Below are 63,327 nucleotides of genomic sequence, written 5' to 3' on the forward strand. Positions count from 1 at the left end.
TGTACATTCTCTTCTCATCCACTCCCTCGCATGTAAAACGAGTTTCTTTCATATGTAATGTAAATAGAATGCAAAGAAGTAATAGGGCTCATGACGTTAGGATAGTCCTGGAGGTCAAGCTTGGAGAAGCAAGGTCGTTTCTAGGATTAGTTTAGATTCTCTCATTGGCTTGAGAGAGTCATAGCGTTAGGATGACCACAATCATGTCACTTTTATTATTGTATAATCGTTATGCATGTTATGATTGGAGTGCGAATATATATGATATATAAGCCGTGGTGAGGTGAGATCAAACTTAATAAAAATCCTTCAATTCAAAATATTAAGTTTAATGCTTTCCAAAAGTTTAACACCCTTCAAGAATAATATCGAAATGTGTAGGTTTCGCCTCCGCGAGGTGCAATTTCTATACTAGTAAGTTGCGATGCGGTAATCCAATTTACCCAAGTGTTATTCTTTTGGGTTTAACTTAACTAAATTAATTTTAATAAGATTAAAATAAATTTAGAAGCAATGTTTGGGAACATCTATATGATATATTAGAGTAAGGAGTTATTCACTCAAATGATTTGAAAGTTGTATGAGATACAATTGGAAGGAGTTCCTACCTAAATAACTGAGTTTTGAGTACAGCCCCCGTTGACTTAAAGCAAGGTGAAATATGGATTTCAACCCACTAGAAAATCTTCCAACGGGATTTTCCGAATCAAGTGTTTTGAAGGTCATTTGATTTGAGTAAAATAGTGGGAGCGTATTTAATTAAAGACCTATTTAAATATGTTTTAAATCATGATACATTTATTTTATTTATTTTCTGTATTTAGAATTTCTTTAGCATATAAATTTTATTATACTGTTAAAAGTTCTTATGAAGAACAAAATTTTCAGAAAAGAGTTTATGAATTGGTACAAAATTTAAGAATTGTTCTTAAGAATGAGAAAAACTGTATATTCTCGAGCAGTTATTTCCTAGAAACTTTCTATGTCTATATTTGAAAAACAACGCTTATCAGAAGCATTGGGTCAAATGAGTAGATATAGGATATCTCATAGTGGTAACGACGATGGAGAATGATATGATCATTCAACCTCAATGTTATAAGATGAATAGTTTAAGCCTATCAAGTAGATGTACATGGATAAGAATAAAATTCAAATTCTGTTTTTCTACCTTTGAAAGGTTAAACACGATTGCAAAAAGGGGAAGCAATTATTTCAAAAGTTGAAAAACAAAAATTGCTCGTAGTTTTGAAAGGGTCAAAATATAAGATAGAAGTAAGACTTCTTATCTACCCATATAGTTATAGAAAGTTAAATTTCTACTTCTGCATCATAAGTATATGATATTTGATGATTAGTCTCATATTTGTTGAAATATAGAGAGATCTAAAGAAGCGGGAGATTAACTATAAGTGAAGTCCACTTACGTCTAGAATGAAACAAATTGTTTTATTGACATAGGAGCTAATTTAACTTGATATGGAACCAAATAATTGTTATTAAATTCCATATAAAATAGATGCATCAAATCATATATCTTGCATTGACAAGAGAATGATTGTGTAGTTGAATAAAAAGACAAATGTTGTCCTATTATCCAAATAATGTTTTCTATACAAGTGTGTTAATCAAGTAATGGAATTGAGTTCCATGATCTTGATAAGCTGGTCTATAACTTATGTGAAAAGAGGATCAAATGAGATTTGAACCTTTTGTAGATTATTGGCATCAACGTTTAGTACAAACAAGTGTGATTCACATTTCCGAAATCCATGGATATGGACTATTGGAGTCATTCGATTTTATATCATTTGAAGGATGTGAGCCACACTTTTCAAAAATAGATTAGTACACCGGTCACCAACAAAGGTGAAAGGGCGCGTAATTTATTTGAGTTTATATACATATGAGATGTATATGGAGAACTAAACATATTTGCTAGATATTGTTTCTATTACTTCATCTAACATTACTAAATCATTTAGTAGAGAAGAAAAGTGTATTTGACACGATTCAAGAAGACTTTGAAATTGTTCAAAGATTTTAACAATGAAGTAAAAGGAATAAGTTTGAAAAGTATAAAGACTATACGAGTAAGTCGTGATTGTAAATGCTTGATTAATGAGTATAATTATCGTTTCATGTTTGACATGACTTGATCTAAAATAGTTAGATTATAGCTCAAAGACTCTTGAAATTAATTAAATTACAGTTATTCTTCACCCACAACTAGTTCTAATTGAGTAATCATAATGGCACCATATTAGATATGGAGGTAAGAGTACCTATTCTCGACTTTATGATAATTTGAGGTTATATGGTTTACTAGATAAACTAAACTTAAAATTAAATGAATGTATACTTGTGGAGGTTCTCTTAGGAAACTAGAGGATACTATTTCTACATCTTCTCCCTTGACAAAAGTTGTTTGTCGCTAGAACTGAAGTATTCCTTTTCAAGGAATATAGCTTTGCAAGAGCCAGTGGGAGTGATGTAGAACTTGAATTAAGTCAAGTAACACAAAATACACATCTCTCTAAGAATGGTACACGAGTTGATTCAACAAAGGGTTGTTGTTAAATCACCAGTTTGAGTAGCACAAGATCTAAATGGCTTGAACTTTGAGAAGTGGCTATATGCCATGGGATCTTATAAAGAATCCATGTACACAAACCATATATGGATATTGGTTAAATCATCCAAATGAGTATGACTCATGAGATGAATGTGAGTTTTCTTGTAGAAAGCTGACATGGATGGTATTATGAATACATTTAAGATGTGATTGATTGTAGAAGGTTTCATGCAACTCGTGATGCAAATCATGACGAAACTATTACATCATCATAATGCTTAAATCTAACGATCCCACTTGTCATTATTGTATAATGCAGATTCCAGGAGATGGACAACGATGTTGCATTCTTTAATTAGAATAACCTTATATATGTATTTGACATATGTAGGATTTCGTTAATCCAAAGGATACTAGAAAGGTAGATGTATTATCAAATTCATTTATGAATTAGAGAAAACTTCTCGAAGTTGAATTGTTTATTTTATTAATGAAGTTTTATGAAAACTATGATTAATAAAGAAATCTTGTACACACAAGTAAATTAGTGGGAGCATTTATATTAGTTTGGTGGAGTATGTAGATGACATAATAGTCACCAAAACAATTCATCTACACATGTAAGACATGGTTAGAAAATTATTTCTAATATGTACCAAAATTGATTATAGTGTTCGACACTAGAATACCTTCAAGAATATCCTTGGATGTCTTAAAGGATATTGGATTGTTTCTTGAACACGGATGAAAGAAACGTTGTAAATGAGTTACAATGATGTTGACTTTCATATCAGTGTACAGTATATGCTAGGATATAACCTATGAAATTTGTAAAAGTACAAGCTTCATATAGTTATTGTTCCTATTACAGATGTCAAATATATATGATTTGGATTGTTTAGCTCATAATTGAGTGAAAGCATGTGTTTCATGCATTGCGGATTCCATTGATCTCGTCTGAGGTAAAATTGGTTTAAATCTTGCGAGCAATGAAAACTTGATCTCACCAATGATCCAAATGTATACTTTGACACTTCAATTTCTTTTCGATAGAAGATCGAAAGTGGAAATTGAAAGAAGTATGACCTACCAACATAGGAAAGAGTTCCTTATCTGCTAGTAGAGTATCTTGTCCATAGTGTGCTTGATGCTAACACTTGACCAATAGATATTGAGTTAATATTTGATTGGCTTTTAGTGCTAGTGGGAGATTGTTGGAGTAAGCCCTAATAGCCAATCTATATTGATTGGGTTTGGCTTTATATCATGATATTGATATAAATATATATATATATATATATATATATATATATATATATATTGTGAAAATATAAATTATAAGGCGTTTCTTTATTGATTTTGTTTTGTTTCAAAATAAAAAAGTCCCTAGAATAGTTAGTCCGTTTAATGGAACATTAAGTATAACTTAATTGTGAGACCCTGTTAAACATAAGGAAACTATTCTAAAAGTATCCGTAGTAAAGCTTTATTGAGAAGTGGGATATCATTAAAGCATAGAGACTATTATGTGGGTAGACTGATGATCACATCTCACAGATCATGGATAAAGAGTTATCAAGTCTTCACATAGATATAAATATTAGGAGTAATATTTATATTGGATTGACCCACCGTGAGAATACTACATAGTAAGTTATGAAAATGTCATAAGATATTCTCACAATGATAATAATGTATATCGCTCTTAGACCTGAAACCACTATGATCCCTAAATGTGGACTCAAGTGCTTTGTCGCCATTCTAACGTTGTCTGTAAAAGGATAACCATAACGTTGGTTGATGGTTACTTGATGAATCATGCTGAGGGACATGAGTGTTCTAGATGGGATTTGTCCCTCCTCATAAACAGGAGATATATCTTTAGGCCTCTTGATGAAATATGACTGTAAAATTGCATGGCCATGCCGAACTAAGTCAATATAAGATATTGGACTTATTCGTTATTCAGTATATTTCGAAATCAAGGAATATAAACATTGATCTATACAAGGGTGAAAATATCTATGTCTTGGGATCAATAAAGATATCGAGACAAAGGAGTAAGTGTACACATGAGTATTATCATGGAAAGGTTTCGTCAGATCACTTGACATTCTTGTCACTTGGGTAGCAATGATGTGTTGCTAGATACCGCTCATTGTTTATAATATTAAATATTAGATTTAATATTATTGCCAACGTGACTAGAACCTATAGGGTCACACACAAAGAACAGTCAAAAGAGAAATATATAAGTATGACTTATATAAGGGGTGCGTTTAGTAAATAACGCTCATTAGTTAGGAAAATTACTAAACTCGTTGTTGGGCTTACTGAAGCCCAATAGTGACTTATGACTTGCAGAGCACACTAGAAGTTCTATAAATAGAACTCTGGTGCTGAAGTTTTTGGTTACACGTTTTGAAGCAACCCCTTTCTTCTCTGCACTTTCAATTCATTGGCTAGCACCGAGTTTTGGAGGAGCACTGTTCGTGTGGACTTGCTAGAGGCTTTGCTGCTTGCTGCTTGCTTGGTTGTGATCGAGATTCCAGTTTCCAGTTCCAGCTTTCAGATTCCGCAGTTCAAGGTAACAATCGAATCATTGATTCATGTTTGAATTTCGTAATGATCCAAGGAATGAAAATCGAAAATTTTCCGCTGCTTCTACTCCCTTCTGTTGTATTTGATTTTCCTTCAGTGGTATCAAAGCCAATTACGAAACCTTGAATCGGATTGCTTTGTTACTGCTTTATGTTTTAATATGATTAAACATTTTGAATCGGAATTAAATAATAAAGAGAATTAAAATTGGCATCGTATCATGTTTTCTGTGCATGGCTTTTCGATTTGTTTGATGTTTCAGAAACCGTTTTTGGTGAAGTATCGACATATCGATTATACATATCGACGGGAACATGATTGGAAACAAATCAAATTAAATTATCTTTTAAAATTGTTTTAAGAGATAATAATATTTTCGCAATGTTAGATGAAGTAATAGAAACAATATCTAGCAAATATGTTTAGTTCTCCATATACATCTCATATGTATTTAAACTCAAATAAATTACGTGCCTTTTCACCTTTGTTGGTGACCGGTGTACTAATCTATTTTTGAAAAGTGGGGCTCACATCCTTCAAATGATATAAAATCAAATGACTTCAATAGTCCATATCCATGGATTTTGGAAATGTGAATCACACTTGTTTGTACTAAACGTTGATGCCAATAATCTACAAAAGGTTCAAATCTCATTTGATCCTCTTTTCACATAAGTTATAGACCAGCTTATCAAGATCATGGAACTCAATTCCATTACTTGATTAACACACTTGTATAGAAAACATTATTTGGATAATAGGACAACATTTGTCTTTTTATTCAACTACACAATCATTCTCTTGTCAATGCAAGATATATGATTTGATGCTTCTATTTTATATGGAATTTAATAACAATTATTTGGTTCCATATCAAGTTAAATTAGCTCCTATGTCAATAAAACAATTTGTTTCATTCTAGACGTAAGTGGACTTCACTTATAGTTAATCTCCCGCTTCTTTAGATCTCTCTATATTTCAACAAATATGAGACTAATCATCAAATATCATATACTTATGATGCAGAAGTAGAAATTTAACTTTCTATAACTATATGGGTAGATAAGAAGTCTTACTTCTATCTTATATTTTGACCCTTTCAAAACTACGAGCAATTTTTGTTTTTCAACTTTTGAAATTATTGCTTCCCCTTTTTGCAACCGTGTTTAACCTTTCAAAGGTAGAAAAACAGAATTTGAATTTTATTCTTATCCATGTACATCTACTTGATAGGCTTAAACTATTCATCTTATAACATTGAGGTTGAATGATCATATCATTCTCCATCGTCGTTACCACTATGAGATATCCTATATCTACTCATTTGACCCAATGCTTCTGATAAGCGTTGTTTTTCAAATATAGACATAGAAAGTTTCTAGGAAATAACTGCTCGAGAATATACAGTTTTTCTCATTCTTAAGAACAATTCTTAAATTTTGTACCAATTCAGAAACTCTTTTCTGAAAATTTTGTTCTTCATAAGAACTTTTAACAGTATAATAAAATTTATATGCTAAAGAAATTCTAAATACAGAAAATAAATAAAATAAATGTATCATGATTTAAAACATATTTAAATAGGTCTTTAATTAAATACGCTCCCACTATTTTACTCAAATCAAATGACCTTCAAAACACTTGATTCGGAAAATCCCGTTGGAAGATTTTCTAGTGGGTTGAAATCCATATTTCACCTTGCTTTAAGTCAACGGGGGCTGTACTCAAAACTCAGTTATTTAGGTAGGAACTCCTTCCAATTGTATCTCATACAACTTTCAAATCATTTGAGTGAATAACTCCTTACTCTAATCTATCATATAGATGTTCCCAAACATTGCTTCTAAATTTATTTTAATCTTATTAAAATTAATTTAGTTAAGTTAAACCCAAAAGAATAACACTTGGGTAAATTGGATTACCGCACCGCAACTTACTAGTATAGAAAGTGCACCTCGCGGAGGCGAAACCTACACATTTCGATATTAGTCTTGAAGGGTGTTAAACTTTTGGAAAGCATTAAACTTAATATTTTGAATTGAAGGATTTTTATTAAGTTTGATCTCACCTCACCACGGCTTATATATCATATATATTCGCACTCCAATCATAACATGCATAACGATTATACAATAATAAAAGTGACATGATTATGGTCATCCTAACGCTATGACTCTCTCAAGCCAATGAGAGAATCTAAACTAATCCTAGAAACGACCTTGCTTCTCCAAGCTTGACCTCCAGGACTATCCTAACATCATGAGCCCTATTACTTCTTTGCATTCTATTTACATTACATATGAAAGAAACTCGTTTTACATGCGAGGGAGTGGATGAGAAGAGAATGTACAATAGAGATATAAGAGAGAGGCACGACACGCATGCCGTATTTTAATATCCAAAAGAAATAAAATAAAAGGACTAGGGCCATAATCATTCACATGATAATAATAACAAACACACTTTTATTATTATTAATTATACCTTATAATTAAATAAATTAAATTAAAATTTGACATATGATCACACTACACAGATTAGCTGGGGGTTTAATTGAGTACCAAAATATATTATGTTGAGTACAAAAATATATTATATTAAGTACAAAAATTTCTCATATTATGTACCAAAATATATTTTATTGAGTACCAAAATATATTATATTATGTACCAAAATATATTTCAGATCAAGTACTAAAATATATTAGATTGCATACCAAAATATCTCAGATTGTGTTCCAAAATATTCTAGATTGCGTATTTCGCATCAACACTTAACACGTTTATGAACACCCAAATCGTTTCGGCAAATATTATGATCAAATCCAAAAGATCATATATGATATTGAAACTCTTTCAAATCATGATTCTTTTAAATTATAAACAAATCAAGTTAAAGTCATGCAAATCGATTAAATAATTTCAAAAGATCATATATGACATTGAAACTATTTTAAATCATGATCTTTTAAATTAACTATCAATTTAGGATCGTTTATTACCTTTCAAACAACTTTTGAAAAACAATCCAAAAGGTAGAATTTTTATTTACTTAATTATAGTAATATTGACACTCAATAATTATTATAATTAAATCTGCTTTATTTAGGCAATCAATTTGTTTCCAAAACAAATTACAGGGCTAAAATTAAGCAAATATTTTATTACCAAATTCAAAAATCATATCTGATATTGAAACTCTTTCAAAATCATGATCTTTTAAATTTACTACCTTTCTCCAATTAAATAAATTAATTAAACATAAATATTTTCAAGGATTGTTTGTTTAGCATGAACAACCGGATCTATGATGCTTCACCAGATTCGGATATTGAAGCTCACTCTCACGAATTGTTCAAATTCACAACAATCTCTTTGAAAACAATTGATCGAATGATACAACCATAATAATACAACTCTTGTATAGTTAGGTATCCTAATACAACAATCAAACATCAATAGTTTTAACAATTGTTTGTTCAGTATGGACAACCAGATCTTTGATGCTTCACCAGAATCGGTATTCGAAGCTCAATCTCACGAGTTGACTACAAATTCACAATCAATTATATAAAACCTATTGAACGAATGATATCATCAATATATCACATATAATGATGTTGTATTAAAATCATATATCACATATATGATATTTATCAATCAATTTTAATTAATATTTAAATTTAAATAATAAAATATTAACACTTAATATTCTATTTTATTAACGGATTTGCATTCCAAATTAATTCCTTATAGAATATCAAAATATTAGCAAATCAAATTGTTCAAAGATTATAACAATGAAGTAAAAGGAATAAGTTTGAAAAGTATAAAGACTATACGAGTAAGTCGTGATTGTAAATGCTTGATTAATGAGTATAATTATCGTTTCATGTTTGACATGACTTGATCTAAAATAGTTAGATTATAGCTCAAAGACTCTTGAAATTAATTAAATTACAGTTATTCTTCACCCACAACTAGTTCTAATTGAGTAATCATAAAGGCACCATATTAGATATGGAGGTAAGAGTACCTATTCTTGACTTTATGATAATTTGAGGTTATATGGTTTACTAGATAAACTAAACTTAAAATTAAATGAATGTATACTTGTGGAGGTTCTCTTAGGAAACTAGAGGATACTATTTCTACATCTTCTCCCTTGACAAAAGTTTTTTGTCGCTAGAACTGAAGTATTCCTTTTCAGGGAATATAGCTTTGCAAGAGCCAGTGGGAGCGATGTAGAACTTGAATTAAGTCAAGTAACACAAAATACACATCTCTCTAAGAATGGAACACGAGTTGATTCAACAAAGGGTTGTTAAATCACCAGTTTGAGTAGCACAAGATCTAAATGGCTTGAACTTTGAGAAGTGGCTATATGCCATGGGATCTTATAAAGAATCCATGTACACAAACCATATATGGATATTGGTTAAATCATCCAAATGAGTGTGACTCATGAGATGAATGTGAGTTTTCTTGTAGAAAGCTGACATGGATGGTATTATGAATACATTTAAGATGTGATTCATTGTAGAAGGTTTCATGCAACTCGTGATGCAAATCATGACGAAACTATTACATCATCATAATGCTTAAATCTAACGATCCCACTTGTCATTATTGTATAATGCAAATTCTAGGAGATGGACAACGATGTTGCATTCTTTAATTAGAATAACCTTATATATGTATTTGACATATGTAGGATTTCGTTAATCCAAAGGATACTAGAAAGGTAGATGTATTATCAAATTCATTTATGAATTAAAGAAAACTTCTCGAAGTTGAATTGTTTATTTTATTAATGAAGTTTTATGAAAACTATGATTAATAAAGAAATCTTGTGCACACAAGTAAATTAGTGGGAGCATTTATATTAGTTTGGTGGAGTATGTAGATGACATACTAGTCACCAAAACAATTCATCTACACATGTAAGACATGGTTAGAAAATTATTTCTAATATGTACCAAAATTGATTATAGTGTTCGACATTAGAATACCTTCAAGAATATCCTTGGATGTCTTAAAGGATATTGGATTGTTTCTTGAACACGGATGAAAGAAACGTTGTAAATGAGTTACAATGTTGTTGACTTTCATATCAGTGTACAGTATATGCTAGGATATAACCTATGAAATTTGTAAAAGTACAAGCTTCATATAGTTGTTGTTTCTATTACAGATGTCAAATATATATGATTTAAATTGTTTAGCTCATTATTGAGTGAAAGCATGTGTTTCATGCATTGCGGATTCCATTGATCTCGTCTGAGGTAAAATTGGTTTAAATCTTGCGAGCAATGAAAACTTGATCTCACCAATGATCCAAATGTATACTTTGACACTTCAATTTCTTTTCGATAGAAGATCGAAAGTGGAAATTGAAAGAAGTATGACCTACCAACATAGGAAAGAGTTCCTTATCTGCTAGTAGAGTATCTTGTCCATAGTGTGCTTGATGCTAACACTTGACCAATAGATATTGAGTTAATATTTGATTGGATTTTAGTGCTAGTGGGAGATTGTTGGAGTAAGCCCTAATAGCCAATCTATATTGATTGGGTTTGGCTTTGTATCATGATATTGATATAAATATATATATATATTGTGAAAATATAAATTATAAGGCGTTTCTTTATTGATTTTGTTTTGTTTCAAAATAATAAAGTCCCTAGAATAGTTAGTCCGTTTAATGGAACATTAAGTATAACTTAATTGTGAGGCCCTGTTAAACATAAGGAAACTATTCTAAAAGTATCCGTAGTCAAGCTTTATTGAGAAGTGGGATATCATTAAAGCATAGAGACTATTATGTGGGTAGACTGATGATCACATCTCACAGATCATGGATAAAGAGTTATCAAGTCTTCACATAGATATAAATATTAGGAGTAATATTTATATTGGATTGACCCACCGTGAGAATACTACATAGTAAGTTATGAAAATGTCATAAGATATTCTCACAATGATAATAATGTATATCGCTCTTAGACCTGAAACCACTATGATCCCTAGATGTGGACTCATGTGCTTTGTTGCCATTCTAACGTTGTCTGTAAAAGGATAACCATAACGTTGGTTGATGGGTACTTGATGAATCATGCTGAGGGACATGAGTGTCCTAGATGGGATTTGTCCCTCCTCATAAACAGGAGATATATCTTTAGGCCTCTTGATGAAATATGACTGTAAAATTGCATGGCCATGCCGAACTAAGTCAATATAAGATATTGGACTTATTCGTTATTCAGTATATTTCGGAATCAAGGAATATAAACATTGATCTATACAAGGGTGACAATATCTATGCCTTGGGATCAATAAAGATATCGAGACAAAGGAGTAAGTGTACACATGAGTATTATCATGGAAAGGTTTCGTCAGATCACTTGACATTCTTGTCACTTGGGTAGCAATGATGTGTTGCTAGATACCGCTCATTGTTTATAATATTAAATATTAGATTTAATATTATTGCCAACGTGACTAGAACCTATAGGGTCACACACAAAGAACAGTCAAAAGAGAAATATATAAGTATGACTTATATAAGGGGTGCGTTTAGTAAATAACGCTAATTAGTTAGCAAAATTACTAAACTCGTTGTTGGGCTTACTGAAGCCCAATAGTGACTTATGACTTGCAGAGCACACTAGAAGTTCTATAAATAGAACTCTGGTGCTGAAGTTTTTGGTTACACGTTTTGAAGCAACCCCTTTCTTCTCTGCACTTCCAATTCATTGGCTAGCACCGAGTTTTGGAGGAGCACTGTTTGTGTGGACTTACTAGAGGCTTTGCTGCTTGCTGCTTGCTTGGTTGTGATCGAGATTCCAGTTTCCAGTTCCAGCTTTCAGATTCCACAGTTCAAGGTAACAATCGAATCACTGATTCATGTTTGAATTTCGAAATGATCCAAGGAATGAAAATCGAAAATTTTCCGCTGCTTCTACTCCATTCTTCTATTCGATTTTCCTTCACGGACAAATTTATTATTTTAGAGAGTTTATTAATTTACCGAGTATTAATTCAAAGAGTTTCTACTGTATATCCAAATTTTTCTCCCCCTTTTTAGCCACAAAATATGTCAAACCCTTCATGAATAATTAGAAGCAAATAATGCAGAACATCCAGTAGAATACCAAAATACAGAGTAATATAGAGTACAAGAAAATAGAAGGTTACAGACCAAAACAGGCACACATAGGTGCACAAAATATTTAGGGCACAGTCCACAAAATAAATAAATTCAAAAGAATTAGTCAGCAGCCTCAGAACTGCTATCAGAATCTTCAACACCTTCTTCATTTTCTACTTGTTCATATGCATCTGCATTTTCTCCTTCCAAGGAGTGAATCATCAGTTCAAACTGAGTTTTCCTTTCATCCAAGTGTCTTTGAGTGCAGCTATAATCTCCTGCTTTGTCATAATTCCTGCAATAGGTGCACTACCAGATGTTCCAACAATGTTTGGAACATGACCAGCACTGAATAATTTGGGGTGCAAAGTAAGAGGTGGTTCCCTCTTTTCTGGGACATCAACAATAGTTATAAGACTTGGATGTTGTTCTAACATAATACCACACAACAGGGTAGGGAATACAATGGGACACCTCACAACATCAGTTTTGGCATGCTTGACAGTTTGTTTAAAAATGTAGGTGCCAAAATCCATCTTAAACTTAGACCCTACATCATAGATAAACTTACCCAGACCTGTAGCAACATCAAAGGAGTGGGTGGTAGGAACCCAGTTTACAGCCATAATCCGGTTTAACATAGCATACTTTACTGACAGTTTTCCAGATGAAATCTATTTCTTCTTTGGCCAACCTATGATCTGATTTGCAGTGATCTCCTTACACACTTGGCTGTCTGTTATCTCCAGCTTAGGGATGTTGATTTCTTCAACACCAAGAAATTTGTTAATAATGCTTGGAGAGAAGTTGACACATTCTCCTCGTACAAACACCTTTTGATATTCTCTGCTAAGGGGATCATCACAATCATCAGGGATGTTCACCAGAAATTCCTTTACAAGCTTCTCATAGCAATCACCAAGATTGCAGATGAAAGGAAACTTTGTCAATAGGCACACTTGCCACGGTCTGCAGAGTCTTCTTCCCAGTTGTCCTCTTATTTTTAAATAGGGAGATGTTTAGAACATCCTCCTCAACATTGTACTCAGACTCACTTGAAGAGATAACCTTCCTCTTCCTTGAATTTCCAGCAGCAGTTTTCACTATCACTTTACTCCAAGATTTCTTGGGGCCAACAACAGGAGATTTTGTTTTGCTTTTGGAGTTATTTGTCATAGCAGCTATTGTCTTCTTAAGGTGCTCACTTTTAGGGAAAACCACTTTTCCTTTGTTGCTCCATAATCTCTTCGCCACACTACCCTCAAAGGCTTGTGCTGATGGACATTATCCAAGTCATGTTTATCAACATCAACCACATTTTCATCATCTTTTTTGTCACCAGAGTCTACTCCTCCATCATTCATCTCAGATTCACCTTCTGATCCTCTGTTTTCCCTATCATTAGAGCTGTTGTTGGAATTTCCAGAATTTACATCCTTCCCTGGCGTGGTTTTAAAACTAAGATCTATTTCATTAGTCCCAGTCTCAACACCATCTAAAGAGGTATCAGGTTGACCTAGAGATGTTTCAACATCCAGCTCATCATCCCTTTGAATATCGGTTTCTTCAGGATCACTTTCAACAGAGTCATCAACTCTGATCCCATTACCAGAATCATCAACATCTATGTTTTCAGAATTTTTCATGACAGTACTCAAATCTTCTGACCCTAAATTATTATCTGATATAAGTACATCAGCATTCAGAGTTGAATCAAGATTACCTTTTTAACAAACTGGTGTTGCAACATTTGAAGTTATCTGATAAGCCTCTTCATTATATCTCTTCTTCGAAGCGCGAGTGGTGGTGCCTTCCTTAGTAGCATTAGGTTGGGTTTTCTCCTCAACAAGAGTTTTAGATTCTTTTGACCTTCCCTTCTTTATAGGTTTCCTTATATATGTAGAAGACTTGGAAACCATTTGCCTCTTGGAATCGATGGAAGGAACGATAGTGAGAGGTTTGACCATTTTTGGAGTGCAGAAATCTACCCTTTGTTGCCCAGTAATGTTCTTGTCTTCAGAATCAGAAATCTCGGTGTTAAACTTCATGATGGAGTGATGTTGTTGGCAAGGTTCTGAAAGGCGAAGAGCAGGTCGAAGTTTGATAATGGGAGGGAGAATCCGAACGGTTTTCCAAAACTTGGTGGGAGTAGGAGAGAGAGTGAAATGATTGTGTTTAGTAAAAATAAATCCTGACTTAAGGTGCACCAATGAGAGGAGATAAACAAACATATTACTTGCACGCCTACCATAAATTGTTTGTAACTCCTTGTTTTGAGAAATAACCAATCTGCCCTTTAACTTCTTGAACTGTTTCGTATTTTTGTTAGATACAAGATCCTTTACAAACACAATTTTTTCTTTAACACAATCCTTCATAGGAAACGATTGAAAATTAGTCTTATTGATCTCCAAGGAAGAGCATTTCCCAAAAATATTTCTCTTACTACTAAAGTGTGAAGGTTCAATCAAATTAGGGATATACTGATGTTTCCACATTGTGTGTAACATTCCCAATTGTTTTTCACTCTGTTTATTTGTCTTGAATTCCCTTTGAAGCACTCATTTATCGTTCTAACCCCTTTCACTAACACATCACCTCTCTTATTATTTATACTATCACGGTGCAGAATACCAGGTTCCTTAGAAGTTACTAGGTGTTTCAACATTGTACTCAACATTCCAGTTGGATTAGCAGTTTGACTGTTCTGTTGTGATGTCCATGAGAAGCAATTTTCCATAGTCTTAACATCTCTTATTGGAACATCTCCTCTCTTAGGATGTGACAGCATATGTGATACGTGACCGATAGAACCGTCTTGAAAAAAGGTAACTTGACCCTAACCGCGACCTGCCGGTAGAACCATAGCTATCAAATAAGGAACTTGACCCTAACTGTGAACTGCCGGTAGAACCAAAGTTATCAAACAAAGTGCGACCCTAACTGCGACCTGCCGGTAGAACCAACACTATAAAAGTTCTTATCCCAAGAACAAAGGAAAAGTTCTCACAATAGAGAAAAACTCAAATATATTAATATTCAAATTGTGATTTGAGAATTACATGTGCTTCTTATTTATAGCCTATGCTTGGAATACTAAAGATAAATTCCCACTACCATGCATTTACCAAATACATTGATAAGTGCATGTTTATTACTTAGAAAATGGGCACTAACATGATTAAAATTCCCACTAGCCATTATAATAACTTAGAGCACTACTTTGAAGCATTTGGAGAGGCTAGGAGAATACAAAAGACCATCTAAAAAATTCACCCAAAATAACAAACGAAAATTGCTTATTAAAATGGAGAAAATTGGGCTTCAAGTTGGGCTCAAAGCATCTTGATCCAATTGTAAGAAAGTGACCCAATTTGGTGCAGCCTCTGATGCATGTTGAATTTCTTTTTCATTGATCTTTATGATTAAGCCTTGTAATGCTTGATTCATCCTCTTTGACTTGGACTTATTCATAGGACCTCCTATTCCATTCAAAGGATCTCCGGATGGGTTGGTCGCATCTCTATAATTCCCTCCCTCTTCGAAAGGATTCGTCCTCGAATGTGATCCATTACCTGCATCAAACAAAGATAGATCAGCTACATTAAAAGTGGCACTGATATTTCCATACTCACTTGGAAAATCCAGCTTGTAGGCATTATCGTTGATCTTCTCTAGAACTTGAAAAGGCCCATCTCCTCTTGGGTTCAGTTTGGATTTTCTTTGATTCGGAAAACATTCCCTCCTCATATGAACCCTCTTTCTCCATATTTCCAGAATAGATCTCCTCTGGATCTCACCCAATAACAGGCAGGGTGCCTGCTCTGATGCCAATTGAAATTCTGGCACGTTAGACTTAAGATGTTCTAAGAGATGTTTCAACACGAAACATAGAAAGTAGGTGTTGTATACGATGTTTAGAACATTAAGCTTATGAACATAATTAAACAAAATAACAGACAAGAAAGAAAAGAGGCACAAAGAAATTGTTAACCCAGTTCGGTGCAACGTTACCTACTCTAGGGGCTACCAAGCCAATAAGGAAATCCACTAGTGCAGTCCATATTCAAAAGCTCTCAGCAAACCACGTTTTCACTTGTGACCTAGGACCTACCCCAACAAGATTTCAACCTAGGAACTCCTATATCTGAGATCTCATCTCACTCCCTTACAACTGATCACAAACCCCTATGATTCTCAAATTACAGACTCAATTAAAATGAAGTTACCTTCAAAACATAACAACATGCAACCGTGCTTAAAAGCTTAGATGCAGTTCACAGACTACCTAACTCCTTACTTAAAATCTTCGGAGTAGTGCACAATTTACAACTCAAAATACAGTCCTAAACATGCATTAGTTTGATACACGAAAGGCTCACAAACAAGAGACTTAAAACCTAGATAAACTATATTTCTGAAAATGATGTCTTCAATAAATCTTCAGGTCTTGCAGCCTCCTTTAAATACTGAAGCAAAGCGCGTCATCAACTCAATCGGGCTTCAGAACAAACCGGTGATCCATTACTCAATCAACATGGCCGGATAAGGAAACTCCTAAAAAGTAGGCACATTAAAAGACACATTATGATCACCTTTAAAACACTTTCCTAAGTCATTACCATTTCCTTAGGAAATCACATCGTTCTGATCTTCTCATAACTGCACACAGTTTTTACCAACACGTGCTGGCGTGGATTCCTTCAATCAAGCGAACGTGTGCGTGAACATGGGCAAGGCACAGAATGTACAGACCAAGCCTGGATGTTGGAACATTGTGTTCCACATCTGAAGTGAATATTTGTTTTAGGCAAAAGTGAAGCCAACATACAAATATCCAACAGAGTTATTTTACCGATTGATCCGCCATCAACATTTATCATCAACACTGGACTTGACTATGTATGCATGAACATATGACTCAACATTGCATATATTCATACAATATAACACAAGTCATCACACTCATCAACACTTTTCATCAAAACTTTATATATATATATATATATATATATATATATATATATTTTCAATGTCATTTGTCAACATCATCATCTTTCATCAACACTTTATATATGTATATTCATCATCAAAACAATCATCTCCATATAATCAACATCACCACTTTATATACATATATACATACACCATCATGAATTTATTATCATCAATAAATCATCATCACCAAAATCATCATCAAGCATTTATCATATCAAGAACAATATTCATTCATTTAGTACAATTTGCATTTAAAGGTGATTAGGCATTTTCACCAAGTTAATCAATACGTCATGTGCACATCAACTACTAATCAATCATTATTCATCAAATTATCATGAACATAAGTCATTTGCAAGCTATCATTCTATAATTCATCATTTCACCAAAGTTCGTATATTTTTCACATTTCATAAAAATCCAAATTTCACAATCATAAATATCCTTACCCACCCTACATGCTTCTTCTACATCCATATTCATAGCAATTAAATCATAACAACAATATTTCATTTTAGAAAAACCTTAATTTGATGAGCTAAATTCTATTGTGGTGTAAATTATTGATCATGTGTCAATGTGTATTATTTAGTGAGTCTTTCCTCATGCATCATATCATATTTAGGACAATGACGAGAATGACGAGTGTATGTTCAGTAACCCAACTCTGACATACAAATAATGACGAGTAGAAATGGTACCACATGCATATAGGTAATAAGGATGAATGAATTACATCTTCTCATATACGTGTTGATTTGCTAAACTTGATGTTTTTGTGAATGATATGTGCATTATTGGTGATTTTGAAATTGGTGATATTTTGAATGATGTATGATGAACTACTTGCAAAGGTGTTGATGTGGTGTATTGATATTCTATTTGATGTTGTGTATTGATGTGATTACTAGATGATGTGATTATGGAAACGATGATTAATTAATGATGTGAATAATATATCAACACTAGAGTGCTTGATTAAGGAAGCTTTCGATGAAGGTTCTTTATTGGAACCTTAGAGTGCTTGATCAAGGAAGCTTTCGATGTTGCATACAACAGTCTTTATGATGGTTTCAATTAGCATGCCAGCTGGTCCAACAAGCTTGCTTGTCATGATCACGTAGTTACATATATGGTTTGGTGGGACATTATGCCCGAGTTTGTTTGTGGGGATTTTTTTTAGGGACCGTTCTGGTTTACCTACTTTTCGTTTTCCGTAATTTCTGTTTTCTTTTTAGGGTTTGGTTTAGCCCCCCTCTTGTACATATTTTTCCCTTTTTTTCTATATATATATGCCGACCTAGTCGGGATGTCCAGTGGCTCCTTAATGTCTTCCTCACTCTTGATTCAGAAAAATAAAAACGTACAAATAAAATTGTAAGCTTAAAAGTAACATATAATTATTTTTTTATATTTTAATAATTCCTCTTACCTATGCACTTACACCAGGAATCAAAACACTTCGGTTTTTGTGGTCGTATACACATATGTTTTGGACAATCAGCATTTTTTTTGCAATAATTTTTTGTGATGTCATTTCTCTGAGCTATAACAAACAATAAAGGATTGTTAGTAAGAGAAGATTAAACGGTATGTGTTATACAGGAAAATTTGAAAAATGTTGAAGATATGACTTACTCCGATTGGACTCGGCAAGAAATGAAGAAAGAACCATTATCATTATCAAAGCATAAACAAATTTAAGATTTTGAGCCATAATGTAATAAGTTTTAAATTGTTTGGAATCTTTATAAGTAAATGTTGTATATGGTTTTTTAATTACAATTAAATTATATCTTAATTGAAATTTTCGTTAAATGTCTCTTGATTTTTTTTAGGGAGTTAAATGTCTCTTGATGACTATCAAAGTTCGCTAATATTTTAATTACTATTCCCTCCGTCCCAAATTGTATGTCACTTTAGGGAAAAAATATTTGTCCCAAATTATATGTCGGTTTACAAGACCAATACAACATTAATGTTATTTTTCCTATTATAACCTTAACTATTTATTACTCTTTATTTTTTCATTTATCATTCCCATATTATTTATTAAGGACAATTTTGTAAAACAACTTATAATATCTCTTTTCCACACAATATTAATGCATTTCTTAATATGTGTGAAATGCCCAAAACGTCATACAATTTGGGACGGAGGGAGTATTATAATTAATTTATTATTTCTCTCCTAGCCCTTCATGATAGAGAAGGGAAAATTATGTAGCGCCAGGTTAATTTGGAGGCACCTGGAGATATGAACAATAGAAGTATATAAGGAAATATATAAAATTTATGAGCGGGGGAGAAATATTACATGACCCAATTTTTGGGTCTTTATTCCCAGATCATTATTATTTGTTGCATTGGTTATCTGCGTACCTTTTTCTTGTTAACTAGTTAAAAACCCGTGCTTCGCACGGGTTGAATAACGTATTTTTGAAAAATTTTGCTCTAAAGGAAAAACGAGCAAATTAAGGAAGATAGTTGTATCTTTCTAAGAGATTGTTGCCATTTATAAATGTGAAAATCAACCAAGCATATTGCACAAACATAAGAAATGTGCACCTTTCTAAAACATTTATCAAAGTATTACAAAGTCTTGATTCATGAAAAGAGCCTATACTTTGTTCACGAGATCAGGAAAATAACATTATAATTGGAACCAATGAAGGAACCACTAATTGGAACCAATGAAGGAAAAAGCTTCATAGACTAACCAAAAAGGGATTAATGCCATTACATAATAGCTAAATTAATAAAAGAGAGTGCTACTGTCATAGACTAACCAAAAGGGGATTAATGCCAATATTTACATCGGACAAAATGAACAAAATAAATAGCAACCCTAAGTCAAGATAGTTTAGGATTAGAGTTAAAGTGATACGGCAAAGATAGTGCTACCGTCATAAACTAACCAAAAAGGGATTGTCATAAACTAACCAAAAAGGGATTAATGCCAATATTTATATCAGACAAAATGAACAAAAGAAATAGCATCCCTAAGTAAAGATAGTTTTGGATCCGACCTGGAAGGCCACCCACTCTCTGTCACCTTAGGAAAATTGATTTATCCCTCGCTTACACTATATTGGGCTAGGTTAAGTTGGAGGTCGTACATTTCACCAGATTGTGGGACAAACACATCCCAAAATCCGTTCTCCCCCCTTCTGATGCAATCGAGCAAATAGAACCTTCCCTCTCTGAGGACGCATGCTGGCTTACAACAGCCGATTCTCTATACTCCTAGTGTCAAAGAAGTTCTCAGACATAAATGTAATAGACCATATCCTTGTAAGATATGAGCACAAGTCATAACGCGCAGGAAACCTTCGGCATGTTTCGATAGAGGCGCAGCTCCAAACAAAACAATACGTACAGTACCCCCTAAAGCTTGTTTTACCTGATCATGTTGAAACGCATCGTTTCATTAAAACATAAAAAAAAATTAATTAAATAAATATAAAATGGAAACACGGGAAGCTTCTACACACATATTTCCTTATATTCATTTTCTTTTCCCATTCTACTTCACTCTCGTCCCTTCTCTCTGTTCCTCATATTTCCCATTTTTTTCTTCTTCAAATCATCAAATTACTTCCACAAATCAATCACCCATAAGAAATATTATACATCTAAGCAAGCTATTTCATAGTACAAGCTCTATTTGGTGGAATTTTGGGGTTAGAGTTTGTGCTTAGGGAAAGAAGAGGAATACCCATATAGTGAAAGTTGCTCATTGAGACCACTTGGAGGTATATTTACCAATTTACAACTCAATTAGTGTATATTTAGACATGATTAGTTGTTAGAAATTTATTTTTGAGATTAGAGTAGATGATATGGGGATTTTATAGTTAACTATAATTAGAGTAGTAGAATGAGTTTCTAATTCACGAGAGAATATTATTGATGCTCAGATATGACGCCGGACACTTCACATGCTTCTTCAGGAGTGGTTAAAGAGCAAATTTTGTTGATTCGTCGTAACTGTGAGTTGATAACGATCATTATAGCATATTTTCACTATTAATATTATTGATATTTTGATAATTTTCTATGTTAAAGTGTTTATAAAAATGGAGAACACACCCTTTGAACTTTTTCTTCTTATTGATGCTTATGTTTAAAGTCATCGATATTATTATGGTTTCTATCTGAATTTATCTATGATTTATTGGGCAAATGGTTGAAGTTGAGATTTGGTTGCATATATTATGACATGTGTTTTGAGATATGGGAAATACTGTTTTGAAATATATGTTTTTGGGAACTTTCGATATTAATATATGCTCTATTTGGATTCGGGTTTTACTTGCGATTTATAAAGTAGAGGGATTGAAATGGAGAATTTGATTGTATGTATTATCATAGTAGTTTTGATATGTTGTGAAACATGGTTTTGAAATATGCGTTTTCGAAAGGTTTGATATTAATTTGTACGCGATTTGGATTTTGCATTTGGATTTACTTATGTTTATAAGTAGTAGATTTTCGATTGAATTTTGATGATACATATTTTGAAATAAGTTTCGCTATATTGTGAAATATGGTTTTAGCATTGTGTTTTAAGAATGGTGTTTTGAAAATTATGGTTATAATGACGACGACCTAGGTGCACCTAGTATGTGATTTCAATTAGGTAGAGTTATTCCGTTAGATGGAGCTGCCCATATGGAAAGGCCGCCATTAGGAGGAGAGGGCTATCAATGAGAGGTAAACTACCTAATTGAAGATGTTTTACACTTTGTTTTGAGTCGAGAGAAAAGAGCTATCCGTTAGATGGAGCCGCCCCTAAGGAAAGGCCACCATTAGGAGGAGAGGGCTATCAACGAGATGGAGCTAGTTCTCGATTCACCCATTTGATTATTTTCACTAAATTGAGTTTACTATACTTTAAAAACATTTTTGTTTTGAGTTGAGAGAAAAGAGCTATCCGTTAGATGGAGCCGCCCCTATGGAAAGGCCACCATTAGGAGGAGAGGGCTATCAACAAGATGGAGCTAGTTCTCGATTCACCCATTTTGATTATTTTTTACTAAATGGAGTTTTCTATATTTTCTTTCGACAATATATTTTTAAAGGCTTTTGTTATGATTTTCGGCGATTTATTTTCTAAAGGCTTGTAATTTTATTTTCACCTCTTTACAACATTGAGATTAGAAATACTCTTATTCATGCTATTGTTTTTCACGTACAATGATACAAAGTAATTGCAAGCAGAAATATTCATGTTGCTTCTAAATGTTAGATATGTGATGGCTTGTAGTAAGGTTGTACCAGAAGGATAAACTCACGGTTTAAAAGGTGTTATAAAAATTTCCCTAATAATTTGGTTCATTTTATTACAGTTTGGCTAAACAAGTTAAGAGCAACATATTTGTTATGTCGGCGACATTGGACTCAGAAATATTCTTATTTGATTTTGGATTAATAGAATTTTATTCAGTTACTTGTTTGTAAATGAACATTAGATTTTGAGAAACTTAATTACTCGTGCCCATGTGTGTTTCCCTTCTAGTTGGTGGTGATTGTTGTCTCCTCACTAAGTCTTTATGACTTACCCCTTCTTCTTACATTTTATTCAGATTCAAAGTCAAGTGCGTAGAAAGCTTATAGCAGAGTTAAAGATATGTCAATGTCATTCTTTTGGTAGGTCTCCTCTATGTATAAACTGAATGGTCAATGTATCTGCAGCTATTGGTAGTCGACAAATGTTTTGTTTTGAGTTGTAAAAACATCTAGTTATGTCACTTTGAGATTCTGCTGATAATACAAGTGTATAAACAGGATTCATATCTTGGAGAGTATTCAAAATATAGAGGATACTCTGTCGAAATTTCAGTGGATATCATTTTAAGTGAAAGTCAATTTGAAAATTGTTTAAATTATAGTTGTCAAGTGTCGTCGATAGGCTTGCCGGACTAGGATGCTCTAGTTCGTGCGCCGGTCACGATATTGAATTTTGGGTCGTGACACATGTTGCAAAAACATTATTATTAGTGCAGAGCAATTTGAAAGGCTCAACCCACATGATATCACAGCTTAAACAAAAAAAAACACCAATATTTTCGCTTAAATCTGATTATAATGTAATTATAATGTAATATTGGTTATATACTTAAAGATAGCATCAAGAAAATTGTGGTCACATATTCTTAATATGAACTATGCATAAATTATCATTATTAGTAAATACTATGTGTTGGTCTTAGTAGCAAAATTTTAATCAAATCAATATATGAATTTGAATATGATCACCTCCAAAGACGAACTGGCTACCAAAATTCGTGCATAATCAAAACGTTCCTTAACAATTGAACAATTATCCACCCGTAAGAATCTTCCACAATAAAAAATACACAGCTTAAAAAAGGATGCATTACATGCATGTAGAGGAGTATCGTAAATACGCACCCAAGCTCCATGTTCATAGGCAACCACATCTTTGTTCCATTTTATATGATTCAAAAAAAAAAAAATTGAAAAAATCCTTTGCCTCTGTTAACACCGACATAACATCCTGATTTGACATGCTATGGATAAAAGCTTTGTCAACACCTAAAGGAACAATATCTAAATCCTCAAACCCGGCATCATAAACACGTGACTGAACCACCGGTATAACTTCGCCATTTAAAATAGTAACAACCACTCCATTACGTGCCCAAGTTAAATCTGCAGGCGTTGATACGTACGGATTAACGTGCTAAATTGCTTCACACCTCCAACAACATCAATTTTTGGTACACTTCCGTTGTGCAAAGACGCCACATACGACTTTACCGTGTTCCGTCTACCAGGCTTTACACACCCCTTCTTCAACTCCTTCCTGACTAATGAATCTGTGACACCTTCACCTCCACCCCCTTTAATCGTCCCCAACCCCAGCCTCACATGCACCCTCCCCTCGATACACCCGTCATCTCTGTCAACCTCCTTCCCCATTGATATATTTTCTCCCTCACCGGTATCATTTTTTTCGCTTCTTTCTTTCTCCCTCACCCATTGTCCTTCCCACCTCCCTTCTCCCCATCCCTCTCACCGCCCCACCCTCTCCATCATCACCATCCTTCTCATTCATCCCCTCATCATCAATTTCGTTATGTTTAAAGCGAGCAACCTTCGCCCACACACGAAACTGACCAAACATCACATTATTCGGCGCTTTCAATAATTTTCCTTCATCTTTAACATTAGCAAATCTAACAAAGCCATAAATCTGTCCATTCATATTGTATTTTCTTGATAAAAATATATTGTCTAGAATTCCACAAACTTCGAAGCCTTTTTTTTAGATAGAAATATGGAATCATGTCTGGAACATTGGTAAAATAAAAGGTTACGAACCGTTTGTTATTGGAGACCGGATTTGAAACACTTCCTGGAATGGAACCTTCAGACTATTTCTTTTACTTTGTTTCAGGACCTCGCGCAGCATACTGATTCTTGCTTTTGCGCATCCGCTACAGGTGCATCTCGGTTTCCATTGGCTTGCCGCGACTATACGTGGTTGCTATCCCTTGCACCGGTACTGACATACCTTTCATGTTCCCCTAGCCGATCAAAAACTGTAACCCTCTGCCTTGAAGAAACCTTAACCCTAGACTGCTAAATCCCCAAAACCTCGGAACCTCCTTGCCGTGAAAATCCTTGTTGTCCTTCCTTTCCTCGATCACCCTGTCCTTGCGCTTTCCTCTTTCGCACTCTCACCACAGTCCAATCGTCTCTTCCCCCCAATTTCTGGTACCCTGATTGGACTCCTATCCCCCCCGATGTTGCTCACTTCCAGTGAAGGATGCCGGCGCGATTGCCCTGGCCGGAACCAAGGACCACCGCGTCTCTCTCTCTCTCTCTCTCTCTCTCTCTCTCTCTCTCTCAACAGCAGCTAACCATTCATGTGCCTTGGGATTAGCTTCCTTCAGCAACTGCATCTTTTCTTCCCAAGCTTCAACATAAGTAGCCTTGGCAGTACCCATCATTAAGTCCCTAATTAGTGTGCCTCCACCAAACCTCTTCTTGAAGTTTGCATACAGATGCCTTAGGCAAAATCTGTGCTCCAGCCCACCACACAGCTCATCAAATGTTTGGAGTAATCCCTATCATATCCAGATAACATGACAGTAAAAAATTGTTCACAATTACTATTGCATCACAATTAATTAAAAATGTGCATCACAATTGTGTACATTAAAAATACCTTCTGTTGGTCAGAAATGAAGGTCCACCTAGAATCACCAATGTCTTCTAAGAGCAAGGTCAAAAATCAGTTCCATGTCTCCTTTGTTTCACTTTCTACAACTGCAAAAGCCACTGGTAGATACTGGTCATTGGGATCTCTCCCTACTGCAATCAACAACTGGCCACCATACTTGTTTTTTAAGTGACAACCATCAACCCCTATGAAAGGCCTGTAACTGGTCTTTAACGCTCTCTTGCAACCATCAAAACATACATAAAACCTACCAAATTTGGGTAACAAAGTTGGTACTGGTCTTTCCAAATGCAACTTACAAGTATTCCCTTTGCATGCTCTTTGTAACTCAGCACTATAAGACCAGATCATTGAATACTATTTCTCAATATCACCATCCACTATTTTTCTTGCCATCTTCCTAGCCTTGAATGCCCTTGAAGGAGTTATGCTAGTAGAAAACTTTGTCCTAATCTCACCTACAACTTGATTTATGTTGAAAATCTCTGAGTTTTTCATCTTTTCCACCAAGACCTTAGTAACCCATCCAGAAGTTGTACTTTTGTTCTGAAACACCCTCCCACATGTATGCTTCTGCACTAGAGTCTTAACCCTGAAGGTATGTGTCCTCACAACCCTACTCACAAACACCAAGTAGTTGCATGTATCAAAGCTCTTTCATATAACCCTACATCTGTTTTTATCATTTTTCTTGAACTTAATATCTTTCCCATTCAAGACATTAAGCTCAAGAATAGCTTCTCTAAACTGCTTGAGAGAACAAAACTCCATACCAACAGTGAACTTAAAATCCTTGTTCAAGTCTTCTTCCTTAAACCTTGGATATATAGGCTTTACACCTTCAACATTGTCTGCATCAGAAGCACTATCTAAGTCATCAGTTACATAACCATCTTCAAGTCCACCATTGTCATCATGTTGGTCGACATTAAGTCCTTGTCCCTGATGTACATAATTCTCCACCACACCAGCACCAGCTACTAACTCTTCCTCTAGAAATCCATCATCTTCAGCAAACATCCTTTCCTCTTCACTATCATCAAAGTGTACCTCATCAGCAATATAGTCACTATCTGAACTCTCATTTTCTGAAACATCTTCACCCTCAACAGCAATCCATTTCCCTTTGTAGTCAGATTTGCTTGCACCAGCACCATAGAGTTCAACACCCTCCACACACCTTAGAGACTCCTCATTACCCAGATGAGCTATTGTAGTCCACATATATGTCAACATCTTCTTGGTTTTCAACAGCAAAGTTAGCCAGCTCCGATGCATGAACATCAAGTGACAGTTTCTTCAAACACTTATCCAATGCCATGTTGCTTGGTTTCCACCATAGTTTGACACTCTCAGTTTTACTTTCCAACTCTTTGTCCAAGTCTTATGCATAACCAAGTGACTCAAAATAAGACCACTTTTCTAGATCCAATCCCTTAAATACTCCAACCTCACCACCAAAATACTGTAGCTGAGGGTTTATTACAAAAAAAAAAAAAAAAAAAAAAAAAACCTTGATAAAAATGACAGTAGTAAATCCTCCACCTAACATATGTCATATGAGTACAATTAGTAATGGGGAAAAAGGAAAACAATAATGCACATGCAAACAAACAACAACATTATAAAATGTCAATAAATTCATGATTAAAGACACACCAACCCACTTGCATTCAACTTATTCCATAAAAGTCATACATACCCCACATGCTTAAATCGAAACTGTTGCAAAACCCTAGTAATAAACAATACCCACATGCTTATATCCCAATAATGTATTATTTTACATGTTTTCACTAACAAAAAGACAACAGAACTGAAATCAAAAAACATAAAAGATTCATACCATGAGAATCTTCTTCTTCAACCTCGGGACCACCAAGCAAAGTGTCACCACAAAAACGAACCATCACGCTCAGATGGTTTTGGACCACAAACTAAGATTCCCAAACAGTAGAAGACAACGATCTGAAGTTTTTCGAAAACGGAGAAGTGTATCGAGCGGCTAGGGTTTGTGTGGTAGAGAAAAGTGTAAGAAACTGATAAGATAAGATTAGTGTTAAGGGGTTTTTATATTGGAATTTTTAAGGGCACTTTTAATTAAAAAATATTATTAACCATTTTATTATTTATTGAATAAAAAACAATTTTCTCACGTGTATTATAATTGAATCCACATGTGCTTTACCGTTTGCTCAATCAACAACAATTAACAGCGAGGACCAATTTTGCTAACGGGAAAAAACGTTGGGGACCAAAAATTTAATAAAATTTAAGTAGGGACTAATGTTGAAAACGCGCCTATTTATAGGGACCTAAAACATAATTAACCCTTCGTTTTTTTATCTGGACATATATATGGGGTTTAAGTATAGCAAACCAAATATTATATTTTTTTCCGACAAAGCAAACCAAATATTGTATTAAAAAGCATCTTTTCTAAATTTAAGTTAGAGCATACACATATACCGTTTTTTCTGAAATAGCATACATATAGACCGTTAAAACACCTCTTGGACATCTAAAAAAAAAAAAACTTGGAAAATCTATATAAGAAAAAAAAAAAAAAACCTCTTGAACAACAAATATAAGATTATTAATGGAGTTGTTTATTTGCTAGTGCTCAGGACAAGTCAGCAACACAAACTTTCATCAACACCATGTTTTAAATTATATTTTAATGATGCTTATATTTCTTGACCCCATGCATGTTTTATTTTTTAATTGTTGATCAGTTTTTTTTTTTCAACCGAAATGTTTTGAATTCATATGTTTTCATTAGATTGAATAGGAAAAGACTAGAAGGTATAAAATAATGTGAGCAACAAAGCTTATAACAATAACGTCAAAAAAAAAAAACAAAGCTTATAACAATGAATTGTAATAAAAAAAAAACTTATAATGACTTATGTTTAGTTTACAATGTTGAAGCATTTTTAGAGGTGTCATATAGGCACAATCCTAACATTAAAATGAGTCAAGTCTAGAATTCAACGGAATGCATTCAAAGGAATATAGGTATATAAATAGAAAATAGATACATTGATAGATATAGATATCTAAATAGAACATCAAAGATGTTTCAAGACTTTTCAACAAAAATAATATCGAGACAACAAAGGTTTCCAAGACTTAACATTTTCATTCAATTCCTTTTCTACAAAAATTTGGCAATAACTTCTTTGCACATTTAGAGCATCCAAGGCTGAATAAAAATCCATGTTCACAATAGCTAATTTCTTTCTGAAAAAACAACAAAAAAATTCCTTCACTGCTAATTCGTGACAAGACTTCGATTATTCAAAAGTAATGAGTACTATTCTCTTTTTCAGTTGTTCTTCATAAAAATAAAATTCAAAATTAAAAAAGTCTTAACAACTTACATTAAATAAAAACAATAAGTTAAAATCAACTTTTCTTGAAATTTGTAAGTTTTATAATTTAGTCCTTTTGTCAAAACTCAAAACCTAGTGTAACCAAAAAAAAAAAAAAAACTCAAAACCTAACACTAAAATAGATCAAAGGTCCCGTAAGTGCAGCTCTGTTGGTAGCTACCTGGATAATTTGTGCAGGGGCCGGGGTTCGAACCCCAGATTCCCCACTTTTCCACACATAATGTGTGTGAATCTAGCCACTAGACTACTTGACCAAAAAAAATAAAAAATAAAATAGATCAAAGACTCAAGATAATGTAAATAAAAATTTGAAATACAAACCCTATTACATATAAATAAAATGGTAGGCTTAAAAGTAACATATAATTATTTTTTACCTATGCACGTACACCAGAAAGTTTCATTGCACTTCGGTTTTAGTGGGAGCATACACAAATATTTTGGACAATCAGCGTTTTTCTTGCATGTCACATGTGTGTAGGCTAGTAACAACAATAAATGATTGTTAGTAAGAGGTGATCAAACAGTGTGCATGTGTTGTACAATAAAATTTGAAAATGGTGTGAAGAATAGACTTACTCCAATCGAACTCAACAAGAAATAAAGAAAGAACTATTATCAAAGCATAAGCAAATTTAAGATTTTGAACCATATTTGTTTCTCCTTTGAATGTAATAAATTTTAAATTGTTTAAAAACTTTATAAGTAAATGTTATATGGTTTTTTTAACTACAATTAAATATATCTTCGCACTTTCGAGCTGCAAGAAAGAAAATACAAAATTCAAATTTTTGTTAAATGTCTCTACGATGAATTAATGGGCATATAAAATCTTAGAAAACATTTCATATGAAAACTTGATGACAATCAAAGTTCACTAATATTTTAATTATAATTTATTATTTCTCTCCTAGCCCTTTATGATAGAGAAGGGAAAATTAATGTAACGCCTAGTGTTAATTTGGAGGCACATGGAGATATGAACAATGAATATTTCAAATATAAGATTTATGAGTGGCGAAAGAAATATTACATGACCCACATCTCCTGTGTCTTTATTCCCATATCATTATTATTATTCCCATATCATTATGACTTGCCTATAATAGAAGATTTTATCGGTGCTTACAAGAGGGTCAATTTGGGACTAAATAGGTGTTTCGCTTTATTGTATGATTGTATAGGGAGGTTTTTTGAACAATATTTTGATAAATATTTTTAAAAATATTTTGAACAATAATAAGAAATTCACACATGTGACGCTGAATCTGTTTGAAATTAATTTTTAAAAATCAGAAATGCACTGTGAATAAATAACTCAAACCGATAAAAGAATAGAAACCTAAAAAAGCTCTAAATGAAAATCAGCCGCCAGCGTCAAAATCTACAAATCTTGCGTGTGACATAAAAAGTACAAAGTATTTTAAAGCATAAATATAAACGTACTATTATATTGAAATGCATCTAGTTATAAGTATCGTGTACATACACATGCACATAACCAATATACAATTCATGATTGACTGTTGACTTATCATTGACCACGTTATTATTTATAAAATAAAATAAAAAATTAAAAGCTGCATCACTCAGCCACTACACCACTACAGGGGCGATTGGTAGTATAACCATTGCTACCCCAAAAAGAAAATTTGAATGAGTAGTAGGTATATTATTATATATTTGGCTACCTCTAATAATATATATTTGGCTACCTCAAGTTTGATTTTAGTTGAAATAATTTTGTCTGACTTTGATTACTTTGTTGAACTTTGAATTATTCGATCTCGTCTCGCAGAAATTGAAGAATCTATCCCTGATAATATATTATTTTTTATTAAACAAAAAAAATATTACAATAGCAACAAATTTTAATCTGTATTGTTAGTCCAAAACATGTATCATATAGTCCCAACATCCTTCCCATTAGTATTGTTATATTAAAATTATAATATTATTAATTTATTGGTAAATATATTGGACAAATGAAAGGAAACAACGTATTATTTAAATTGAAAAGAACATTGCAAGTCACTTAAACTCATAGACAGTTATGGATGAATTTGAGTCTTTGAAAGATCGTCGAGTTCCACTTTAATAAATAGCTACTATCACTTTTAATTTTTTTCATTGTTGATTTTTACGTACAATCATTTGTTCTGTTGTTGCTTTTTTTGATAAAATATCTTGCTTTTACATTTTTGATATAATCCCTTTTTATTGCTTTAAGTGTATGTTATGAAATACATTTTATATAAGAAATATATATTGTATTATTTTTTTTTGTTTATTGGTTAAATTCACGGTTAATGTTTTTTAAAAAAATTTATATATGGTCACCTCATAAAAATATTGCTAGCTTCGCCGCTGACTATATGATTTATGATAGCATTTACTCTTTATTCATTATTCACTATATTTAAAACGAAGTGCAAAACAATATTAGTCCTACAATTTTTTTTATACAACTAGTCCTTCATTTCTACGCATAATACATATATGCTTTAAGGCTTTTTTTTTATACTCAATTTATTTTTTATACTTTTAACTCACATTTTACCTTATATCAATATATTTTGAGTTAATGCTTCTAATTTATTGAATTCATAAGTACATATAAAATAGAAAATCGATATTTTTTTAAGACTTTTCAACGAAAATAATATCGAGACAACATAGGTTTCCAAGACTTAACATTTTCATTTGATTCCTTTTCTACAAAGAGTTGGTCATAACTTCCTTGCACATTTAGAGCATCCATGACTGAACGAAAATCCATGTTCATAATAGCCACTCTTTTCCTCAAAGATAAAAAAAAAAATCCCTCCACCGCTAATTGGTGACAAGACTTCGATTGTTCATAGGCAAGGAGTACTATTTTTTTTCTTGTTAACGAGTGTCCGTAATACTCTCTTTAATCATTTTAAAATAAGTAATTATTTTTGAAAAAAATTTAAATATTTTGATTTTCAAGATATTGATTGCATGAATTTTTATAAATATTTACCAAGTATGGTCTTTATAGAGTGCCCTAGGGACACTCATTAACATTTCCCTTTTCTTTTTCCGTTGCTCTTATTAAAAATAAAACTCAGAAGTTTAAACCAACTTTTCTTGAAATTTTTGAGTCTTGTAATTTAGTCCTTTCGTCAAAACTCAATGTATTGTAAATTAAAGTTGGAAATCCAGCATCTTTATAATTGTTACTTGAACCTAAATTAAATTATGAAGAAAAATTAAAAAATACAAACACTATTACGTACATATAAAATTGCAAGCTTAAAAAGTAACATATAATTATTTTTTTATATTTTAATAATTTCTCTTACCTATAAGCACTTACACCAGAAATCAACACACTTCGGTTTTTCTGGTCGTATACACATATATCTTGGACAATCAGCATTTTTTTTGCAAGACATTCTTTCATGATCTAGAAACAAACAATAAAGGATTGTTAGTATTTACTCAAAAAATAAAATAAAGGATTGCTAGTAAGAGAAGATCAAACAGTGTTCATGTGTTATACAGGAAAATTTGAAAATTGGGTGAAGATATGACTTACACTGATCGGACTCAGCAAGAAATGAAGAAAGAACTATTATCATTATCAAAGCATAAAAAAATTTAAGATTTTGAGCCATATTTTTCTTCTTTGGATGTAATAAATTTTAAATTGTTTAGAATCTTTATAAGTAAATATTATATGGTATTTTAATTACAATTAAATATATCTTAGCACTTTCGGGCTGCAAGAAAGAAAATTGAAATTTTCGTTAAATGTCTCTTGATGACGATCAAAGTTCACTAATATTTTAATTACTATAATTTATTATTTCTCTCTTAGCCCTTCATGATATAGAAGGGAAAATTATGTAGCGCCAAGTGTTAATTTGGAGGTACCTGGAGATATGAACAATAATAGATAGTGATAGAAGTATATAAGGAAAAAAAAAAAACTCTTTTAATCTTTAATCTTTTTTTTTTAAATGTAAGCAAAAAAAACCTTTTAAAATGTAAGCAAAAAAAAACTTTTTTCATCGTCTTAAAATGTAAGGAAAAAAAACTATTTTTTTGTCCTAAAATGTAAGCAAAAAAGACAAACTTTTATCCTATTTAATCTATTTTTTTAAATACCATCTTTTTCAAGAAAAACTTTTTTTATTCTTATGAAATTAAATGCAAATTACATTCAACTTTCTCTCTCATCCATTTTCTCTATAACCAATAGCCAATAAAAATTGTTTTTACATCTTCCTATAAAACTTATTCCAAAGAAAACAAGAAACTATACTCAAATTCTTATAAGCAAAAAAAAAACTTATTATTAGTTTTTTTTAATAAGTGTGATTTAATTTTTTTTCTTACAAATTGAGACGGAAGGAGTATATAAGGTTTATGAGTGGGGGAGGAATATTACATGACCCATCTCTTGGGTCTTTATTCCCATATCATTATGGGTTTGTTTAACACGTGCAATATTGCACATCTTAAAGAAACTAAAAGTAACAACTTTTTCTTGAAAAACAACAATCATTTATTAAAAAGTTAAATATTTAATTTAAAATGCATAAGTTTCAACACAAAATTACTATTTTAAACTTCTTAAGATGTGCAAATTTACATAAGATAGAAAAACTCTATTATTATTAGTTGGATTGGTTACATGCGTACATTTTTCTTGTTAATTTCAGTGATTTTCCCTTTTCCATTTAGTCCAAAACAAATTATGAAAAGAGAAATAATTGCGATGAATTATGAAGAAAAAAAATAGTTGAAAGTAAATGCATTAAAGAGGTGGAAACAAAATTATTTTTTAAATTAGAGTTACCGTAGGACAAAAAGTTTTCTTTTGCATAAATTATAGAGTCACAATTTATACATAATAAACATGCAAGACCCAGATTCTAGAATATCATTTATGCAGTTTGACTTGTTAATGTTTCTATTTGTTGTCATTGTGAAAACTTTTTATTCACTTCTTTCTTGTTGGTTTTTTGTGATTGTAAAACTTTGAAGTACTATACAAACTTAAAGATGTGAATCCCCAAAGTGGTTTAGGGTTTTGAGTAGTTAAAATATATTTTTCGAAGAAAAAATTATTTGATTTAAGTATATTAGTATTTTGTCTGTCTCCCTAGAAGTCACTTGGTTGAGAGTTTTTCTCTTCAACCTTGAGAAACTCAGTTTGAGTTCTGACGCCCAGGGGAGTATATGGTTATTTTTAACTACAATTAAATACTAGTAAAAGACCTATTGTAACAAGTTGCAACAATGCGACCCATGTCCGAAAATGTCAACCACTTATCTTCAAATGAAACTCCACAACTATTTAGGGGAGGGTACAAACCATTCAAGATATAGTTAAAATGATAATCACTCCCATATACCCGCATAGTCATTCTTATGATCTTTTACCTCTTGAATAAGTGCTCTGCTAATCATAGGATGAATTTCTTCAGTCAAATCCATGTGCTCTGCTATATCCTGAAATCAACAACTCTCATCGCCTTTAACATCCACAATTTTTTCAATAAATGGTTTCGTGAATATTGACATATGATCAATAGGTGTTGGAACTGGAATTGCCTTTGGAACCCGAGTAGGTGTTAAAACCGGGGAACGTGATGGATTTCCAATACGAGCACCTTTCCTTTTAGGAAATGATGACTTTGTTGGCGACTTTCTTTTGAGGGAGACTCAACCACATTATCTCAAGCTTTTGTGATGTTGTCAACTAACTCACTTTGCTTCACTTCCTTATCTTTCCCATCCACTTCGGCATCCTTAGCTTTGACCCTGCAGTTTGCGATGCATTTAGCTCTAACATTTTTCAAACATGGAAATAACAAAGTAATGTAGTAGTATTAGGGAAAATAGTTGCTACGACATTCATTAAAGCATTGTCTCTGTCAGTCACAATCACTTTTGGCATATCGTCCTTTAAGTTAGGAAGGTCAAGCAATGTCTGAAGAACCCAAGTAAAGTTATCCTCTTTCTCAGACGTCAGAAAAGCAAAAGCGACATAATATGTCTTATCAGTTGAAGTAACCCCAACTATCTCAAAGAATGATATTTTGTACAAGTTGGTTTTATATGTGGAGTCCAAGATCAAAACTTTAGGAAAACTGGTAAACAACATAATAAATTCAGGATGAGCCCTAAATATGTCTTGAACAGTAGTAGCCTCACATTTTGTTCTAGTGAAATGAACATATTTGTGGTCCTTCAACTTTACGACCAAATATTACATCTATGTCTTGTCATCTCTAGTTGACTTTCTGATTCTTTGACTTGCATTTTAGACTTGCTTTATATTCTCCACGCACTCTTTTCTTTTCCCATTCAAGTTCATCAGAATATTCTTTGCTACACCAAATTCTTGGTTAAGTCACCAACAAGTTTCTTGTTTTCCCCTCTTAGTCTACCTGCAAGAATGTGCCCTTCTGGCGCCTTCTTATGGCTGTGAACTCCATTAAGAATAACCAACGACCACTCCTTTGTTTCCTGACGCACATACCAACACAACCTAAACAGACACCCGCATTTTCTTGATCCTGTAGTTTCATGCTTCTCTTTTTTCTTGGGTGCTTTTTACTCACCACTCCTTTTACAATCCAACTGTAACATTGGATTCGTTAAACTGGACTTTAACAACAATAAACCATTCCCTATTCACTTGTCGACGTACCCAACTAATCATGTGATCTCTGACTTTCCATGTCTCTTAGGACACACCAGAATCAACTTCATCAATATTTGGTTTTGCATCAACTGAAACATCAACCTTAGGCGGTTTCAACTCCACGGAAGAATCGACATCAAATGGTTTTGACTCCACATAATTATCAACCAGTTTTTCAGTTATAACTATCGATAAACTACATAAAATTGTCGAAAGCATATATTAATAGTTAATTCGATAATTAAATGGAACAAGCTGGCAACAAAAGCGCAAAAAAAAATAAAAATACTAAGCTCCCACGACAGTTAAGTGTCGTTGGGGTTACAACGGCAGTCAACTGCCGCTGGCACCATCAATGGTTAACTATCATTACGACGTTGTCGTATCAATTGCAAAAAATATGGCAGAAAAATTCAACAATGTAAACGGGTTAAAAGGTGCTTTACCTGTTTTTTGTCGTCAAATGAGCATAGAAACCTTCTTGTAATCTTCCTTGAATAATTTGAGACAAAGGCTTTAAAAAAAAATGTTGTACTTTTGAGATTTTTTGAGATTTTTGATTGAAGAGGGCCAAAGCATGGGCAAAAGTTATGGTGCATAAGTCATAACTTATGCACCATGCATAAGTTAATCACAACCATCAGATAATTGGACACGTGTAATGATCTTGTGGTTCTCAACTCATACCCCACAATTCCTATTCCGCGTTGCTGCAAAGCATTCTTCACCCTTCTCTCTCTGTCTTTGCGATTTCTGCTACATCAACTTTTCTTCTTCCAAGGTAAATTCAAATCTCAGATCCAATTTCTTCATGCAAATCGAATCTTTCCATTCGTTCGATCTGTTTAGATCCTTCTGTTTTTCATCGTTCAGTTAATTTTCGTCTTTTTATCGATTTTTTCATTTGATCTTGTAATTTTATTCTGTGCGATCCGATCAACAGTGAAAATCGATTTTGCATGTTACTTTCTTTAATATTTTGACTCATTTCCGTAACTCCGACGTCGTTTTCCGGTTGATTCACGGCGGGATTGCGCCTACTCCAAGGAAGCAGCTCGCCACCAAGGTAACCACCGTTCACCGCTGTAACTGATTTGTTTTTCGTTTTCTCGATAATAGGTTTCGTTTTCTTCGATTTGAATTTTTCGATTGATTTCATCGCTTTTTTTGTTCAGGCTGCTAGGAAATCTGCTCCTACTACTGGAGGAGCCAAAAAACCTCACCGTTACCGTCCTGGAACCGTCGCACTTCGGTAATTTCGTTTTCCCCTAATTTTTTAGGTTTTCAGAGTTTTGAATTTGAATTTCGGATTCATAATTTTTAGGAATTTTGAATTTGCGGTTTATGATTTTTAGGTTTTCGTTGTTGTTAATTTTCGATTGATGTTATTTACAGTGAGAAAATGGGAAGAATCTTTGTGGTGGAGCTGGAGGGCAGGTCCTATAGATGCAAATTCTGCAGAACTCATTTGGCTCTTGCAGATGATCTCATTTCTCGGGTATGCACCCTTTACTTTTTAAACTATCACGAATGCCTTTTTATTTTCTTGAATAAATTGTTGTTGAAGCACCTGTTTGTGAAACATTCTTGAATAATGAAGCATTAGAAATAGTTAATTATGACATAGTAGTTGAGAGAATAGTAAATTCTTAATTATCTAAGGATATGTTTTAGTAAGCATATTGTTAATCTCACAACCACCCTGTGATCTGTAGTAGTGGTTTCATTTCTTTTCCATACTAGGGCCTTCGATTGATGTTATTTACAGTGAGATCCGTAATAGCTGGAACAAAAAGCAGATTTATGTGTATCTTTCTTGTCTTCCAATTTTGTTGATCCAACTTAGGCAGATGAATAAGAATATGAGTTGTCCAAATGCTATCACTTCTATGTTTCATAACCGTTCGTAAAGACTTCTATGTTTCTTATCAGATGAATAAGAAAGCCGGGTACAAATATGAAGTAAGTGAGGAGGGAAATCACATTTTTGGCAAAGTGACTCATTTTGGGTTGATTTCAACTTTCCCTTTATATAAATTGATGTTTAATTGCTTCTCTAGAGCTGAATCATGTGATTGGGAATGTTGGAATACCTTCTACAATCTTGAGGACAAGCTTGGTCTTCATGCGGTAGATAGTGATAAAATGTGCTCTCTGATTAATTTGTATGGAAGGGTCTTGTATGTTTCCTATTATGGTTTTTGGCTTCATTTCAGTATAGTCACTATAAATTGTTGCACGTTAGCTCAACCTTTCCATCTTGCAAGTTCTATGATCCAAACTCTACTGCAGAAGGATATATTGTTTGGTTCAGAAGCTTCAAATGAGCACTCTCAAAGGAAGCATGTCATGGGTCTACAATTAGCTACAAATGAACTCTGTCTTGAGCTCATTTTTCGTGCCACTGTTGGAACTTTTGTGTTTTCATATGATCCATTTGCTATTGTCACTGATAGTTCTTGTGGTGTTTACCCATATTACAAGTGTGTGTTATTACAATCCTGGAGGCATATGCTTCCCACATCATGCTTCCAATTTTGGGAATGATTTTATTGTTGTTGGTAGTTTTGAATTTGGTATTTGGCTTAAGAGTGATAGCTTTAAAGACAATAACGTGCTAGAGAAAATACCAAATTGGAGGGAAGGAACTTATGAGTATGGCCAAACATTCATTGACTCTGTGTATAACTTTGAATTGGTTAAGGCTAAATATTCTGTAAGTGTGTAATTGTTGCAAATGATAAGGTTCCAATTAGCATGAACTCAACTGTTGACATCGAGGAGAATGGGATTTGTACATCCACTCAAGGTGTTGTGGCAGCATCAAATTCATGAATTAAGTACCAGAAGAGTACTGAGCTTTTGATCCGCAAGCTTCCATTTCAGCGTCTTGTCCGTGAAATTGCTCAAGATTTCAAGGTAAATATTGTTAATTAGTTTCATAATCGAGTTTGTGTGAAATCTTTTTCCTCTTTGGTTTATTTAATTTGTAATTTTTGTTTTTGATATTGTTGTTATAGACGGATCTGAGATTCCAGAGGACATTCAGCTTGCTCGTCGGATTCGCGGTGAACGTGCTTAGGGTGGTGAAGGTGCTTTTAGGGTTATGACGGATTAGTATTTTGGAAGGATTTATGGTTTTATGAATTGAATTTTCTTTTATGCGTTGTATAGTTCTGAACCTAAAATGTTCAATTTTTAACAACAGACATATTTTGGATTATGATTAGTTTGTACTATTATAAGTTTGTACTAGATTTTATTGGGAATATTTTGATATGATGTAATGAAAATTATACATTTCACATTCTTTATAACATTCTTTATTTTGATATTGATGCTTATAGGTTGTTACAAAACCATTAGGCAATTAGTTTGGTTTCACAAAGAACACTATCAAAACCATTAAACCATACTTATGGTTTCAACAATAGTTTTTATTTAAAACCATTTATCAATAATAATTTTCACTATTCTTTTAGGAGCAATTGTTGTGGAGCACTTGTTATTGGAAATTATAACATTCACATTCTTTGTTGTTACGTATTCATAATTATAGGTTGTTACAAAACCATTAGACAGTTAGTTTGGTTTCGCATAGAATACTATCAAAACCATTGAATCATACTTATGGTTTCAGTAATAGTTTTTATTTAAAACCATTTATCAATAATAATTTTCACTAATCTTTTATTTTATTTACCATTTGACAATTATTTAATAGGTTATAAGTGTGTACTATTAAGTGGTTACTTAATAATGATTTTAATGTTTATCACATTTTTTTATTACAAAACCATTAGACAATTATTTTGGTTTCACATTGAAAACTATCAAAATGTGTACTATTAAGTGGTTACTTTGAAAACTAATTTTAATAAAATTGAACATTCTTGGGCCAAAAATTAAATAAAATGAACGGTATACTATGATAGATACTATAAAAAGACACAACCAACTGATTATGTCACTTTTCGTAGAAACTCGAGAGGTTTAACACGAAAAACAAACATAAAATAAAGCAAAAGTATGTTTTCTTTTTCTAGAAGATAAATTGTTTAAAACAAATTAATAATTTCATTTAAAACCATTAGGCAGTTATTTTGGTTTCACATAGAACACTATCAAAACTATTTAACCGTACTTATGGTTTCAGTATTCCATACCCCTAATTTTAGTTAAATTAAATTAAATTGAACATTATTGGGCCAAAAATTAAATAAGATGAACAGTATAATATGATAGATACTATAAAAAGACACACCTAACTATCAAAACCATTAAACCATACTTATGGTTTTAGTATTCCATACCCCTAAGTTTGTTTCACCATAAACTTGATACAAATCCAGAAATTCATAAACTTGATACAAACATTAACAAGAAACTTAGCACTAATCTAGAAATCCAGAAATTCAATAAAAAAAAACATTAACGTGCTAACTTTTGAATCAATTCTTCATAGTATGAAGTTGCTGCCTTCTCCACATAGTTTCTTTTGCAATTGCTTGAGTCGCTTAATATTGATGAACATATTCCAATTCTCAAATCCATAGTTTTTGCAGCCTTGCCATTCTTCCCATAATTTTCATCATTTGAACTTCCTTCATCAGAATCTTGTGCAACATTTTGTTGTTTCTTTTTTTGATGCTTCTTTTCTTTACCCTTAGACTTTCTTGTTTTCTGCTCCTTTTTTTTCACCTGCATGATCAAAGAAAACCATTAAATACATTTAATGGTTTTGGCATAGTTTTTAGAGTTTAACAAAGTTCTAACAAATTGCATTGTGGTGTATTGCTTCTAAATCTCTATGTCCATATTACATCTTATTTTCACTTATATTTCAGGCTCTTGTGTATTTTTTCCTAACAAAAATAACAATAATGAATTTTTTGTTATATTCAAATAATTCATACGCACATACAATAAAACCAAACATATTAGTGTCAGGCTTCATAAGGATGGAGCAAGTAATTGAAATGCGGCAAAAGCATTGAAAGAAAACCAGTGCATCGGCCGAAAATTAACACACAACCACATTTTTAAATCACAATTACAGGGCAGGAAAATATTGTCTTGGTTTCACTCTACATGCAAATTTTGAATAGGAGCTGCTATCTAGAGTGTCCTACAACACACTTCCTATCAATTTTTGGGAGATCCTCCTCACAGGGTACTTTACACTTCTTATCGTGTAAGTAACACAGACGCTCACAGAGGAGTAAAACCAAATCTAATGCAAGAATTTTATCTTTGGGACTAAAATGGTTTCAAATCACAAGCACATGATCAGAAACTTGCAGCTAGATCCTTTCAAATATTGTATTTGTGAGTGACAGAAGTAAAAAGAGCGATAAATTTAACCGGTCAATGGTTAGAATGCATTTAAAGTGGTATATAGTAAGCGTCATATCATAAACACTAAAATTCTACCAATCTTAGACTTGATAACAGAAGTTTAAACACAAAATTGAAAGCTAAGTATGGTAGAGTTTTAAGCACAGGGCAGCAAAGAAGTTGAGACATACGTATCCATCTGCAACAGAACATATAAATATGCTACAATTTTTACCAAAGATTTATCATGCTACCATTTTGGTGTATATAAATGCATTGTGTATCAGATTCCTTAATTTTGTTATGTATTCTCAACTATAACAATTATCATTTGCATATAAAACAGATCTACAAATGTTTTGGAAAAGAACCAAAGTAAAACCATTTACACAGCAAAATGGTTTCAGAGTAAAACTTGCAAAAACCATTTACACAGCATATTGGTTTTGGCATAAAAAAACATGGATCTTTTAAATTTTTGAACAAAATAAGAACAAGAACAAGAAATCAAAAAGTTTTTCCTTATATTATGAAAATGCAAGAAGCGCATAAATGAATGATGAGCAACAGCTAAGAATTTTGAATGTTGCAACTAATCCGATCTATATCGCTAACAATAAATAATTAGAAAAGAGATACATACAGATCTGATTTATCGAAAACGAAAAAGAGATAAATAGATAATAATTAGAAAAGAGATACATACAGATCTGATCTATCGAAAACAAAAAAGAGATAGATAGGTACATACCCTAAAGTTGTGTTGTGATGTGTTTGGTTCCGTTAACAGAAGCGGTGAATGCGATTTCCGGTGATGGAAGTTTGTTTCCGACGTGATTTGCAGTGGTGGAAGTTTGCGACGTGATTGTTACCGTTTCCGACGTGATTTGCAGTGGTGATGAATGCGGTTTCCGACGTGAATGCGGTTATGGTGAATGCGGTGGTGAACGACGGTGTTGTTGAGTTGAACGACGGTCACGAAGACGGTTTCCGGTGGTGAAAGTTTGTTACCGGTGGTGGTTGAAGTTGGAAATGGAGAGAAAACGCATGCTCTGTTTTGGTTTGTTTGCTTTCTTCACCTGTCTTTCTTTGAGGTGTAGGAAGTAATTCTGTTGGGCTAGGTGCATAATGGGCTGGACTAATGCAGGCTTATGCATAGTGCATAAGTTATGGCTTATGTACCATAACCACACCCCAAAGCATGGTATAGAAATAGTGAGGTGGAAGTAGGCTTGTCTGCTACATGACATTTCCCGGGAATAACAGTTAACTGCCGATGGAAAGAGCAAACGACATTTAACGTTGTTTGGGGCAGTTTAGTCATTTTTTGTGCGAGAGCAATTATGTTAGCGTTAAGAACAACTTTCTTTTTTATGCACACCCCTATGTAGAACTTGATGTGTATGATCCTAACTGAGGCAACAAACGAAGCTATGAGTGACGATGCACATCCATCACTATATAACATGTATAGGTCGGAAGTCGTAGAATTGACTGCTAGATAATCAATTATATTTTGTGGTCTTAAAGTTTTGAACAAATTATTTGGGACTAAACCCAGAGAACTGCACTGGTTTATGTATTCATTCTAAAATTTTGCGGTCTTAAAGTTTCAAACAAATTATTTGGGACTACACCCAGAGAACTGCACTAGTTTATGTATTCATTCTAAATAAGTTTAAATGTGTAATTGGTCCCTGCACTTTCAACAGATTTTGGCATTGGTCCCTGCACTTTTTTTTGTTTGGCATTGGTCCCTGCACTTTGTAAAAATATTGGCATTGACCCCTGTACTTTTTTTTGTTTGGCATTGGTCCCTGCACTTTGTAAAAATATTGGTATTGGTCCTTGCACTTTGGAAAAATATTGGTATTGGTCCCAATCATTTCATGCCACGTGGCACCAATACCAATATTTTTTCAAAGTGCAGGGACCAATACCAATATTTTTACAAAGTGCAGGGACCAATGCCAAACAAAAAAAAGTGCAGGGACCAATGCCAAAATCTGTTAAAAGTGCAGGGACCAATTACACATTTAAACCTTCTAAATATGCATAGTTGTTTTCTATATATTTCGGATACAACTAGAGTTGTTTTTGTTTTTGTAATCAATATTTATGGCTGCAATTTTTTGGTTAACATAACCCTTTTTTCTTTCAAGTAGTGATATTTGTACAACCATTTATGACAACTATTGAGACAACCTTTTTTTTCTCTATCTTCTTATTCTTCTTTCCCTCTTCTTTTCTTCTCTCGGTGCCGGGTCTCGAACCGAGTTCCTCAAGGTTGAAGACAGTTTCTCTCAACCACGTGACTTCTCGGGAGACCAGCTTCTCTATCTTCTTATTAGTTAAAAACAATAGATATAAAAAGAGAAAGAAAATAAAAACGTGTCAAATTATTGTCGCAGAATGGTCGTACAAATATCATTTCTCTCCCGACACATTCCAACCAAATCTTATCCCGCTATAAAATAGCTACATGTATCAAATTACACTATAATGTTTTATTTTTCCTAAACATACCACGCCTTTTTTGTTTCAAAAATTTGACTGTGGCAGTTTTTTAATATTCCAAAAATATAGTTCCCGAAGAATATAGTGGTGTTAATAGCAGCACCATTAGAAATTTCTTTTAACTTGAATCAACTTTCTCCAATGAACACACCCTGCATTTGAATATCACTGAGCAAAGATACAGAGATTTGTCTAAAATTCACATTATAGTACAAGTGAAGTGAGTACAAAAAACAAAGGTTTAATTGCACTTTTGACCCCCTATCTATTCCAAAGTTGCGATTTTGGAACCATAACTAATTAAAATACAAAACTGCCCCCTATGTATTAGATCTTTGGCAGTTTTGGCCCCTAAGACCAATTTTGACTTGGTCTTCGCTGACGTGACACCCACATTACTTAAGTGAGGTGCCACATGTATTTTTTTTTTCTTTTTTAATTCATGCTGGCTTTTTCAGATAATTCATTATTGGTTTGTTAGAATCCAGCATTTAATCCAAGGAAATTCGCAACAATTGCCTCAGAAACAGATGAATCAACAACACAAGGTGATTCAATCAGCTTCAGCATCTTGTGAACAGCACCAATTTTAACAATTGCTGCTTTATTTCTGCAAAAAAAAGCCACAGAAACAAATAAGATTAAACATGAAAATTTCACGGTAATTAATCAAGCAAAAATTACAATAAAATTAGAAATGTATAAACCACAAAATTAAGAATATGATAAATTCATGATTCGATCAAATGGAAAATTCGTTATGCATAACAGAAATTTACGAAGATTATAGAACAATGAATTGTTGCAAATTGAAATTACATTCTCAGAGAGAGAAACTTACGCATCATTGGCAATTCCGAGATTGAGTAAAGCATAGCGAGAATCAATCTGAGAATGAAGATCTTCTGAATCAAGCATTCCAACGAGCGGAGAAATTGCTCCAAGCATTGCGAGTGTGCCTCTCGCTTCGGAATCTTCTTTCGTCAGTGATCTTACTCTTGCCGCCGCCATTCTCCGCTTCGTTTCTCCACGTAAATCCTTAACCACATGCTTCTTCTCCGTTAATGTCTCTTCCTTCTTCTTCAATTCCGCATTCCTTTCATGCACCTGTATGTTCAGAAGATCCAATAGTTTCTCCGTCTTCTCTTCTCGCACTTCTCCGCGTAACTCCTTCACGATTGCCGTCGAGGCGACAGAGCTAATTTCTTCTTCGTGGTGGTAATAAATTATCTGAAACTAATGAATTGAAGAAAAAGAATTGAAATGAGCTGGCAGATTAGAGGAAAGGTGAAAGGAACCAAATCGAAAAAATTGGTTTGTGAAAATTGCTTAGAAAAAATTGGTTCGTGAAAACTAATCTCTTGTTCTTGTGGTTCTAAAAAAATTGCTCAGATCTAGTGATTGTTGAAGTGAGATTGAGTTTAAGGATTGATGATTATGGATTTTGTTTAAATAAAAAGAGTAATTTTTTCTGGGTTTGTTGAAGTGATAGAACACCTGGCCTGACTTTCTATTTTCCTTTTTTTATTTTTTCCAATTAAAAAAAACAGCATGAATTAAAAAAAATAAAAAATTACACGTGGCACCTCACTTAAGTGATGTGGGTGCCACGTCAGCGAAGACCAAGTCAAAATTGGTCCTAGGGGCCAAAACTGCCAAAGATGCAATACATAGGGGGCTGTTTTGTATTTTAATTAGTTAGGGGTCCAAAATCGCAACTTTGAGAAAGATAGGGGGACAAAAGTGCAATTAAGCCAAAAACAAAATATTCAAAACTCAATCAGCATTTCGAATATGATGTGAATACCATTCAGAAAGAAAATTGCGAGATTCTATATACACAGCATACAACAGGGAATATAAAAATATTCAGAAAATGAAAATCCAAGATTAAATGTATATAATCTTGAATTCAATTGCTCAAATCAGTGCTTAGTTGGATTTTGATTCAGTAAATCGAAGAGAAATGAGTCGAACATCAGTCCAAAAATGCTGACTTGGATCAGTAACCTGCAAAATAGTCAATTTAACAACAATTAATCACTGCAACTTCGTCATAAAAAAATGGCAGCGGTTAATTAGATGGCGGAACCATTATATAAGAGTTTAGTCTTAAACATAATTGAGACTAGGAAACAACAGTCAGTAAAATTATATGTACCATAACTAAGAAAATTGCTCTTCTCCCAACAAAAAACGCTCACTACCAACTGAACTTCCCAAAATACCCGTGTGAGTTAACTCACAGGTGTATAACAAGTCACGCTCGGCATACAACCTACGCGACTTAAGTCACGTTCGGTCACGTTTCGAACACCAGCGTGAGTTAACTCATGTTGGTGTCAAAACATTCCTTTTCACTTTTATAACTTTTTATAAGATGGGAGCTGCATAAGGAACCTTGTCAAATAACGCTGCACAAGGTAAATGAATAAAATATTCGAATCCACAAAAAGTTTTGATCTGAATGTATTCCAATGTAAGGCCTGCAGACTAAACTTCTAAATTCATCATGAAAGCAAGAAAATACTGATGTTTTTAAGACAGTACCGGCATACTGATGTTTTGACACCAACATGAGTTAACTCATGCTGATGTTTGGAACATGACCGAACGTGACTTAAGTAAGTCACGTAGGTTGTATTCCAACGTGAATAAAGTCACGCTTGATTTAACATCTGCGTAAGTTAAGTCACGTGGAGGTATTTTGGGAAGTTTGGTTGGGAGTGAACAACTTTTGATTGGAAAAGAGCAATTTTCTAACTAAACGTTTTGGATCTATTGTGTGATTGCAATCCATAAAGCAGTCATTGAAAACATATTCATGTATCCCAATGCATCTCTATAAATATAATGGGAAAAACATTTATTTTAAAAAATGCGTAAGAGTCTCCCTAGTTGTAATCAAAATTGAACTACAAACACTTTATCATTAAAGATTTTTTGAATTAATGTCATTGAATTCCATACTAGTTTTGTGTTATATTATAGTTATGCCATGTCCAGTCCTATAAGTTTAAAAATTTGGCGTACCCCTCAGTCTATCATGTATCTTATCTTATATCACATGTTTGCATCTATCTGCAAATTTTAATAGCACTACAGAAGAATGAAATTCATTGATTTTCTTACCAACTCATACAATTACAATCAGTGTTGTCTTCAGTCCTAGCGTACATTCCGGTTAAGCAATCCTTGAAAAGACAAGTAAAGATCTTTGTTGTCTGACCCAAATATCTCATCTGCCTTTCTCAAAGTTTCCTAAAAGAGCACAAACCAACCAACTGAAACAATGATTAACTGCTTCGAAACAATTTTAGAATCTAGTACTTCGGCTCAATATATATTTACCTCTCTTGTTTGTTTCTGAGCATTTAATTCTTTTATGTTAGCAAGAAATGCACTGAATTGCTCATATGAAAGGCGGCTCCTGAAAAAGTGATACATTTAATTAATTCAATCGGTTTCTTAAATAAATTGAAGTTAAAATTTACTTTTCAGAAGCAAGGAGAAAGAAAGTCACCTTGCTTGACGAAAAAACTCCTTTCCATCAATCTTTGGAGTTCGACCTAAAAAATTTGTTTAAAGTCATGAGCGATAAACAACTAAAATAATGTAATGGTGAAACATGTTGATGTAGGAGGGCTTTCTTAGTAATTTCATAGTATTTTATTTTAACCAAATCTTAGTAATTTTCTAGAACTTTCTATTATTATTTCGTTTTGTTTTATTTTGGCCCACGGGTTTGTTATTTCTTTCCCTATATAAGCAGAACTTATGCAGCCTAAGAGGCACACTTTTGATTCAATAAAATTATTAGAGATTTTCTCTCAATTCTGGTGGATTCCGGAACCCTTATTTTGATAGGTTTGTCGCTTGCAACCCTATTTTCACAAGTTTGTCGCTTGCAAACTTGTTCTTTTATATCTAGGTTTAGCGTTTGCTAACCCTACGCTTCCGTACTGCGTCAGTTGGCATCAGAGCAGGTTTCTCCTGTTCTTTTTTTCTAACGTGATCAGCCATGGGAGATCAACCAGTTACCAGGACAGATTTTGACGGTTTAGCTGCAACCATCAAAGCTCTTGCAGATCAGATTGCAGTGATATCCACAACAACAACGGCAACGACGGCTCAAATAACGACGTTGACGGCTAGGGTGGACGACCTCGCCAACAAAAACAACAACCGAAACAACAACAACAACCGAAATAACAACAACAACCGCAACAACAGGGGAGGAGGACCAACTCCGGATATTAGGGTTCGTTATGTCAACAACCCTTCTGATGATGATTTGAGTTTTGATGAGGATGAAGTCGTGATCGATGATGGGAGTGAACGTGGGAATCACCAAGATTACCGCGTTAAGGCTGATATTCCCCTATTTCACGGAACGATGGGAGTAGAAGAATTCTTGGACTGGCAGATCGATGTTGATAGATTTTTCGAAGTCATGGGCATCCCGACAGACAAGCAGGATAAGATGGTTGCGATCAGGCTGAAAAGCACCGCAGCTGTTTGGTGGGATAAGCTCGTTGTTCAGAGGCGTAGACAAAATAAACCCCCTATTCGAACTTGGAGAAAGATGAAACAGTTGATGCTTGACAGATTTTTACCTGAAGATTATGAACAGATTCTATATAAGATGTATATTGAATGTGTTCAGGGCAAGCGATCAGTGACTGAGTACACGGCTGAATTTTTGCGTTTTTCTGAACGTAATGAATTAGGCGAGTCCGAGAATCAGAAGGTGGCTCGGTATATTAGCGGTTTGAAAAGTTCATTGCAAGAAAAAATGGGATTACAGACTGTTTGGACCGTTGCTGAAGCGTCCAACCTAGCTTTAAAGGCGGAATTAATAGAGAAATCCCCTAGAAATTTCTCAAATTTCAGAAGATATTCTCCACAGAACCAAGCTGATGACAAAGAGAAAAGTGCAGCAGTCAAAGATTCAAACCATGTTAGCAAAGCAAGCAGTTCTGGCAGTGCACCTCCAGTCAAGGCCCCCGTTCAAAAGCAGAACAACCCTTATGCGTATCCTAGTGGTGATAATTGTTACCGCTGCGGTGGGAAGGGTCACAAGTCCAATGTTTGTCCATCAAGGAGGGTTGCTGGAGTAGCAGAAGGTTTGGATGATGGTGATGAGCAACTTGACGAGGAAGATGAATATGTAGGAGTTGAGTTTGCTGAGGAAGATTCTGAAGAGAGAGTGAACTTTGTGCTTCAGCGAACGTTGCTGGCATCCAAAGAGGAAGGCCAACGCAAAAATTTATTTAAGACTCGTTGTTCCGTCAATAACAAAGTATGTGACCTGATAATTGATAATGGAAGCACGGAGAACTTGGTGTCAAAAAAATTGGTGGATTATTTCAAGCTGCCCACGGAGCCTCATGAGAAGCCATACTCTCTTGGCTGGGTCAGCAAGGGATCCCAGGTACGAGTGACGCTGTCCTGCAAAGTTCCTATATCCATCGGCAAACATTATAGAGAAGAGGTACTTTGTGATGTTCTTGATATGGATGTTTGTCATATTTTACTTGGTAGACCTTGGCAGTTTGATAATGATATTACTTATCGGGGACGGGATAATGTGATGTTGTTTACTTGGGGAGCCCATAAGATTGCTATGACACCTGTTTTACAATTTGATAAGAACCCGAAAGAGAAGAAAACGAGTTTCCTAGTGATGACTCAGAATGAAAAGGAACTTGATGATGCTGTTAAGGAAACTGAGTGTTTTTGTCCGGTTGTGATCAAAGGGCTGATGAATGTGGTGAAAGAAGAGATTCCGATACCAAGTGAAGTCTTAGAAATTCTAAAAGATTTCAATGAGCTGATTGCAGATGAGCTTCCAAATGATTTACCTCCTATGAGAGATATTCAACATCAGATAGACTTGATTCCAGGATCTAGCCTACCAAACCTTCCTCATTACCGCATGAGTCCTAAAGAGAACGAGATTTTAAGGGAGCAGATTGAGGATTTACTAAGAAAGGGATTCATCCGTGAGAGCATGAGTCCTTGTGCTGTCCCAGTCCTTTTAGTACCAAAGAAAGGAAATCAGTGGAGGATGTGTGTCGACAGTAGAGCCATCAACAAGATAACTATCAAGTATCGGTTTCCAATTCCCCGTTTAGAAGCATGCTTGATGAGTTGTCAGGGTCTAAGGTGTTTTCAAAAATAGATCTACGTAGTGGATATCATCAAATCAGAATTAGACCAGGAGATGAGTGGAAGACAGCTTTCAAGAGTAAGGATGGACTTTATGAATGGCTAGTGATGCCTTTCGGATTGTCAAACGCCCCTAGCACCTTCATGCGATTAATGAATCAGGTTCTACGCCCCTTTATTGGATCCTTTGTGGTAGTTTATTTTGATGATATTTTGATTTATAGTAAGTCCAAGAAAGAGCACTTGGAACATGTGAGGCTGGTTTTGCAAGTTTTACAAGATAATCAGTTGTACATTAATCTGAAAAAGTGCACATTCAGTACCAACAAGTTACTTTTCTTGGGGTTTATAGTTGGTGAAGAAGGAATCCAGGTTGATGAGGAAAAGGTGAGGGCTATCAGAGATTGGCCTGCACCCACATCAGTTACTGAAGTACGTAGTTTTCACGGACTGGCCACTTTTTATAGAAGATTTATCAAAGATTTCAGCACTATCACTGCACCAATCACAGAATGTTTGAAGAAAGGAAAATTCAAGTGGGGTTCCGAGCAAGATCAGAGTTTTGCCTTGATAAAAAAGAAGTTGTGCACCGCCCCAGTCTTAGCTCTTCCTGATTTTGAAAAGGTGTTCCAAGTTGAATGTGATGCTAGTGGAATTGGAATAGGAGCTGTTTTGTCTCAAGAGAAGAAGCCAATTGCTTTCTTTAGTGAGAAGTTGAGTGAAGCTCGCCAAAAATGGAGTACTTATGACCAAGAATTTTACGCCGTTTTCAGAGCCCTTCGCCAATGGGAGCATTATTTGATTCATAGAGAGTTCATTCTGTTTACTGATCATCAAGCTCTGAAATTTCTCCATAGTCAGAAAGTAATCAACAAGATGCACGCTCGGTGGGTGAGTTTTCTGCAAAAATTCCCATTTATTATTCAGCATAAATCTGGTGCTCTCAACAAGGTAGCTGATGCTTTAAGTAGGAGAGCTTCTTTGCTTGTCACTTTAGCACAAGAGGTTGTGGGTTTTGAATGCCTAAAAGAATTATATGAGATTGATGTTGAGTTCAAAGAACTATGGGCCAATTGCAAGGAGCATCCTTGTGCAGATTTTCATATTCGAGAAGGATACCTTTTTAAAGGAGACCAACTGTGCATTCCTTGCTCATCCTTGAGGGAGAAATTAATTAGGGACCTACATAGTGGCGGTCTTAGTGGACACATGGGGCGAGATAAGACCATTGCTAGTCTAGAAGAAAGGTTTTATTGGCCGCACTTGAGAAAAGATGTTGGAACCATTGTCAGGAAATGCTACACTTGCCAAGTTTCTAAAGGTCTGTCGCAAAACACTGGTCTTTACATGCCTTTACCCATTCCTGATGACATTTGGCAGGATTTATCTATGGATTTCGTGTTGGGTTTGCCTCGTACCCAGCGAGGTGTGGATTCTGTGTTTGTGGTTGTGGACCGATTCTCCAAGATGTCCCATTTCATTGCATGCAAGAAGACTGCGGATGCATCCAACATAGCCAAATTGTTTTTCAGAGAGGTTGTGCGCCTTCATGGGGTTCCTACATCTATTACCTCCGACAGAGACACCAAATTCCTCAGTCATTTTTGGATTACTCTGTGGAAATTATTTGGAACATCACTGAACAGGAGTTCTACCGCTCACCCCCAGACTGATGGACAAACTGAGGTCACGAACAGGACTTTGGGAAATATGATTCGCTGTGTTTGTGGTGACAAACCGAAACAGTGGGACTTGGCTTTACCTCAGGTTGAATTTGCTTATAACAGCTCCGTAGCAGGAAAAACACCTTTTGCACTTGTTTACACTTCTGTCCCTAGACATGTGGTTGATTTGATTAAGTTGCCTAAAGCTCCTGGAGTTAGCGTAGCTGCTGAAAAGATGGCTGAAGGGATTATGACTGTGAAAGATTCTGTCAAGGCCAAGTTAGAAGCTACCGGGTTGAAAAATAAAGCTGCTGCAGATAAACGGCGAAGAGTCAAGGTTTTCAATGTGGGGGATGATGTGATGGTGTTTCTGCGAAAAGAGAGATTTCCCGTTGGTACCTACAACAAGCTACAGCCCCGCAAGTATGGTCCGTTCAAAGTGACTCGCAAGATCAATGATAATGCATATGTGGTAGCACTTCCAGATTCTATGAACATTTCCAACACTTTCAATATGGCAGACATTCATGAATACCATGCAGATGAAGTCCTTTATCAAGATGAGAACTCGGGGTCGAGTTCTTCAGAGGTGGAGGAGACTGATGTAGGAGGGCTTTCTTAGTAATTTCATAGTATTTTATTTTAACCAAATCTTAGTAATTTTCTAGAACTTTCTATTATTATTTCGTTTTGTTTTATTTTGGCCCACGGGTTTGTTATTTCTTTCCCTATATAAGCAGAACTTATGCAGCCTAAGAGGCACACTTTTGATTCAATAAAATTATTAGAGATTTTCTCTCAATTCTGGTGGATTCCGGAACCCTTATTTTGATAGGTTTGTCGCTTGCAACCCTATTTTCACAAGTTTGTCGCTTGCAAACTTGTTCTTTTATATCTAGGTTTAGCGTTTGCTAACCCTACGCTTCCGTACTGCGTCACATGTTGTAGAGGTACATGCCCCCATTCTCATGCTTTACATAGAACAAAACCCTAACCAAAAACGTAACGTGGGTAACGCTTCAACAAAGAATTCCAACACAAGGACATATCCTAGTAAGATGAAGAGAACGATTTTATAGCATATTAACAAAGACAATGAATCTTAAAAACCTGGAATTGATCGTCCTCGAGGTGGAGAATTTGCTGCTGATGACTGCTGACTTGATGGATACCATGAAGAGAGAGATGACCGTCCATCATATGAGACTTTAGAGGGAGAGGTGGCACCAGATGTTTGGTTGGGTGATACAGCAGCAGAATATCCTCTAGGAGAACCTGCCGTTTTTGGAGTTGCAGTTGGTGTAAGACGTGGTGTGATATAAGGCGTCAAAGAAAACTTTTGTCCTGAATACCTGGGAGCTACAACACAAAAGAAAAAGAATGAGTGTGCATATACCATAAGATATTAAAACACCTGAAAGCTCTTTTTTTTCCCTAATTCATAGATAGTTCCAAATTTCCAGCTACATTTTTATTGAATCCATCTTCTGAACTATTTTCGCCTTATTTTAAGATAGAAAATTCCAAACTCTTTACTTTATAGTACAATACTCTTGTTCCACGTTTTTTGTTTGATAAGATATTATTATATAAAATAATAAATTACAATTATCACTATATATAAGAATATTTGATAAGCATGCCAACGAAATATGACCAACGGTTATATATGAGAGTCAAAAGGAGCCAGAACAGAATTCATTTCCAAAAATTTAAAAGTGTTAGGAGGTTATCTTTTTCACAATTAAGTTTGTTTGCGGGATAGAACTTATATCCAAGATCATAGTTTAATTCTAAAAGTGAACAACAGTACACCAAGGTTTACAATCAGTTACATATTTGGGAAATCATCTACCTTCATCAATTGTTTTACCAACATCTGCAGAGCCACCGTATGAATGATGAGTTGTATAACCATTTCCATCATCATCTGTAAGCAATAACAAAAGAAATACACATAAACAACTAACTAACAAGGTTATGTATATGAAAATGAAATGATAATAATCAATAAGGGGAGAATTACCCTTTGGAACTGCTTGGTCACAGGTTCTAATATCTATGGTTTCAGCTTGCTGTCCCAAGTGCAATGAAAAAATGAAAAAAACATAGTTTAGAAGAATGGTATTTATCATCTTTAATACCAAAATTAATAGTGACGATGATAATTGTGACTAAGTTAATCAATTGATGTCTTACAGGAGGATTGTCATCAGCTAGTGACCGCATCAGTTGTTTTTTGAATGTCTCCAACTATCAAACAAAAAGGAAACTGAGGTTGTCAGTTATACAGAAAAAAAGTTACCACTGCATAACATATGCAAGAAAAAATATACATGCAGATAAGTAACACCATATTTGTAAACAAGAATACATGTCAGTAGTTACGAGTGTAAGATCATAGAAGTGAAGAAAATGATATATTAAACCTACTAAATATAAATTAACTGATAATAGTGCATTCAAAATTAATAATATGTGATCATTAAAATTGCAGTGAGAGGAGAAATGGCCTTCAGAACTTGTTTGTAATTGTTTATCGCACCTAAGAAGTTTGTTTACATTATAAAAACACCGAAGTGCATGCATGTAACAAATTCTATTCGTGAAAGGAATAGGGTGTAATTTTTAATAAGAGAAAAGAGTAAAGTGTAATTTATGTGCAAAATAAATATGCACACTCGACAAAATCAGGATTATATATGTAATGTAACTGTGCACAGACAAAAATTGAATTGATAAGTTTGTAACACATGTTACACACCCCTTGGGGTAAATTATGTTATGAAAATAATGCTTTAATAGAAAGGGACACACGAAGTTCAAGTATGACATAACAGTCCTCAACAAGGTTCATGTTCAACTTCTTGTCCACCATTTCAGTTCAAACTGACAGAAAATACACAAAAACATGTAGAATGAGATGGTTTCGTTAATGCAAATGTGAAAGCCAAGGGCTGATACAATGTGAACCAGTACTAAAAGCTCCTACCAGAGAAGATGCCTATCCTAACCTAACAAACTGAATACAGAATATCAGAATGAATCCCTCATTCCTCTCTCCTCACAAGATATTACTCATTCTCTAACCACCTTCCTAGATTCATGCATGGTCCACGTCACTAACAAACTCCTACTCCCCCTCCTAAATCCTTCTTTCTCTTTTGCGTGTAAACTCTCCAAACACATGGTTTGGGCCTTCCATCAACAGCTCCGTAGTCATTGGACCCAAGTGCTCTATCAATGTCATTCACAAGTCACAAATAATTCATACCCTTGTGTTCAAGAGAAATTGCATCTTCCATCCATTGCTTAGTAATTACTTAAGCAAAGAATAGCCTATGCTTTCAAATAGTAGTTATCAGTTTATCACAGATTCAACCTGATGCAGCATTTATCTTCACTAAATGAATATTGATATAGTGTTATACCTCACCCCATGTGAAATTAATGAACTGTAATTGGCTTACACACACCATCATTAAATATCTAAAATCAACAAGAATTCTATGACAACTACTACTTTTACAAACCATAATGAGTTAAGCCTAAGTTGTAGTCTGCATAACAATCCTACCAGTTATGGAAATGATCATACTTCTTACAAAATGTAATTAACTAACTTGGCTTTGTAAGGTTTCATTGTTGTTGGTTAGAGTATTAGTCTGTATAGTAATGGTTGACTACCGCATTCTCATTCAGCATTGGTATATTTTACATTGGTAACCAACATATTTTTCAAGACTCTATTAATAGTATAATATGAAGTGGTCAAGGATATGAAACCTTGACCTGAAATCATGGCCTGGGATGAGTTCTTCCAGACTTTAGAAACATAGTAATGCAGAACAAACTCCATTATTATTATGGTATCAAAGTTGTAACATTTTTTTAGGCAAATACCAAATAAGGATACCCCTAGAATAAACCATTCAGGCAGACAAAATCACAGACAGGGATTATATCTTTCTAAACAATAATTTGTAGCGCATGTCAGACATTTCACTATGTTACAAATGTGTAAAACATCTAGAGTGATAGAAAAGAAAGAAATGAAGTTCTAGCAAAAAGTATGGAAGCAGCTGAAAATTTGAAGAGTGAAGACGGACAAGATACACACAGAAAATAATCAAAACCACGCAAGACGGGGAAACAAAAATGAAACAAACACGCACCTTTGCAAAGTCACGACTTAGCTTCTTCACTGTTGCTGCCAACTCATCTCTCTCCTTTGTAAGTTTTACCTACAACCAAAAAGTAGAATACAAAATCATCTACCATCGCATTAATCTCCAAAATTTAAATTTTGAATTCTCCAATCAAACGTGCAAGCAATTTCACAAGCACAAAGGATATGTACACTAATACACACAAACATATGACATGACACAGACAGCTAGACACTAGTAATAACTTAAGAAAATGAAAGTAATTGAACATTGCCATTTGTGTCGATGTCGTGCATGTGTCGTACGCCAACACATGTCTGATACCGGATATGCCTTCAACTGAAAGTGTCAGTGCAATCCATCTTCTATTTGACTCCCAATGTTATGTTACTCAAAATTCTCTTATAATTACTAGCGAATGGCATTAAGACACGAAAAAATTATATTTTTACTGTCATTATAAAAAATAAAAGATAACAGATGTTGTGCATTTAACAACATATATCAAACCAACCATCAAAAAGCAAGGTTTTTAACATCAAGATCATTCATTTCTTTATTCTCTTTTTCCACTCTTGTACATAAAATCTACATCAACTCCCACTTTGCAAGTTTGCACCATTAATAATTAAACACTACATAATGCCCACTTATTTTCAAAGTACTTCAACATGATATGCCCCTAGTAGATGTTAACCCACTTGTGTTGGTCTGGTGGTGTTGGCTTGGGACCTTTGGAGTTTGCTCCTCCTCAAGGTGTCAGGTTCAATTCTCACAGTATCGATTTAGGTGGGTTAGCTTCTTCAAAAAAAAAAAAAAAAAAAATTCTCCATAATTATCTCCAACTTTGTTTTACTCCCTTAACCCACTCTTTAGTCCTATAAAAGGATACAATTTCGTAATTTGTAGGCCCCTAAAGTGAAAAGTAAATACAGTAACTAAAACCCTATAAATCACTAACACAGACACGTCACTGACATGGCGACACCAATAATAATTTAAGAAAATGTCATAGTTGACTATAAACACACAACGTTGGTGTCGGACACAAACACGCCTTCCATGAGAAGTGTCGATACTACAAAGCTAAAAACAAAACAAAAAATGTAAAAAACCAACAAACATTTCAATTCACATAAGAAACACCGTCAAATGCAAAAAAACAACCATACATTTTCTTCAACGGCGTTATTTAACGCAGAATGAGCCTGTTGAGAAGCACGAGTGAGAGTGGAAACACGGTCCTCAAGCTCGTTAATAACCCTATCCTTTTCTAGAAGCTTCTGACGAAGACGACCGGTATCAGATTCAAGAGACGAAACCCTAGAAGCTATAGCCATGGAAGTTATCTTCCGAGCGAGATCCAGCTGATGGTATGGGTCCGTTGGAATAACCGCCAGAATTTCATCGGGTAGGTCAAAATCGACTGCATTGTTGTTCGATGAACCACCGCCGCCGCCGGTGGTTTGTTGTGACGACATAGCGTAATTTCAATTTATTCAAAATTAAGGGTTGGAACTTCGAAGATAGTGTTGTATACGAAATTTGAAATAAGAGAGAGGGGGTGGGTGGCGTATTGTTGCAGAGAGAGAGAGAGAGAGAGAGAGAGAGAGAGACAGGGGGACAGGGAGCTGTATGAAAGAACAAAAAGAAAAAAAACAAAATGAAATAATGACGTTATACAACGTTGGAGAGTACCAAATGCAAATAGACCATTTTAAAACTTTTTTTTTTTTAATATTTTGTAAAAGATAGGCTCCCATTCGGATCAAGATCCTCTCCCGCTGTTTGTCTCCAGCAGTCTCTCCTGCATTATTTTCAGCCGTTAGATTCATCTAAAGACTTAGAAAAAAATAGTTAAGATAAAGAGTAATGATATTTTGACATCCATTTGATGACAACTTTGGTGACAACCTTGTTTTTCTTACTTCTTATTGATCAAAAACAATAGAGAGAGAAAAAGGAAGAGAGATGATAACAACATCATGTGAGTATGAGAGAGAAAGTTGTCAAAAAGTTGTCAAAAAGTGGTTGTCAAAATATCATTTCTCTAAGATGAATAAGTAATAGAAGAGGGAGGAGATCGAGCTACACACAGGCTGTGACGAGTCATAACGACTGCTGCTGACTTCAGACTGGTCACTGCATTTACCAACGGTGACGGTGCAGAGAGACCGACCAGTCCACTCTGTTACTCTTCTTTTCTTCTATATTTTTGTTGAAAGCAGACGGGAAAATCGGTCTATATCCATTCTTTGATAATTTTTTCATTGAGTTCAATGCTATCAATTTTTACATGTTATATTAAATTTCTCCTATGATTCACTAAATTTACATAACAAATTTTCAATGGTTGGACATCATCAACATAACATAGATATGACGTCTGAGGGCTGAGGGGAAAAACTCAATTGACTATATTGAAAATATACACAACAGAAAATGAAGCTTAAATGATGATAATGGTGGGACGATGTAAAATGATTTTCAAAAGTAAACTAAAGAGGTTACAACTTTCACGGAACCAAGCAGAGAGGGGTGAAGAAGTCCTTAGAGCATCCACAATGGTAGTTCTCTAATAAGGACTCTTTAAATGGACCCCACGTGACACATCCCTTATTTATAATTTTTTAATAAAAGTACATATTAAGGACTCAATGACTCCAATGGCAATACACTAATAAGGACTCCAATGAAAAATACTTAAATATGTCCCAGTATCTTTACATCATTAAACAAATAATTTTATCTATTACTCCTTTTTACAAGTGGGATCAAGTAGTACACATTTTATTACTCCTTTATGCAAGTGGGATCAAGTAGTACACATTTTTTACTTTTTTTAAACGTGTGACCCGTTAGTTACTCAGGAGAGAGAGGGTCCTTATATAGTTGCTCGTTCCTTAACGGGGACTCATTTTTTCTTCCTCCAATGGAGGGTCCTTAACGGGGAGTGATCCTTGTTAAGTAAGGACCCCCCCATTGGAGATGCTCTTAGAAAATTGGAGAAGATGAATTAAGTTTCTCTCTCATTTCAAACTGCCCCTTCTTTCCCATTTCGTCACTTAACCCTTAGATGAATCTAACGGCTGAAAACAATGCAGGAGAGACTGCTGGAGACAAAGAGCTGGAGAGGATCCAGATCCCTCTCATTCCACTAAAAAAAGAACTACTACTACATTTGAATTTTACATTAATTTTTTTTTGTTGTGGCCGGGGTTTAAACCCTGACCTTGCATATTTTATGCATTGTCCCAACCAAGCTAAACTCACGAGGACAAATTTTACATTAATTTAGTTTATATTTGGATATGCGACAAAAAGAATTGATTTTAAATGAGTTGTTTTTGTAAAATTGATTTTCGATAAAAATAAATTTAAAAGTGGTTTGTATTGAAGATTCTTATGCAAAAGTAAGTTCAACAGTAAATTTGCGAGTAAAACTTGTAACAGCCCATTTTTTGCTAAAATTATTTTCTTCATACATTTGAGAGTAACACATACATTTTCTTCAACGGCGTTGTTTAACGCAGAATGAGCCTGTTGAGAAGCACGAGTGAGAGTGGAAACACGGTCCTCAAGCTCATTAATAACCCTATCCTTTTCTAGAAGCTTCTAACGAAGACGACCGATATCGGATTCAAGAGATGAAACCCTAGAAGCAATAGCCTTGGAAGTTATCTTCCGAGCGAGATCCAGCTGATGGTATGGGTCCGTTGGAATAACTGCCAGAATTTCATCGGGTAGGTCAAAATCGACTGCATTGTTGTTCGATGAACAGCCGCCGCCGCCACCGCCGGTGGTTTGTTGTGAAGACATAGCTTAATTTCAATTTATTCAAAATTAAAGGTTGGAACTTTGAAGATACGAAATTTGAAATGAGAGAGGGGTGGGTGGCGTATTGTTACACAGAGAGAGAGAGAGGGGGGGGGGGGGGGGGGGGGGGGGGGATGGGGAGCTGTATGAAAGAACAAAAAGAAAAAAACAAAATGAAATAATGACGTTATCCAACGTTGGGGAGTGCCAAATAGACCATTTTAAAACTTTTTTTATTTCTATTTATTTATTTATTTTGTAAAAGTTAGGCTCTCATTCCACTAAAAAAAGTACTACTACTACATTTGAATTTTACATTAATTTAGTTTATATTTGGATAAAAATAAATTGAAGTTAAAGTGATTTGTATTGAATATTCTTATGCAAAAGTGAGTTGAACAGTAAATTTGCGAGTAAAACGTAATTATAGAATCAAAAGGAGTAGTGTTATTTGAACATCTATTTGCTTGACAACTAAATAGACAACCATGTTTTTACAAGGAAAAATATGTATTGGCACAAAAATCAAAGTAATAGAGAGAGAAAGTAAAAATATAATGTGAGTATGAGAAAGAAAGTAGTCACAAAAGCTGTTATAAAATGATTGTACAAATATCATTTCTCAATCAAAAGTGACATATTTAGTTTCATCTATAATTGATTATAGGTGTAAACATTTCAGAATCAATTATACTTCTCTATAATCAATTTTTTCTCCTCTAAAAGTGAAATGAAACCTACAATAAGCATGTTTAGTTTCAATGTTCAAGGGTTAAAAAGGATTTAGAGGTCGTAGAATTGATTCTACTTGAAACTAGAATCTGTAGCTTTTGGATTCTACCATCGATTAACTTTATTTGGCAAATCCATTTTTACATAAATTGTTTTGTATTCAACTCACTTTAATCCAAAATCAATATTGGATTAGGATTTTATAATACAATTTTTGTATAATAAAAATTGTGGATTTTAAATGACTAGATTTTAAAAGACTATTAAGATTTGTAATTTGAATTTCAAAGGATTCACATTATAAGATTTTATAGGATTTAAAATGACTTTACGGATTTATAAGATTTCAAAAGACTCTCTACCATAATATTCACAACACACTCTTATTTCTTAAAATGCAAATTATTTCCACAAAATTAAATTCTTTCATAAATTTAGGTAAGTAACTCAATGAAAAATCAATCCTTGGGATTTTCAATCTTTTGAAAAATGTTAGAGAGATGTGAGAGAAAGTTTGGCGATTTTGCTTTGTCAATTTCACTGTTCATTGTCAACTAGCTTCAACCTTAAGCAATCCCTAAACCACCACCGACCCACCCTCTTTCCACCGATCAACCATGAATCCTTACCAGATACCTTGGAAATGCCTAGATATCAACACAGAAACCACAAACACCAACAAAAAAACTCACAAAACCTTCGCTCAAGCTGTCTCCAATGTTTGCAAGTTTTCGGCTTCCTAGTTACCTCAACCTTGTGTAAAAAGGGATGAGCTTGCTATGATGATTCCTGAAGAGGAATATACTGCAGGTATGGATGCATGCAAATAACAAACCTGATTGTTTTCCTTTCTGAACCTTGGATGAGCATTGATAACATTCATAGAAACCGGTTCAACAGACTTAACCTAAAACCTTTTGCTTTAAATAATAGAGAAACCCTACTTCAAAACTTATGGTGCTTATGCAATATTAACCTTAACCCAACAATAATCCAAACAGATGAACAATTTGTAGTTTTTTCCCTATCTGATAATGACAAACAGTTTGCTATAGCAGCTATTTATGCTTATACTTCTCATATTAGAAGAAGACATCTTTGGCGGAACCTGAATGACCTGCAAGCTCAACTCCAAATCAGTTGGAACTTTATTGGAGACTTCAATACAGTTCTAGGTGCTCATGAACACTAGGGCCACTTTTCTCCAGCTAGACAACCTATGATTGATTTCCAAAATTAGACTAACACCTTTGAAGTTCTTCACATTCCAACTAGAGGAGTACATTTTATACAATGGAAAAGGAGGAAGAAGGTACACTCAAAGAAGACTGGACAAATCTATCTGTAACCTAGCTTAGGTTGATATGTGTGTTTCTATTTCTTGTTCAACCCTCATTAAAACCAAGTCTGACCATTAGCCTTTACTCCTAAACTTTGAATCTTCTGAAACTAGGTTTGCTTCTTCATTCAAATTCCTCAAGATGTGGTCCCTACATGACAGCTGCAGAGATCTCATTTCCTCTACCTGGAAAACAAGTTTTGTTGGTTGCTCTATGCTCACTCTTTGCAAGAAACTAAAGCTTCTGAAGTCAAAATTTAAAGATTAGAATGTATACCAATTTGTTAAAACTGTTGAATTCAAGCTTAATCTTATCCAAAACCAAACTCAAACAACTGGACCCACATATATCCTCCTAAACCTTGAAAAAGAAGCCCAAACTGACCTAAACATTGCCCTTGAAAGACAAGAAAGCTTCTCGATGGAGATAGCCAAAACTAGATGGCATTTGGAGGGTGACAAGAACACGTCATATTTTCACACACTTTCTCAAATCAAAACTAAAACTAAGCTAGTCACTAGCTTGAGAGTGGGAGATAATATGATTATTGAGCCTCAACATATTTATGATCATATTGTTGATTATTTTCAAAAATTGTTTTGTACTAACCCTTTTTTGCAGGAACATTTGCTTGTGGAGGAAGTCATTCCAAATCTCATTGATGATAACACCAACAACTTGTTAACCATTCTTCCTACTCATTATGAGATCAACACTGCAGTTTTTAATCGCAATAAGGATGGTGCCTCATGCCCTTATGGCTTTGGAGCATTCTTCTTTGAAACATACTGAGATTTAATTCACAAAGATGTAATTGATGAAATCATGCAGTTCTTTGTAACATGTTGGATTCTCCCAAACTTTAATGCTAACACATTGATTCTCATTCCCAAACATCAAAATGCTGATGGTGTGGACCAGTACAGACCAATTGCTGTAACAGCCCGATTTTCACTAGATTTATTTTATTATTTATTTATGTGTGTTATATGTGCTCTTATGTGATTATTTGCCTCTGTGTGTATTTTTGGTTGGGAATTGTAGAATTCGGTGTTAGAGGGGTATTTTAGTCATTTTGGACTTACGGGTATTTTGGTCATTTTGTGAGCAAGGGTAATTTTGTAATTTGATGAGGATTATTTTTAGTGCTTAGTGAGAGTTGTTATTTTACTAAGTGTTAGGGAGTTGTGGTAATTTATTTTATTACAGGTAAGTGGCCGTTAATATTACATTTTACCGTTAATTGAGTAGTAACATTTTGGGTTAGAATAGAAATGGGTTAGGCCCATTAAGGATTGTGAGTTGAGCCCAATTAAGTAAAGCCTATTTAAACACTAGTGTTAGTAGAGAAATAGGGTTTTACCAACATTTGTCATTTGGGAGAAGAGGTAGAAAGAGAAAGAGCAAGAGAAGAGAAAGGGTTGAAGAAGGAGAGCTAGAGAGAGCTAGAGGTTCAAGTTGTGGGAGCTAAAGTGAAGCCCTAGCCTGAGTTTGTGAAGAATTAAGGTAAGGGGTTAGTTTTTGATCATAATCACTTAGTTGTAGCTTCTACCTTAATTTCTTACATAAGTGCTTATTTGAATAATTGATTAATTGTGAAATTAATTGTGAAATTCGTGCTTATGTTGTGATGCAATGTTTGGGTATGTAAATTGAATGTTAATTGAGTTGTTGATGATGAAATTGCAAGCTTAAATCATGTACATATGTATGCTTTGTGTTTTACCCAAAAATTGTTGATATGAGATGTTGTTGTTGATGAATTATGATGAATTCATGATTAGTTGTTGTTGTTGTTGATGTTGTGAGGTGTTGTTGTTGATGAATGGAACCTTGGGAGATCTTAATCTTTGAGCTTGTGATGATTGTGTTGTTATTTTTGAAGTTTTATGAAAATGGGTCAAATGGTGAATTTTGTTAGGAGAATGTTTTGGGTCACATTTTATATCAATTTGAGTGTCT

At 34.1% G+C, this 63,327-nt stretch overlaps 4 protein-coding genes, 2 long non-coding RNA genes and 1 pseudogene across 10 annotated transcripts; 2 read left to right on the plus strand and 5 right to left on the minus strand.

Moving 5' to 3' along the window:
• Nucleotides 1-15,344: 15,344 nt before the first annotated feature.
• On the minus strand, nt 15,345-19,118 carry LOC146899064 (uncharacterized). 5 transcript variants are annotated; one of them, XR_015022379.1, is made up of 3 exons: nt 18,963-19,118; nt 18,757-18,870; nt 15,345-16,883 (listed from the first exon to the last, which is right to left on the minus strand). XR_015022379.1 is itself a non-coding variant. In XM_085734708.1 (3 exons), exons 1-3 carry the CDS (start codon nt 19,039-19,041, stop codon nt 15,651-15,653), a joined length of 444 nt encoding a protein of 147 aa, XP_085590834.1. In that variant the 5' UTR covers nt 19,042-19,118; the 3' UTR covers nt 15,345-15,650. The 5 variants fall into 5 exon arrangements, 1 of the variants encoding a protein (XP_085590834.1); XM_085734708.1 differs by having other exon boundaries at nt 15,345-15,901; XR_015022381.1 differs by having other exon boundaries at nt 15,908-16,145.
• A 1,694-nt stretch (nt 19,119-20,812) lies between these two features.
• Nucleotides 20,813-23,190, plus strand: LOC146899065 (uncharacterized). Its single transcript, XR_015021297.1, has 3 exons — nt 20,813-21,079; nt 21,245-21,316; nt 22,913-23,190. It is a non-coding gene; the product is annotated as an uncharacterized LOC146899065 (long non-coding RNA).
• A 1,992-nt stretch (nt 23,191-25,182) lies between these two features.
• LOC146899066 (uncharacterized) lies at nt 25,183-27,641 on the minus strand (annotated as a pseudogene).
• Nucleotides 27,642-28,528: 887 nt separating this feature from the next.
• On the minus strand, nt 28,529-32,651 carry LOC146899067 (uncharacterized). Its single transcript, XR_015022657.1, has 5 exons — nt 32,500-32,651; nt 32,264-32,367; nt 29,514-30,750; nt 29,312-29,416; nt 28,529-28,782 (listed from the first exon to the last, which is right to left on the minus strand). It is a non-coding gene; the product is annotated as an uncharacterized LOC146899067 (long non-coding RNA).
• A 3,934-nt stretch (nt 32,652-36,585) lies between these two features.
• LOC146899068 (uncharacterized) lies at nt 36,586-38,313 on the plus strand. Its single transcript, XM_085737436.1, has 4 exons — nt 36,586-36,685; nt 36,795-36,871; nt 37,015-37,117; nt 37,552-38,313. The coding sequence occupies exons 3-4, from the start codon at nt 37,022-37,024 to the stop codon at nt 38,164-38,166; spliced, it is 711 nt and encodes a 236-aa protein (XP_085593562.1). The 5' UTR covers nt 36,586-36,685; nt 36,795-36,871; nt 37,015-37,021; the 3' UTR covers nt 38,167-38,313.
• Nucleotides 38,314-43,816: 5,503 nt separating this feature from the next.
• Nucleotides 43,817-46,029, minus strand: LOC146899069 (uncharacterized). The gene is made up of 3 exons (XM_085736681.1): nt 46,024-46,029; nt 44,315-44,709; nt 43,817-44,083 (listed from the first exon to the last, which is right to left on the minus strand). The coding sequence occupies exons 1-3, from the start codon at nt 46,027-46,029 to the stop codon at nt 43,951-43,953; spliced, it is 534 nt and encodes a 177-aa protein (XP_085592807.1). The 3' UTR covers nt 43,817-43,950.
• Nucleotides 45,240-57,122, minus strand: LOC146899070 (interactor of constitutive active ROPs protein). Its single transcript, XM_085731975.1, has 10 exons — nt 56,650-57,122; nt 55,484-55,552; nt 53,508-53,561; nt 53,335-53,383; nt 53,164-53,238; nt 52,419-52,667; nt 46,997-47,042; nt 46,825-46,903; nt 46,606-46,734; nt 45,240-45,483 (listed from the first exon to the last, which is right to left on the minus strand). Exons 1-9 carry the CDS (start codon nt 56,956-56,958, stop codon nt 46,642-46,644), a joined length of 1,023 nt encoding a protein of 340 aa, XP_085588101.1. The 5' UTR covers nt 56,959-57,122; the 3' UTR covers nt 45,240-45,483; nt 46,606-46,641.
• Nucleotides 57,123-63,327: the final 6,205 nt, after the last annotated feature.

The sequence above is a fragment of the Medicago sativa genome, chromosome 8 (genome assembly GCF_051527215.1).
Source record: "Medicago sativa cultivar Bolivia chromosome 8, Bolivia_mono, whole genome shotgun sequence".
NCBI lineage: Eukaryota > Viridiplantae > Streptophyta > Magnoliopsida > Fabales > Fabaceae > Medicago > Medicago sativa.

Bases quoted from the DNA above. Each gene is read 5' to 3' on its own strand.
- LOC146899068 (XM_085737436.1), top strand. From the start codon at position 37,022: ATGGGAAGAATCTTTGTGGTGGAGCTGGAGGGCAGGTCCTATAGATGC. The intron at 37,118-37,551 runs GTATGCACCCTT...GTTTCTTATCAG, and splicing joins CAGATGATCTCATTTCTCGG to ATGAATAAGAAAGCCGGGTA.
- LOC146899069 (XM_085736681.1), bottom strand. The intron at 44,084-44,314 runs GTAAGTTTCTCT...TTTTTTTTGCAG, and splicing joins CTCGGAATTGCCAATGATGC to AAATAAAGCAGCAATTGTTA.
- LOC146899070 (XM_085731975.1), bottom strand. From the start codon at position 56,958: ATGTCGTCACAACAAACCACCGGCGGCGGCGGTGGTTCATCGAACAAC. The intron at 53,562-55,483 runs GTGCGTGTTTGT...TTTGTTTGATAG, and splicing joins TAAGTCGTGACTTTGCAAAG to TTGGAGACATTCAAAAAACA. The intron at 46,904-46,996 runs GTGACTTTCTTT...TCACTTTTTCAG, and splicing joins GAGTTTTTTCGTCAAGCAAG to GAGCCGCCTTTCATATGAGC.
- LOC146899064 (XM_085734708.1), bottom strand. From the start codon at position 19,041: ATGGCTCAAAATCTTAAATTTGTTTATGCTTTGATAATGATAATGGTT. The intron at 18,871-18,962 runs GTAAGTCATATC...TGTTTGTTATAG, and splicing joins TCTTGCCGAGTCCAATCGGA to CTCAGAGAAATGACATCACA. The intron at 15,902-18,756 runs GTAAGAGGAATT...TGTTTGATGCAG, and splicing joins TTCCTGGTGTAAGTGCATAG to GTAATGGATCACATTCGAGG.